Consider the following 72,089-nt stretch of genomic DNA (forward strand, 5'->3'; position numbering starts at 1 on the left):
AAGTCTCTTCGTTTTTCCCATTTGGAGGTTAAAGTGGAGGGTTTGTCTAAAAACAGATTGCAGTAAATTGTGGGTTTATTTGAACAGTATGTCAACATTATTTACTCACGGAAAAAAAAAATTCCAATTGATAGGTTTCTTTTAATTACCTCATCCTGAAAGCTACTCTCAACAAACAGCAAATATTTCAGAAGCCGTTTGGATAAGTCTGGAAATGTTGAAATACTGGAAACCTGCCGAGAATAATACCTTTGAAAATGTTTCCGTAGTTCTGAGTATAAGAAAACTTGATTAGGAAACAGCTTGTCTCTGAGCAAACTGGGTATTGCCTTCTGTGATCTTGCTGGCCTCCTTTTAAAAAATGGCTTGCAAGATTCTTGCCTAATACTGATCATGCTACCCTGAAAAACAGGTGCCTTTTGGGGCTAGGTATTATTGTCTGTCATTGAGGCTAGAGTGACCTTGTTTAACTCCACTTCGACACTATCTTCCTCTTGGGTTCTGTCCAGGAAACACAAAAGCTAAATGAGAGAAGGTTCAATCATTGAGTGAGTTCTAGGCAAGTCCAAAGAGCTCTTCTAGCAAACCCAGGCCAAAGTACATTTTATCAGATAATATTCTGTGACTTCATTGCTTGATCTTGACTAGATGCAAAAATGGTCTGCTGGACACAACCATTCCTAGAACCCAAACCTGTTTGAGGGGATGAGGGAGGCAGCTGAGGAGAACAGGACAAAGAGACTCATATATAAACCAAGGACCCTTATATGCACATACCGTTAGGCCCATGTCCTTTTGTAACTTCCGTTTGCAAACTGCTTGTGAGGTTTGCTCTGTGGTGTGTGTGTGTGTGTGTGTGTGTGTGTGTGTTGAAGGGATGGGTGGACTGGTGGGGGGAGGGCTTATGGGGCCTATAAATGAGGTGTTGGGCTGGATATGGGGCCTACACACTATGAATCATCCTGGGCCTCAAGTCTTTGGGTGCATCCCATACTTGGGGTAACAGTATATGCAGCAGCACATACTATCGAGTTTATTCTTTTAAAAACTTATAAGCTGAGTATCTCATTAAGAGTATTTCATCTGAAATGGGCATATGCAGGGCTGATCTCAGGACTGCTGTATGAGCTGGTAAAAATGTACTAGTTGTTAAATATTGAAATATCTACCAGTTGGTAAATCACTGCCTGAGACCCACTGAGCGCCCCACCACCACCCCAGGAGTACCAGAGCCTTCACTTCTAGGACCACCCTCCCTGACCCCCCTAAATCCAGCAACTAAAGACTTAGGCCCAGCACTGCGGGGACCTCCAGGACCCGATCTGGCACTACAGCTGGCCTTTGAGCCTCGCCAGTACACAGGGACTCTGAATGCCAGCACTGGGTGGATGCGTGACTGCAGTAGCCAGGGCCTGAGAGAGACTGTTCTGCGGCCTGTCCAGATGTCGGCCTTCCGGGCAGCCAGAGTCCCCAGCTCCCTTGGCCACAGAGTGGGTCTACGTAGAGGAGGTCAGACAACAGAGACTTGCCAGGGCAGTCCTCCCAGTCACGCCAACAAAAATCACTTTTTAAAAGAAGTTTCGAGCCATTTGGGAAATCAAAGCTTCTTTCTTCCTACCCTTGCAACTCTTTCCCTCCACGTACCGGTGTGAAGTCCAGCAGCCTTCGCTGTGGAGACCAGTTCAGGAACAGAAGATGTAATTCTAGTCCCAGCTCCAACACTTAATAACTCCATGACCTTGGGCAAGGGACTTAACCTCTTTACACTGTAGTTTTCTCATCTGCAGAGTATTGATGTTGGACTGACTCGATTTCTTCCAGCTGTAACAACAAATAATTTTGAGTCCTTAAATTTCTGTTTGCTAGCCCATTCACCTACCCTGTCAATGGACATGCCACTTACACTTCAAGAAGAAAGAAAGGTGATATCATCTGTTAACAAATAATGTTTGAATACAAGTTAAGGTAGGAGTGATGCAAATTATCCAATGCAATCTGAAAGAGGGCGTTGACCTACGCAGGATGCGGCTGGCTCGCCCCTCCCCTGCATACCAACACAGGCGAGCTCTCCAGCTGAGCTCAGCTGACGGAGCTGCACGCTAATGGGTCCATGACCACTGATTTGATTCCTGCTCATTTAAACATGGCTTTAAGAATCTTTAAAATGTGCGTTGTGGATCATCTAGGGCCCCCCAAAAGTATGTTGAGATTATTTTCCCTAATAATAATAAGAAGAATGGATTTGCATCGATGCATTATTGTTAATAGGGGAAATAATCTCAACTTACAAACCACAATTATATATACTTGACTTAGGGTGGCATGTTATTAATGGTACATATTTGCAATTTTTTTTGATTTCTTGACTCATTTTGAGTATTAGTAGTTCTAATTTATACATTCTGAGATTTCCTCCTGATTTTAAAAAAGTTTTAGTGTCTCAAATTTTAATTTTTTTATATCTTGGGGGTAAGTTTAGAGGAAGGAAAGTTTCTACCTCTTTAGAATAAATATCAATTATAACTTAGGAGCTAATATACAGACATGCATTTTATGGATTTTTATTATCAACCTATTCCCTACATGAAGATTATATGTTATCATATAACATTACAAGCATCAACGAGGATGATTAGGATTAAAACACTGTGATACCTACTGTTGTTTGTTTTGGGAGGATTTTTTCAAACTCGTTAAGGACATAAGAATTTATAGATCTATGTGTGACTCAGTGGTTTTCTGAGAAATTTAAGTTCTGGCCTGGCCTTAAATGTCTATGTGATTTCAATGGCATGGTCTTGACAGACAAACAGTTGTGGTTTTTTGGGCCACCCTTGTTGGTTTTTAAGAAAGTAACTTCTTAATCTGTATTCTCATCTCATTCCTCTATTTCAGTTTGGCTTCCTTTCTTATACCCTTAAACAAAAATCTTACTAGGCTTCAACTTCCTCAGTCTTAGGAATTTCAGCCAGCTTTTTTCACAAGCAACACTGCAGACACTTAATAAAAGAATTTAAGCTGAGGAATGTAATAGTCTTAAATTAGGAAATCCTAGAGTTTGACCCTATTAAACATCCTTCTTAATTTAAGAGCTAAAAAATTGACAAATGACACTTCCAGATGATGGACTGAATTCAAGATCTACAAATAATTGCCAAAGTTCATTATGACTAAATGAATGTTCCTTCAGTAATTTAACCTCTATCAGGGTCTCATGCTGAGGATTTGTTAATCATTGTTGTGATAACATTTTAGCTTTGGTCCAGGCTTTCCTATAATGTCAGATTTACCAACTCACGACTTTTCCTCCTTCACGTGTGTGCAAAACAACTTACAAGATCTTGTGGTAAAATTGAAGCCTAATCCATCAAGGCTTAACAATGAAGAAGGAATCTGCACCTTGAGAGGGACAGCTAAGTGTCACAGCCAGCACTTCTTCCCAGGATTCCTCTTCCCCTTGGGGATTTCTTACTTCTTGTGCTGTTGGCACCACACCAGTCCCTGTAGGACACTTCTCCAACAGCATTCAGGCCCACAGGTGACTCAACTGTCTCCTTAATTCTTCAAAACACACACAGCATGGCTGGGACCAAACTAGAACTTTTAAACAAAATTTTTAGGCTTCAAAAGTTTTGGGATAACAAAAACGAAATACATGCTAAGGGTAACATAAAAACAGATGATCTGGTTTGCAAGATTCAGCTGTCCACCCTGTTTCTGCCTCTACTGGAGGAAATCTTCAATCTCCACCACTTCATCACTCTCTGGGAGATACTGGGTTTCTAACACCTACAGTTTCAGCAGACATTCAACCCCTCCCCTGGAGAGCTTTATTCCACGACCCCCGCAACATCAGAATGCACCTGGATTGGCTCAGAGGCCCCAAGAGACACACAGGAGGAGAAGGGGTGTTGATGTTTGGGCACTGTAGGAAAGTCAGGACCAAACCCCAAATGCTTTCTTCTAGTGATGGTTCTTACCCTTTTTTGTGTTTACAACACACTTGCAAAAGTGTTAGAGCTTTTGTCAGTATACGGGATGAAACTGAAAATTAACAAGTCAGCAACAATTATAAAACAATCATTTCTATGATTTATAACAGCTTATACTAGTTGTGTTTTATCACTTTGTTACTGTTGAGTAGGATAATGTATTGATCTGACTTATTCTCTTCAGGCCTCTGAAGACAAATGCTCCCTTGTTCCAACAAACACCTTTTTCTTCTGGTTTGATGTCACCACCACCTCACGTCCATCCTAGCAAGTTGTCCCTGTCCTACAATCATGTTACTTCTGCCCATCGGGCTCCATGGTCCATCTGTTGGATGTCATAAGAACAGGCTTCATACTCAGGTGTCACCAAAAAAATTAGCACAATGTTCAAACTTTGCTAGCACACTTATACAGCTTCCTCTGACATACCAAAGTGCCACGGAACCCTGGTTGACAATCATTGTACTGTGTTATTAGAGTAACTTGAACAAGATCAGAATTTTCATACTACATATTTATGACTAATCTTGTTATATAAACTTGCTTTAGGTATGCATATATAGGTATGTGAAAAGATATCTGCATTTAAATTTCCTCCATGCGTGTGAATTTAGATGTATGAATTTAGGGGATGTGTGTGTATGTTTCAAATAAACCGTATATGGCAAGGAATTCTGGCTAAAATACAAAGATCTATAGACGGCTTTCTCACTGTGGGCCCTTGGGCATTGTGGTGTTGTGACTATCTCAAAACAAAGGGAAATGTTTTGCTATGAATTTCCTGTTCCTGGAAAACTACACGGTGGAAAAAAAATCTCTTTTTCCCTCTTGAGAACTATCCGTGTGCCAAAGTAAGAAAAAGCCCTCGAAAGGATGACTCAAGCTTCCCCCCGCATCTTCTCCTCACCCCCAAAGTCTAATAATTCTAAAAAAGAAGAAACGGAAGAGCACTTGTCACTAAACTTCTTAGCACTTTAAAATAGCCAGACGCACTGCCTGCAACTATGTCAAGTTTGGACTCACACCAGCCGTGAAAATACTCTGTCTTTTTTTAGGAAGTCAATTGCATACACATTACAAAGAGTATTCTGAAAAGTGGCTGGCTTTTTGCTTTGTCTGAACGACTCGCGCGTCAGCTTTAACCATGCTCCGAGCCCATAAACACGTCCTTCCGCTCGCCAAGCTTCCCGAGCTCTGCGCGGTTGCCAGAGTGGCGGCGTCGTATCAGTCGGTTGCTAGGAGGGCAAGACCGCTGAATCCTAGGCTTGGAAGGGATATTGAGATGGTTTATGTAATGTCCTTATTTTATAAATGAGGAGACTGAAGCTCAGAGAGACCACAGGCTGGAGGCCACGAGCCGGTCTATAATAGACTGAGAGCCGGTTGATTCCACTTCCTCAGCTGAGTCAAGGCTGTAACTCTGCACCACTAGTGAAGCCCTTTGAACACTGCCAGGTGCCATGTAAATGCAAGGTATCCATGCATGGCTGAAGCTGCCAGAAGTTTGTCTGCTTCTAACAAAGGTTTCAGGGAAAGAGGAACTCCTTGCTTCAGCCGGCCCCCTCCGTCCCTTACTTCTAAGACGGCTGAGAAAATATAACCACCCTTGAGCTTCATTATTAAAACCTTAAGGATGTAAAGTCTGTGATAATTTAAATGTGAACATATACTTCTTATAGAATAATAACTTCAAAATAAGCATTTGTTTTCAAAATGTTGAGTACTTATAAGAGGAATTTTGTCTAAAATCAGTAGTTCAGAAAATGAAGGATTTTACTAAAATGGCTTCATCCCCTAGGTTCAGCATCTTATGCAACAAAGACAAGAAAATATAATGCTTATGACATATTATTGTGCAACTTCTGAGGCCCACGGACTTGTGATGGTTTTTATTCATTTCATTCACATTAATCTTAGTTGTTATCCTTCTTTTAAATACGGGCTGGATCTTTTGCTATTGTGATCACACAGAAGTGACAACATCAATGACCCACTCTCTTGATTCTGTAACTAGCTCTCACACATTGCATTGTTCTGGTAAACCCTCATTTACCTTTCACCCCTTCTCTCGGTGCGTCCAAAGTATGGAGGTTCAAATATGCATTATTTTCTCAACAAAGTTAGAAATTCACCAGAAATGGAAGAAATCTATTCTATGTAGAGCCACTTTCTTTATGACAACCTGACTCCTTCCAGGCATGATCTTTCTTTCAAGAATTTGAAAGAAATTCAAGAATGTCACTGAGAAATGGTCTGCACTTGTGGCTGAAATAGAAGTGATATAAACCCCGGAACTTTGCATGGAGAAGGATGAAAGACAGAGGAAAAGAAAGATACTTCCTTGTCTCCCGAGGGTGTTCCAGTTCCCAGCGCACTACGTAGCTCTTAGTATCCTAGTGAATTTTCCTTTTGGGTAAAATATAGCTCAAATTGATGTCTCTTATTTAAAACCAAGATAGCCTTGACTAGTCCAATTTTGTAATATTTCCTGCTCATGCATTTGTTTATGTTGTGAGAGGAGGTGGAAACAGGGGTAATGGAGAGAGGGTTACTGCATTGGTCAGGGTTCTGAGTTGCAGACAACAGGCTCCACTAGAGTCAGTCTAAGCAGGAAAGGATATATTAAAGAGTATTAGGTAGTTCACAGAATCTCTGAACAGAACAAGTCTTAGAAGCTTACATAACTGAGAACAGATAAGGCAAGTATATCAAATCCAGAAAAACTGCCCGACTACACCATGGGATTGCTTTTAGAGGCACCTGTGATGTTAGGAACTGGATGGCAGACATGCTCTCACAGCTACCCCAGGAAAAGCCAAATGCTCCTTCTACCAAGTTTATTGGAAAATCCTGTGTCACTGGGAGTTCAGCCACTGGCTCAAGTTACTCATTTCTACCTCCAATTCGCCAGTTGGGGGATTTGGGGTGGGGGGGACAATAGAACGTAGGTCACATGCAGAATCCTAACTACGTGAAAGTATGGGAAATGTAGGTTTTTTTTTTTTTTTTTTTTTTTTGGAGAAGTCAAGGATTTTAATTTACCCGTCATCTGAATAATAGTGTACATTGTACCCAGTAGGTAATTTTTCATCCTGCACCCCCTCCCAACCTCTGCCTTCTGAGTACCTAATGTCCATTAAGTCACTCTGTATAATCATGCCTACCCATTGCTTGGCTCCCACTTACAAGTGAGAACATGCAGTATTTGGTTTTTAGATCCTGGGTTACTTCACTTAGAATACTGGTCTCCAATTCCATCCACATTGCTGTAAAAGACATTATTTCATTCTTTTTAATAGCTGAGTAGTATTCCATAGTGTATATATGTGCCATATTTTCTTTACCACTCAACTGATGCGCACTTAGGTTAGTTCCATATCTTTGCCACTGTGAATTGTACTGTGATAAACATACAAGTACATATGTCTTTTTGTTATAATTACTTTTTTTCCTTTAAGTAGATCCCTAGTAGTAGGATTGCTGGATCATATGGTAGGACTACTTTTACTTCTCTGAGGAATCTCCGTAGTTTTCCATAGACATTGTACTAATTTACATTCCCTCCAAGAATGTATAAGCTTTCGCTTTTCGCTATATCTGTGCCAATGACTGTTGTTTTTTGACTTTTTAATAATGGCCATTCTAACAAGGATAAAGTGGTATCTCATTGTGGTTTTAATTTGCATTTCCCTGATGATTAGTGATGTTGAGCATTTTTCATGTTTGTTGGCCCTTTGTATATCTTCTTTTGAAAAATGTCAGTTCACTTCTTTTGCCCACTTTTTAATGGAGTTGTTTTTTTCTTGCTGATTTGTTTGAGTTCCTTGTTGATTCTGGATATTAGAACTTTGTCAGATGTATGCTCTGTGAATATTTTCTCCCATTCACTAGGTTGTCTATTTATTCTTTTGATTATTTCTTTTGCTGTGCAGAAATTTTTACTTTAATTATCATTTGTTTATTTTTGGAGTTTTTTGTATTTGCTTTTTGGGTCTTAGTCAAAAATTCTTTGCCTAGGTCAATGTCCAGAAGAGTTTTTCCTAAGTTTTCTTCTAGAATTTTTTTTGGTTTCAGGCCTTATATTTAAGTCTTTAATCTACCTTGAATTAATTTTTGTGTATGGTGAGAGACAGGGATCCAGTTTCATTCTTCTGTATGTGGCTCTCCAATTTTTCCAGCACCATTTATTGACTGGGGGTCCTTTGCAACTGTATGTTTTTTTTTCTGCTTTGTCGAAGATCAGTTAATTTTAGGTGTATGGTTTTATTTCAAGGTTCTCTATCTTGTTCCATTGATCTATGTGTCTGCTTGCATACCGGTACCCTGCTTTTTCAGTTACTATGGACTTATAGTATAATTTGAAGTCGTGTAATGTGATGCCTCCAGATTTGTTATTTTTGCTTAGGATTGCTTTGGCTATTTGGGGATTTTTTAAAGTTCCATATGGAATTTAGGATTGTTTTTTCTAATTCTGTGAAAAATGATGTTTGTATTTTGTTGGGAATTGCATTGCATCTGTAAATCACTTTGGGCAGTATAGAAATTTTAACAATGTTGGTTCCTCCAATTGATGAGCATGGGAATGCAGTTCTTTTGCTTTCTAGCCTGAAGTAGTATAGGAAAGCAGACTAGGAGAGGGTTGAAAGGGTGCTGAGTGAACCAATGTATAGTATCTTCCTCAATTTTCATCACTGGGTTATGGAGAAAGAAAAATGGAATTCTCCAAATGTCTTTCAGACTACCAGAACTATATGCATAATTATATCTCTACGAGGAGAATAGGGAGGGGAGGGGCAGAGGGTAGACCCAGTAAACTATAGATTTGCAATGGGAATAATGTAGTTTTGACATATATTGACATATTTTTCTTTTTTGTACTTCCTTTTGAGTCACCTTCCTCATTCAATTAGAGATGTCTATTATGTAAGAAATGATCACGAGACTGGGCGTGGTGGCTCACGCCTATAATCCTAGCACTCTGAGAGGCTGAGGCGGGAGGATAGCTCAAGGTCAGGAGTTCGAGACCAGCCTGAGCAAGAGCAAGACCCCGTCTCTACTAAAAATAGAAGGAAATTAACTGGACAACTAAAAATATATAGAAAAAATTAGCCGGGCATGATGGCACATACCTGTAGTCCCAGCTACTCAGGAGGCGGAGGCAGGAGGATCGCTTAAGCCCAGGAGTTTGAGGTTGCCGTGAGCTAGGCTGATGTCATGGCACTCTAGCCCCGGCAACAGAGCAAGACTCTGTCTCAAAAAAAAAAAAAAAAAAGAAAAATGATCACGACTGTTGGAGTATAAAAGAAAAGAAAATGTCAATATTTATTTTTTGATTTCCTAAGTAAAATTCAAATCCAAAGAAGGACAATAGCATTGAAAGCTAGCCTTTGCTAAGAGAGAAAGAGTTCTTCTTTTACTCTCAGACCTCTCTTTCACATAACAAAAGCCAACTTGGATTAGAGTTTGCCTATAAGCATAGTATAGAGAGGACAGAAGATAAAAAAAAAAAAGGTTTCTACCAGATAGGAAGAAGCAGTAGAATGTCTTCCTCTGTGAGAAGAAGCAAAGAGATTTGGAAGGAATTCAATCAGATTGAGGATGCTGTTTAGGTCTCTGGAAAGGCACCTCCAACCCTCCAGGCCTCAGCCAAAGGATGAAGAACAGGAGGATGATAGAAACCACAGAAAGTTTAGGGCCAAGAGAGTCCAAGAATATCTGAGCTGATGATGATGTCCAGACAGATTGGCCTAAGATGGTGTCTAGTAACAAATATTCTGTCTTTGACCAAACCTAGTCAGGCTCCTCTGAGCCATCTTTTAAACTAGGCCTTGACCTTGGTCCCCATCCTATCTTTGGGCTGCCCAGCCCAGTCTTAGCAAAGAATCTTGCTAAATCATCCCCTGCCCTCAATATCTGATCAAGCTCCTCATCTCTTACTTTTAATGTACAAGTCTTTGGCCTTCCTTTAGCAAGAACCCTATTAGACCTGTTTAGCAACAATCCCCATACCCTTAAAATGTCTCTTCTTAGTAGTTTTCCATCCACTGATTCCTTCACTTTGCTCATTGGCTGTAAATCCCCAGCTATCTTTGCTGTATTCAGAATTGAATCCAATCTCTTTCTCCTATTGCAATAGACACAATCCCTCCTTGAACAAAGTTTTCCTTACCCTTTTAACAAGTGTCAGAATAATTTTTCTTCAAGACTGGTCCTCAGCATTTTCACGTGGTATATAGGAGAACCCAGGGTTCCACGTGAACCTGAAAGGGGTGGGTACACAGAGTTTTTGATATCATAAAACAACGAATCTGCAGCACATAGGACAAGACAAGGAGGTAACAAAGGGAGGAGGTTTCATACCTGGAGGCAAGGGACAGGGACCCCAGAGTCCAGCAGTGGGCTCCAGAAGAATCCCCTAGAGACCAAGCAGGATTAGCCACACCCTGGTGGACACCAGCAGAGGGCACTCGGAGACCAGACCAACAAAGACTGGCTACCTAGAAAACCAGACCTCCCTCTTCCACCCTCCTACATTTGCTAGAGGCCATCTTGGGAAGGAAGAGGGATTTGGAAAAATCAGCACCGATAGGGGATTAAACTTTGAATTGACTGAATATTTATCCCCAAAAGAATAAGTTAGACTGAAAGAGATTTTCCTAAAAGCAGAAGAGACCAAGGTTTAAGTTTTTTTAAGTTGTCTCTGCTACCAAATGGGAATGGGTCCCCACAGAAGTTGTGATGCTTAATAGAAAATAAGGGAGAGCTACAATCTGAGTTGTAATGTTTATATTACATCCTCCCTGAGTGCAGACTGAGAAAACTGTAAGCTCTTTTGAAGCAGCATCTGGTGGTTGTTTGGAAATGGCTTGATAGTGTGATGAGAGTCGGGAAAGGACAAATGTAGTCCTTTCCAATCCCTGGGAGCTGAGATTGGCTTTGTGAGGATTCCAAGGTTTCTGGTGGGCTTAGAGAAGACCAAAAGTCTGCTCAGTTGGTTGAAGGGACTCAGTGCCCAAGCCAAGGAATTGGATGGTTGAGTTGCTGAGCATTTACCCAAAAGAAATTGATTTCATATGAAAGTTTAAATCTGAGATGGATAGATAATTTTAATTGGCAAGCTTAATTTTATTTTTCACAGTTTAGCATAGTGACAAAGAGCATGAAGTCTTGAGTCAGAAGCCCGAGTTTGAATTGGCTCCATTTGCTATCTATGTGGCTGTAGGCAAATAACTTAAATCTCCGTCACTTGTTGCTCATCTGCTAAGTGGGGATCCTGATAGTACTCCTCTTAGGATGTGTGAGGATGAAATGGTTCATATATCTCCAGTGCTTAGAAGAGTGCCCAGCACACAGAGCAATCACCACCCAAAGATTTGCTAATATCATTGCTCTACAGGATGAGGATTCATAAAGAAGTTGGAGTCCATTATAGAACCTTATAAAAAAAAATGCTCCACATGTTTGTGCCATCTCCTCTATGGTGTGTAAATTTTGGACCCCATCACAGACAGATACTTGGCTCCAACAGCATCACACCTAAGACAGCCACCCCTGGGGGCAGTATGTCAAATGTCCTGCTTCATTCAGGAGGCTAAGCTCAGAAACGTAGGCTTCTGAAGTCTGCTAACATGCACCCACGCACCCCTCTGTAGAGGGATTTCTTTTAGCGTTCATTTCAACCCAGAGACAACACGCTGCTCCTCTGCCTTGGTCTGACTGCCTGTTTTAGTTGCTATCCTTTTATCTTCCACAACCGGTGAAGTTTCTCCCTGAATTTTTATAGCACTTCAGGAAGAGGCAGGCTATTGTTACAAGAAGAACCTTTAAGTGTATTGTTCATTCCTTTGAACAGAGATTTGTTGACGTTATTTTTAAATTCTAAACCTCTGGGGCAGTGAGCATATTAGGAGAACAAACTCTTCAGTGCATAATGAGACGGGACGTGTGTTGCTATAAAAGACGAGAGCCCTGCGGATGGTGCTAACCAAACTAAGATCAGGCTTCTACCTTAGCACAGGCTGAAGCTAATTATAGCCCCTGCTCCCTGGAGACAGACTCTCAGGTGGCTGCCCATGGATTTATACAGGTATTGTATTTACTCACTGAGGAGCTAGTGAGGACGAGTGGGGAACCCACTATACGCCTACCCTTTGCTGAGTACTTGTCACATGTCAGCATCATACCAAGCACTCTGTATTAAATGCTGCATTAGTTTCCTAGGGCTGCTATTATAGAACAAATTACCATAAACTTGGTGGCTTAAAACAATAGAAATTTATTCTCTGACAGTTCTAGAATCTAAATGTCTGAAGTTAAGTTGTCAGCAGAGCCAGGTTCCTTCTCTGGGGAAAATCCTTCCTGGCCTCTTTCAGCTTCTGGTGGCTCCAGGTGTTCCTTGGCTTGTGGCTGCACCACTCCAGCCTCTGCCTCTATGGTCAGATTGCCTTCTCCGCTTCGTTATGTCTTCTCTTCCTCTGTCTCCTAGACAGTTATTATTGGATTTGCGACCCACCCAGATAATCCAGGATGACCTCATCTCAGGATCCTTAACTTAATTACGTTTGCAAAGACCTTTTGCCAAATAATGTCACATTCACAGGTTCCAGGCTTAGGACTTGGATATGTCTTTTAGGAGGTCACTCTTCAACCCACTGCAGATACTTCTGAAATTCTCACAATCACATCCTGAAAGCATCTATCATTAACTCAAAATTCAGCTTCAAAAAGTTTTCTTAAGTTGCTCAGGGTTACACTTCTTATAAAATTCAGAGCTGATTTAAATGCAGGATTTTCTGGTTTCAAAACCTGTTGTTCTTTCTACTATATCATGCTAAAAACAATGGGAATAAAATAATCTTAGCTGACATTTATTGAATGTCTACTATGTATCAGGCATTATGCTAATGTTAGAAATATTTCTAAATTTTTAAACAATCTTACAATAAGGTCTTATCCACAATTTATAGATGAGGAAACTAAGGTTCAGATGTGTTAAAACAGCTCAAGCAGCTCAAGCTCGTACATATTACAAGTGATTAAGCAGGAATGTGAAATCAAAGGCAAACCGAGCCAAATGGCACTAGGGAAATCTTCAAAGCACTGAGGAAACCTACAGATGGTAGGTTAGCAGCATTGCTTTTGATAGATGAAGACTTGGCTGTGTCTCTTAGAAAGGCATTAAAAATTCCTGAAATATTTGGGATCAATTTAACCCTACCCAGTGCTCTGTGGCACGGACATTTTCTACACTGTAAGTGAAGCAGAGATTTGAGGCATTTTCTTCTTTTTCCAGCCCTTGAGCTGGTCTCTGTCCTCAGGTCCAGTCCATGCCTTGACTTAGCCCAGTTGTAGAGGACTGGCTTTGACGCTGTAGAAAGCACAATAACTCTACTTTTTAAAGCACTTTAGCATTTTCAGGACTCTCTCTCACTTTGTTCTTAGAAACATCGCTGAGGTTGGTAGGGTGTGTATCGTTATCCTCCTTTTACAGGCAAGGAGACTGAGTTTTGAAGTGAGTTGTGACTATTTGCTTCATACAGAGGCAGAAGTGACTTGAAGCCTGACTATTTGAACATAATTCTAATTCTTTCTTCAGTGCACCAAGTCTGTTTTAGATTAAGAAAAAAATCCAAGAAAAAATAAAGGATAAATTTGGCTAGCATTAGCTTTGGGTAGTAAAACACACACACACACACACACAAAGTGGGGAAAAGATCCCCTTTCCTTTTTCAGTCTTGAGAATAAATTATTGTGTTTCAGCACTGGTACTCAAAAGTGATTTGCAGTTGAGAATTCTTTCTTAAGGGCAGAGGGCTCTGGTGTGATCTTATCTTCTATGCGGTTCCAGATAAGTGGGCTAAGCGTCCTCTATTATGTCCAGACTGGTGTTTATAGTGCCATCCTCAGATGATAGAAGTTACTTAATAATGCAGAACCTGATATTACTCTTCCAAAGACTGAGCCACATATGCCAAAACTTTATGATGACAAATCATAGAATTGGAACAAAAGAAATGTGATTCTCAAACCTACTAACTCAGATAATATACAGAAATATTTTGAAGCCAATGGTTCTCCATCTTCATAATTGAGAAGGAGTTGAGTTTCTAAATAATGTTGCAGAGAAAAGAATTAAATCCCAAGTGCATGATTGCCGACCAAAAGTATTATTCCGTAATTGTGGTATGAAGGGTCCTCCTTTTCTCTTGAATCACTATCTCAACACAAAACTCACGTGCCTCCTGAGACATTGCAGCCACTGCCCACTTCTAGGACCTTCAACTACTCAGCTACCTGCCGAACACAGTTCACCTGGCTGGGACTGACTGGTGACTTGTCTTGGAAGTCCCTTAAGTCCTCACTGTCAACTACACACAAACACACACACACACACACACACACACTCATACACACAATGCCAAGCCAACTTGCACTCACCTAGAGTTTTTGGCTCTTCCTGTCACTTCCAGACTTGGATCAAACACCGACACCATACATCGGGTTTAGGATCTGGCATCTCCAGTAGTTAGAACATTCACATGATGTCACTTGGAAATGTGAGGGAGTTAATAACTACTGGGGCAAATTTTGCCTAACAAGAAACAGGCAATGCAAGGTAGATGGGAAGATAAACTCCTTCCGCCTTATCTTCCCAGAGAGTACTAGAAGCATGGTTTCTCCTTGTACCCCGTTGCAAGATGTCCCACATGCCAGGGGACACACCAGCTGAGCAACTTCAGCATGGTGCATCATGACACAGAGGCCAGTCCTGTCAGGCATTACTGTGCATTGCTCCGTATCCTCACTTCCCTTCTTTCCTCTTTCCTCAGCCTGGCTGGCCTGGGTTCGTACTTCCCAAACAAAATATCACACTTTCATCCCTGCTTCCGGCTTTGTTTCCGAGAAAAGCTAAGCTGTATCTTACTGGACTGTGGTAGAACATGCCCAACAGGTTACTGTTCTCACTTCCAGGCACCGCCCCCTTTCCATTCAGTCCCACACCTCCCTGAAGCACAAGCCCCCTTCTGTAGGCCCCCATTGTCTGTAAGATAGGGCCTACATTCTATCATCTGGCATTAATGGCCCTGTAGATTTGGTCTCTAACTAGTTTTCCAATTTTATTTTCCATGATGTTTCATTCATACAGTCTGTTCTCTGGCCAAACTGAACTCCTTGAGCCTTTTTTACTACCCCATATTTTCTGACCTTCATGCCCTTAATCATCTGTTCGCTGAATCTGAAATGTCTACACTTACATCGCTTCTCTGCGTGTGTTTAAATTCTATCCATCAAGGGCAAGTTCAAATGTCACCTCCTTCTCAGATTAATCACCAATTCCCTCTCCTCGGCCGCCAGCCCACGAAATTTAATAATCTCTCTTTTCTGAACCCCCAAATCATCTTGTCTATACTTCCCTTGTGGTACTTCTTTCTTTTTACCCTACATTGTAGTATATTGTTCTATTTCTTCTTCCCAGTTGGACCATACACACATCTGACCGATTCATCTTTGTTTCCCTGAGGCCTGGCATGGTAACTTGCACATAATTAGTGTCTAAGAAAATTTTATAAAATGAATAAATAGTCTGTTTATTATATAAAAGCCCAGGATTGTGGCTAAAAACTAATTAAATTGAATATTTCTTATCTTAAGCCCTAAATCCTTAGTTTTTTAGGAATATACAGAAAATAAATGGCCACAAGGATGCTTCTATTTGTAAGTCGAAAGGTCAGAAGATATTAATAGTGCAAATGCTGTGGCTTTCTGCCTGGGGCCATCAAACAGAACATGCCATAGCATTTTGCTGACCTTGGAGAGTTGGCTAAGATGCAATACTGAATGATCTAACTTCTTAAGAAATGACTAATCTACAAGGCTTCTGAATAATTGTTTCTTCCTGCAAATGGAAGAAAAATTTTATTAAAAAAATTCCAGGCTGAGGTTACTGTTAGTTTCTTTCTTTCTTCTTTTTTTTTTTTTTTTTTGTTTTACAACATTGTAAAGTCTAATAAACCCCACAACAAAAAAAAAACAGAAAATGTCTAAAGTATTCTATTTAAATTCCTACTATTTATAGTCATTCTATATTAATCGTTTCTAAGATAAATGAAATCTTCATGGAAGCAGTAGGCAAAAATATTGGCTGATTATTCCTTTTGTATGAAACACTGAACTATGAAATTCAAACATATTTGGGAAATTCAATCATATATTTATTTCTAAACAATTAATGAACTTATAGAGAAACTCGTGTAGAAGTTCAATAGCATTCAAAAGGTAAATAAACAGTAGTAAAGGGCTTTATTACTTTTCCACATATATTAAAACTATGATGTATATTTTTATGACTAACATCTGTTGGATAGTATTTGAAATTAGGAAAACTTATTAAAACACAGACAAATTTTACTTAATAAACTAATATGAAGGGGAAATGTATTTTTAAAAAGTTCCCCAAAAGGTATAAATATGTGGTCATGTGTAGTTATATTTTGTTGGTAGAAATAAACTTTATTAAACCAGTGGAATTGGGCAACTATGACGTGGTCAGCAAGACACTTTGAGAAGTAGTCATGATGAAGAGGACGAGATCATCAAGTTTTTCATTCCTATAACTGCAAGAGTGGGGGAAGAAATGGGGTTCAGTAGGGACAACACCAGAGGTCATATCGAAATGGTTTGGCTGAGGATCAAAGAGGACACAGTGAGCCTGTGAGCTCAGGAATTCCTTGGGCGGATCTCTGTCTGTGGTTTCTTCCATTGGCACCATCATGGCCAGCATAAATAAAGCAGGTGTTTGTGGATCCGTGTTGCCTCCCCACGGGTCCTGCCTGTAAGTACCACTCGCTGGCATGGAAGACAGCAGAGCTCATTCTTTACAGGGCTTTCGTGGGTTGGTTTCCGTCAGGAATCACTGTGATAGCCCACCGCCCCAGTGGTGCTCCTTGGTCCTTAATCCTGCTAAAAAGGGACGTGTCTTCCCAGAGGAGTCACCAGCTACCTGAACCAAGTGACCACAGCCTGAGGTAGGCTCACAAAGGCCCAGTTCTGATGAATGCCTCTATAAATAAAAGGGGTATACTTTTTGCTGGCATGATTTTAAGAACTTGTGTTTTTTGGCTTCCTCTTAAAATGATCAAAAAAGAAGCCATTCCATCCTTTATAGCTAGTACTAAGCTAGTTTCCTGACTACTGTTTTTATTTCTCCCCAGAAATTCAGAGACCCTTGAAATGTACATCCCTGAAAGACTTTTTCTACCCTCTTCGACTGTGACTTTCTTTCTTAGGTTCTCTGCAGTGTTTACCATACAACCCAATCCACTACATTAAGTATGCTCTGTGTGAGATGTGAGCAAAGAAAAACCTGCTGGGAATAGAATAAATGCAAAAGAAGACATACAGTCCTTCCACTCTTACAAACAAACAAACAAAAACTAATATCTTAGGTTTGACATTTTGTAGCTCTCTTTAAATTCTAAAATAGTCCCTATGTATTAAATAGGGACAGCTCAAAGCTCAAAATTGTACTAAAGACCAAGAATTCTAAGTAAATCCAAAATAAAGATGATAAACCATTGATTAAAAAGCACTAAAGAATTGTTGGCCTGCAGCAGCCAGACAATTTGGGTGAATTTCTGAGGATTCCAACTCTTGGGTTGGGTTTGTTTTGTCAGTAATTTACCCTTTATGGCAGAAAAACTTGGGTCCAAAAGCGCAACCCACAAACAAAACCTTCAATGTAATGTTTTCATCATTCCCAAAGGACTGAGACTACCTGAGAGCCTCCCACTTGACCAATTCAAAACGGGTAGCCCCGTAACTGAAGAAAGTGCATTCTAAGAATGTTTCATGGAGTGACTCTTCTATTATGTCCATGATATGTTTTTTTTTATTATGTATGTACTTTAGTTTGGGATTCAAATAGTCAGTGAATGTCTAAATCTGCATTCTCCACAGAGTCTGGTCCTCTAGAGAACAGTAAGAATTAAATATTAAACCATGGTAATCATGCTAATTTCAATGACGAGTATCTAAAGTTTAATGTTTAATTCTTACTGTGCTCTAGGGTGTTTGACTCAAAATACCTGTCTAATAATTGTTAAATGGGCAATGCCATACTTACCCACTCCTTTAGTTGTTAGATATTTTATAGCTCTTAGGGAAACACTTTCATCGAAATAATCTCATTTAATCCTCATAACAACCCTGTGTGTTATGTATTGTTATCATTATGTTTTCACAAATGAGGTCTATGAGATTAGGTGACTTGCCTAAACCTTTCAGTTAAATAAGCGTCAGACCTGAGACTTGAACTGTGACACAGGACTCCAAGCTTTAGCACTTGCTACTGCCACAGTTGGCCCCCATGTGATTACTTGCAAGATCCATTCTTAAAGAAACACTCTAAGAAAAGTTTTATACATGTGTCTATCATCACAAATTACAGAGACTTTGATACCTAAGGTGAGTCAATAGCTGTTTGGTGCAGAATGCCATAGAATTTAATTATCTACCTGACTGTAAAGGAAACTGAGAAGTTGGAGGAGGAGGAGTATAATTACAGAAAAAAACCCAAGTAGTAAATTTATACAGCTCAGTTTTATTTTTAAAAAGCTAAATATTTAAAGTTATTTAAAGTTATTTTGAAGCTGATACCATGGTTTCAATGCAATGTTTAAAAGAGGCCTTTTAGGGCTGTGCGAGTCGTCAGAAATAGTGACGCATTTTCACCAGCAGGGGGCAGTAGGCATTTCCCCATTGGTTTCCTTCAAGTTGACGTTTCAAGGGCCCCACACCCAGCTCCCCACCTCCATTGCCCTGGCTGAGGGGTCTGAGGATACCAGAATGGAGTCTGCTGACTTAGTTTTATTCTTAAAAGTATTCCTGAAAGTCTTCAGCACTACCACTCTCTAGTAAAATGCATCATGGTATTGGATTTCTCTCCAAACTTTATATAAACTCCAGGCATTGGGAAGAAAAAGTTCAAGAGTATGTGATTAACTTTTATTACTCAAGATCAGAAAAAGCTGCTTAAATATTTTTGTTAATTGTTGGAAGTCCAGTTTGTACTTATCTTTAGTGAACAAGGAATGCCAGAGTCTGCCAGGAACATGGATGGTCATTGCTCACTTTCTGGAGAGAATCCTTTTTCTTCTACCCCACAGAAAGTGCTGAATAAAGAAAACTACAAATTTATATCGGCCTGGGCAGTGAGTTACGAGTCAGTTATGTCAAGGCTAGCAAAATGGCCGAACGCCTGGAGAGTACAGTTATTATGAATAATAGTAAAGGGTGAGGAATGTGAGAAACAGAGACAGCCCCCAAAGAGAAGCCATGTGCACAGTCCCCACAGCGCCTGTGAGGATGACCTCCAGGGAATCTTAACCCTTACTTTCTATACCTCCCCAAATACAATCAGGTAGGCTGTAAAACCAAATCTATCAGAAAGCACTGATGCATTTTAAGCTTGTAGGAGAATTTCAAGGAGCAAATTACCTCAGGGCCCATGATTCCTAGGCCAAGAGCAGATCCTGAAGCCAGAACCTTGTCACTCTGCCAGGGAAACCTTGTTTACCCTCCTAGGTTCGACAGCTGGGTCTGTGAAATGAACTGACAGCAGGGAGATTAACAGAAGAAAAGGCATACACATTCTTAACTGTAACTTTTAATAGTTTCAAATATTTAAAATTTTAATGTCTTAATTGATAAATTATTTTTAATGGAACTTCTAATATTACCTGCATGGGGGCATCACAGGGAGAAAAAATGAATACCCAAGCAGGCAGTGAGGTTTGAGAACCTATATACTGTCTTTTTGTGGTTTTTTTTTTTTGTGTGTTTGAGACAGAGTCTCTGTCACTGGGGCTAGAGTGCTATGGCTTCAGCCTAGCTCACAACAACTTCCAACTCCTGGGCTCAAGCCATCCTCCTGCCTCAGCCTCCCAAGTAGCTGGGACTACAGGCACATGCCACCACACCCAGCTAATTTTTTCTATTTTTAGTAAAGACGGGGTCTCTCTTGCTCAGGTTGGTCTCTAATTCCTGAGCTCAAGCAATCCTCTCACCTTGGCCTCCCAAAGTACTAGGATTACAGGCGTGAGCCACTGCGCCCAGCCAAGAACCTATATACTGTCTTAATAAGATAAAGGGAGAGATGCTGTAGACCAGTTAGGGAGAGTAAATGATTTTTAGGAGAGATGAATGGGCCGTTAGGAGAATAGGCGGGAGATACAATAGTTTGTGACAAAGTTTGTCTGGGTGTGGTGTCTACTTCTAGCCTCTCTGTGGTAAGAGTCAGTCTTTCCTGGTTGATGAAACAGTCGGGGAGCTGATTTATGACAACTCAATTCCTTACAGAGGATCTGTCTTTAGGCAGGTAAGGGGGGCTGGAGAAAGGCTCTCTTTGCATTTGTTGTTTTTCAAGCCCCTTCAGCTCAAAATAACCAATATACTAAAGTGGCATATTTTGGGGTGCCCTGTGCTGAACTCCTCTAGTTCATAGGCAAGTCTCAGCTACTGTCACAGTGGCATTTGAAATTGGAATGCGACAGTGCCTGAAGGTATGTCCCTAAATTAGTCAGCTTGGGCCACCATAACAAAATACCACAGACTGCACAGCTTAAACAACAGAAATTTGTTTCCCACAGTTCTGAAGGCTGGGAAGTTCAAGACCAAGGTGCTAGCAAGACAGGTTTCATTCTCAGGACTCTTGGCTTGCAGGCCTCCTTTTTGCTTTGTGCTTGCACGACCTCTTGAGGAGAGAGCAAGGTCTCTGGTGCTTCTTCTAATAAGGACAGTATCGTATCAGAGCTACACCCTTCAGACCTCACTTAGCCTTTATCATCTCCTTATAGGTCTTCACCAGATACAGCCACATTGAGGGTTAGAGCTTCAATATATGAATTTGTGGAGGATGCAATTCAATCCATAGTGGTCCCCTTTCCCCATTCTGTGGGGGCAATGCTCCCCAGCCCAGCCCAACCCAGACCCTCTACTGTTACATTTTAGGGGACTTATCTAGAAACATGAGAAAAATAAGAAGTGCTTCCTCGTCTGAAAGGTTACAGGCCTTCTCCAGTGAATGCTGATGAGGAGGATGTATGGCCTTGGACTCCTAGGCTCTGTAAAAGGCCAGAATTATTACAGACTGGAGGTTTAAAGGTGCATCTTAAAGAACAGCAAATGCCTTCCATGTCAGAGGTAATTTTAATGTTTAGGCACTAGTCCTATGTATTACATAATTCAAAACAAAAACATTTTCTTCTTCAATATGCCACATTTGATATCTAATTTTATTCTGTCTCTGGGAACTGGATTCTGAGTTTTACAGATCCCTCTGCAAAGCCAATGCCCCCGAGCTATCCCCAGTGTGACACTAGCTCTCTGCTGTCTGGATATGTCAGCATCATAGTCAGAATGCCCTCGCATCCAAACCATGATGGCTAAAGGAGATTTCAGAAATCAGGCAGCCACTGCAAGGGAAGCAATTGAAGTTGTTAACTTGTTTTCTTCCAATACAGAAAAGGGCATTTTTTTTTTCGTTCTCAATTGATGAAAAAAATTCTTTTAGGAGAGGCTGTCTGCAAATGGCCAGTGTGTTGATGGTAGTTATCAATTTCACTCCCATTTCCCACTTTGGAGAAGACTGTATGTGCAGTCCCTTAACGCTGCCTTTCTGAAGGCACGCCTCCTGCAGAGGTGTGGACAGGCAAGAGGAGGAAGAGAGAATAATGCGACCTGCTTTCACCAGGAAGCCTCAGATCATTTCCCTTTGTCTCTGTGCCCCTTTGGGAGATTTTGATCCCATCTGTTGTGGTGAGAAGAAGCTCTCAACATTACAAGGGGAAAAAAATCCCCAAACTTTCATTTTCCTTCTAAGAAATGAAATTTTATTTCTAGATGACAAGGGCTTTGGAAGGCCATGGTGTGGTGTGTGAGTGATCCTTTCATAGCTGTTGAACATCAGTAGACTACACATCCAAAGTATAGAGGCAGCTCTTAAAATATCAGCCAAAAGAAGAATTCAGAGAAAGCAGAATGTCTTTAAGGAACTATGTGAGTGTTATTGAGTCTTTCAAATAATGGTGTAAACTCTGTGATAGAGCAACAATCTTCATGAACTGTATTTATAAGGAGCTGAATTCATGAAGACAGCACAGGGTGGTCTGGGGATGTGGGGCCCATTGTTAGCCATGTATCTATTATTAGTATTGTTAGCATTGCCCTGTACAGGGTATCCACTTTTTCTCCAGTTCCCTGGATAGTCAGCAAAAGATGCTTTAAGAATGTCTATAACTTAATCTGTTGCCTGGCATCACCCAGGAGTTCAGGAGTACAGTGATAGAAGGTTAACTAAGCTCTTGGAGAAAAATGCTGGGGACACAGAGATCTAAGCAGGACGAGTGACACTTCCCTTGATGATGGGAAAAAAGAAGCTCAAATCCCAAGGTGCTTTCTGACATTTGCCACCCACATAAATTGATGAGAGAGCTAGTTATTAAGGGCCTTTCTGTTTAATTAGAAATCAAACCAAAAGACACTGGTGTCATAATTTATTCTCCTGCAAAATTATGTGAGTAGAGGTTCCAGCCATAACCACAGATGAATTGGAAGTTGGTAAATGACGCTCTGAATCAAAACTTCAAAGACATAGGAGGGGCAGAGGGAGGGAAATGTATCATTAATAAACAGGATGAGGCAAGTGGGCAAACATTCACCTATGATGTCACCTTCCTCTATATGATGAAATATTACACGGCCAGTTTCAGAACACTATGTATCACATGATCCCATTTTTCATTTCTTCAGCAATGTGAGATATTAAATTAATGTCACATTGTAATAAACTAAACAAGAGCCCAAATCTGTCTTTTGAAAGCCCTAGATGAGTGAAGTACATGGTATGGATGTACCGTGGTTCCTCAGCTAGTCCCCTGTCACTGGGCACCGGCATGGGTCCTCTGTTAGAAATAATGGTACAACAAACACCCCTGTTCCTGGGACCTTACATATTAAAGCTTTTCTTTGTTTTTAAGTTATATATATTTGAAACATATACAAAGGAGCAGATGACAATTCAAAAACACAAAAATATGCAACATTATTTTTTGAAACAATTGTTGAAAACAAAGGAATATGAAACATTTTAAAAAATAATTGTTAACATTTTGCCATACTTACTTTGGGTTTTTTTTTTTTTTCCGTAAGGTTAGAATTATAGTTAAAGATCTCTTTATTTCTGTTTCATTCCATTTCTTTCCCTTCCTAATCACTATCTTAAATCAGCTATATATTGTCTCCATCCACATCTTACTATGTATATGCAATATACATAGTATATGTGCAATTTTAACATGTACATAACTGGGCTTATACTCTAGGAATTTTTCTACAATTTGTTTCTTTTTCAACATTATATTTTTGAAGATTTATCCACATTAACATATGTAGAGTTAATTCTTTAGTTTTTTTTTTTTTTTTTTTGGAGACAGAGTGTCGCTTTGTTGCCCTGGCTAGAGTGAGTGCCGTGGCGTCAGCCTAGCTCACAGCAACCTCAAACTCCTGGGCTTAAGCGATCCTACTGCCTCAGCCTCCCGAGTAGCTAGGACTACAGGCATGCGCCACTATGCCCGGCTAATTTTTTCTATATATATTTTAGTTGGCCAGATAATTTCTTTCTATTTTTAGTAGAGACGGGGTCTCGCTCTTGCTCAGGCTGGTCTCGAACTCCTGACCTTGAGCAATCCACCCGCCTCGGCCTCCCAGAGTGCTAGGATTACAGGCGTGAGCCACCGCGCCCGGCTAATTCTTTAGTTTTGACAGATATGACTCCACCTCAGTTTACCTATGTGATATTTACCTATAAAATGCAGTGTCATCATATTGTTGTCAATTACCCTCTATTATAAATGATGCTTTATAAATCCTTCCTGTACCAGTCTCCTTGAGATTCTCTTTGGTGTATATACGCAGCAGTAAAGTTGGTGGGTCAAATAATGTGCTTATCAACAACAGCACACGGTATTGCCAAATTTGTACCAATTTGTATTCTTAAAATGTGAAAGAACTCCCATTTCCCCAAATTTTAACCAATGCTTTTCAATCTTTGCCAACCTTATGATGTGAAATGCTATCTCATTGTAGTTTTTATTTTATTTCCCAGATTTCTAGTGAGTTAAGCATATTTGTGACATTTATTGGCCATTTGGTCATCCTCATCTGTGAATTCATATCTTTTGTCCATTTCTTTCTCTTGGATTAGTTGTCTTTTTCCTATTGATTTGGAAAAATTCTTTGTTTTAGGTTGAGTCATATGGAATTGCCATTTTTGTAGGTGAGACATTGTTGAATATTGGCAATTTAGATAAAACAAGTATTACTAGATATTAATCTTTTGATCATTTTATGCGTGACAGCTATTATCTGTCAGTTTATGACTTTAAATGTGTTTATGATATCTTTTGGCATATAGAAGTAAATATAGCCAATTTATCAACATTTTCCTTTATGGTTCGTTTTTGTGTGTGTGTGTGTGTGTGTCTTCTTTAAGGAATCTTTTCTGACCTCTGTGCCATGAAGAGATGACTCTCATGTTTCTATGGTATGGATTTCCCACAAGTAGGACTTCTGGGTGAAAGGATATATATGTGTGTATATTTAAATATTAGTTAAATTTCCAACACCAATGTGTGAGAGTAGCCCTTTCATAAAAACTATCTGGTGAATGAGAAGGAATATCATTATTATTTTAATTTATATTTGCCTGACAACAAGCAAAATAGATTGTCTTTTTATGGGTTTAATCAACATTTGGATTTGCTTATCTGTGAATTTTCTATGTCTGTTGCATTGTTTATTTCTTACTAATTTGTAGGAGTTATTAATATTTGCATTTTGTTGATATTAACCTCTTATCTGATATATCCATGGCAATGTCCCCCTAATCTAGCATTTGTATGTTAACTTCAACAATTGTATGTTTTGCTATACCAAAAATTTTACATTTTTATTTATCAAATATGTCCATCTTTTATTACTTCAAAGTTTCGTGTGTTTTTTTTTTTTTTCTGTTGTTTATTTGTTTTTGAGACAGTGCAGTGGTGTTATCATAGCTCACTGCAACCTCAAACTCCTTGGCTCAAGTGGTCCTCCTGCCTCAGCCTCCTGAGCAGCTAGGACTACTGGCAGGTGCCACCACCACGCTGGTCTGGTTTATCTATTTTGTAAAGATGGGGTCTTGCTCTTGCTCAGGCTGCTCTTGAACTCCCAGCCTCAGGCAATCCTCCCACTTCAGCCTCCCAAAGTGCTAGGATTACAGGCGTGAGCCACCACGCCAGGCTAAAAGTTTCTTGTGTTGGTATAAAGTATAGAAAGGCCTCTGTGATCCTGAGCTTATACATATATTCTCCTAAAATTTCTTCTGAGATTCTGTTTGTTTGCTCGCTTTTTTATTTACTTTTGAGTATTTAATCTCTCTTGAATAAATTTTTATATTTAGCATGAGGTAGGTGTAAATAGAAATAATTTTTACATCATTAGATACTTGGATATGTAAATAAAATCCCATCACATTTCATAATATTGCATATATGTTACATGTTTGATTTGTTCCACAGCTTATTGGTAAGAGAGTCATCACATGCTTTTATTTTTCTAAATGCATTTCAGTGAGCCTCAGTTCCCTCCATCAGGGTTGCTGGGGAATCTAATCTGTAATTTTTTCAAGGAGCTCCTTTCACTTGTTTGGAATCATACAAGAGCTCTAGGGCCTAGTGGTCAACGATAATAGGGATAAGGTCCCTGGTTGTCAGTGAGTTGGGTTTATCTCTCAGAACTTGGTCTTCCTGACCATGTGATTCACTTGCGGTGGGCAACTCCTCTGGCAGTGATTATGTTATCCATGCCCAAGTTTTGGCAGTGATATCTTTACTGAGACTCCCACCTGGGGTGCTAAGTTCCTGGCCTGCCTAGGTACATACACAGCCATCTCTATTAGAGCTCCTTGGCTTTCGGTATGTGCAGCAATCCCACCCTACTGTCATCTGGAAAGCAATTCTCCCCCTCCCTCTCCCAAAGGTTGAGTCCCTCTATCTTCTTAGTCTCCAAGTATATAGCCTTGATTCTAACTCCTCTACGAGATCCAGTTTAAATTCTCATCTTTGAGCCTAAAAACCAAAACTTTGTTAAGAGTGGGGTAGTGAGGAGTGAGGGTTCAGTGGGGTGGTGGTTAAGAGAGTCTATGCTTTATTAAAGATTCTCTGGGTAAGAAATCTCACTGCTGAAATATTCAATAGATCATCCACCAAGAATGAATAGCATAGTTCTTCTAAAATAGCAAAAGTTTAATATATATTTATATATCTGGAAGAATGTATACCAAATCCTTAATGTGGCAAATTATGAGAACTTCTATTTTTTATTTCTCTATCTTTTAAGTTATTATTTTTAAAGTGTTTGCAGTTAGAAAAGTAAGTGTATTTAGGAAGACGTCACAAAATGATAGGAAGAATGTTGGCAGCAAATGAAAACCTTCTTAACAAAACTTTCAAAGGCTTTCCAGATATTTACCCCCCCAAATCCCTTTTTAGACACTAGGGGGAAGAGGGGGATATGGAGGCAGCACCGCGAGTAAGGGGAGTTGCCTCACATGTTCTTGCAAAGCAGTTAGCTGTGATGAAAAGATCCCTGGATTGGCAGTTAGGCCATTGTGGGTTTTGTCCTGGCTTTGCCATGAAATACTTGTGTAACTTGGACAAGTTTCTTAACCTCTGAGCTCCTGGTTCTTTTCTAACTCTGGACAGTCTCCAAAGTCTCTTTCAGCTCTGGAATTTTATCATAAATATGATTTAGAGATTCTTAGCTGGTAACTATGACTCTAGTTGCAAGTGTCATAGTGGCTCTAGCCATAAAACATCCAAACTTTCTTCCTTGAAAAGGTAAATGTACCTGCCTGCCATTCTTTTAGCACTTCCTGATTTGCAATGACCACTGAACTGAATGCACACAAGAAATTTTGCTGGAAAATGCCTCACTGACTGGCGAGCTGGGATTTTGCTCCCAGTATCATCAGGTTAAACAGATTGCGACCAGACCCAACAGCTGGGCTGGCTCCTTCCGGGCAGCCTGCCAGAGTGTGAGGACAGGGACACATTTGCTGGCACCGGGATCTCCACAAACCAGAATCTTGCCTCTGCTTGCTTATGTCCTTAGGCCCTCGAGGCCTGAACAGCTGTGAGACTGTGTCCTGATCACAGAGAGAAGCTGCCTGCTCTCTGTGGAGATGGCACTGCAGTGCCACTCTCTAAAGCTCATTGAGGTTCTGCAACAGATTTGTCCTCAGTTTCTCCCTGCGACAGTCTCCCTGAGCTCTGCCCCGGGCAGCACAAATTTTTAGTCTCCTACCCTACCTAACTGAGAGGTTCTCAACAAGGTAGAAGAAAGACCTATTTCCACATTTCCAACACCAAATGTAACCCACCTTGCTGTTTTTAGCTGGGGCTTCTTAAAAATAGCATTTTGGAGAACTAGACTAAGGATGGGGAAAGATAATTCTATTTGTCCACAAGAGAGTCAATGGTTTTTTATCCCTAAAAATGAAACTACAGTTATACTGGGTAATTTGGACTAGAAATAAGGAAATTTCAGGATGAAGTAGAGTCTCAATATCACATTGTCCAACCAAATTTTTATATATTCTATTAGTTCATGAGTATATAATCTGCCCCAGTTCCTGCCAGCCAATCCTGCTTATAAACATAGCCTTTTAATCTATTAACCAAGAATCAACAAATATTTACTGAACATATGTAGCCTATTTAATATTGGATAACAAGATAGATGGACTATGATTCTAGAGTTGCTTTTAGAGTTAGAAATGCCTAGAACCTAAATGACAAAAGATTCAGTTTCATTAAAATCCAGAAGGGTGGTAAGCACAAAGTTAAGGAAAAAAATTTCTCACTTCTCTTGTGCTTTTCGTGAGTTTTGATGGGTGTGAGTATTAGTGGACACACACCATGTATGTTGCATATCCAAGCAAACTATTGTGTCGTTTGGGCTACTATTAACAAGAGGCATAGGAATGGAGGAAGAAAGAATATGGGGAGATGGTGTCCTACATAAATTTAAGTTATAAAAATTCAGTATGTATTTCTCTCGGTACATAGAACTATTTGAATTGTGCTGGTGATGCCTTCTGCCATCTCACTCACGAAGGGAATCTTGGAGAGAGTGTGACTTGGGCTATGTGACAGGTTTGCAATGCATAGTGCTATTCATATGAGTAGAAATGCAGCTTTGCTTTTCTATAACCAAACACAACTTAGCTCTCAAGCCTCCATTTCTGGTAGGCAATGTAAAAATATCGTTATTTCAAACTAACTCAGTCTCCTGAGTTTAATACTATGTCTTTTGGGTACATATTTGGGCACTTCCAGTTTCTTCCTCCCCCCGCCCACTTCTGCCCTTCTTCTTACGGGAGACCCAAGGTGTGTGCCTCATCTGTGTCCTCTCCTCTGGTCTGTGCTCACCCCAGGTGAGGTGTGACTTCTGCTTGCTAGTGTTGTGCACTGTGACAGCATCTGGTTGGCAATCCAGGCTCCAAGTCCACACTCTCAACAGTGCCCTTGACCCAACCCATTTTCAAAAGGCCTCTTTGGTCTAGCGGCTCCCTCAGGATGTCTGAACCTCCATAGGGGGCTCAGGAACCCTCAGCTGCATTTCTGCACTGCATGAGGGAGCAGAAGGTCAGGAGGTGGTGAGGCTGCTTCCAGGCCCATCCGAGGGGACACTTACTTTGACCCAATGATGCCTTTCACTCAATGGTTTGGAGCTACAGGGCCATTAGGAACATTAAGTGCAAATGTAACTCATCAGTTACTAATTCGGAATATTCTACACGTTAATTTGCTGTTCTTTCATTCTGACCCATTTTGTCAGATGCTGAATGCAATGACAGAATTTTAAAGGCTTGTGGCTTTTATCAACAATATTGTCCCTAAATTCAAGTCAACCGTTTAATCTAATGCCTAACCAAAACTAGAAGGAATGTTGGCCAGGTTAGATTTACCCAGACATGGTGTGTGTTGGTTTCCAGTGTAGTACCCTCTTAGGGGAATTTCAAAGCTACTTTTACTTATTCATGATTTTCACCTTATACTCTGATTTTATAATCTAGGCCTTTTGAAATTGTGACACCACCAATTTTTTTCTGCTCTGTATTTGATTTTTTTTTCCCTGCTCTGTGCTTAATGATTTGATTGCTGAAATAAGGTGTGGAGCCTAAAAAAGAACTGATGAAAACAAAATTCTTACAGCATTGCCAGAAGCAGAGTTTTTCTGCTGAAGTTTAAAGAAACCCACTTAAAAAGTCCAAAGAGGGGTATCGAATACCCATGGGAGGGCAGGGACCTACCTGTTTTGCCCTCCTCTGAACCCCTAGCATGTAGCATTGCACTTTGCATATGTTGGGTGCTCACTGTATTTGTTGAAAAAATGAATAAGCAAATTAACAAACCTCCAAACAGCAGTTTATATCAATAGGACACAGAATGTACTGGTTATTGAACTGAAATAGTTCAGTTTGAGCAAAGCTAGCTGGCGTCCAAGGGAGCTGATCATTGTGGAGTCTGCATATTAGAGATACCGACTTTTAGGCTGACCTGACTACAAAAGGAAAAAAAAGGAAATAGCATATCTTGTATATACTCCGGGTTGGACTGCCTCCTGTGGGTTTGCAAGGCAGTCAAACTCCCGCAATGCTCAGCCTTTTGATTTGACATTAGGGAATTACATTTACTTCATACAGAATTTTCTGTGGTGCCCATTAGAATTTCAGCCAACTCAACCCACAGAAACATAGACACAATTCTTAGGAAAAGTCTCTGAATACCCCCAAGAGGCTCAAGGTACAAACAATCCTCTTTAAGCTTTCCTTCAAAGCAACATTCATGCTTCTATGCCGTGTCTTTTTTAAAGGCCTATGTATTTGGTCTCTCGACCCACAGAGATCCGAGGCAGCAAGGCTCCGAGGCAGCAAGGCTGAGGGACGGAGAGGGCTGCAGGGGCTTCTAGATGCTGTTGAAGGAAGAGCAGGGAAAGCTCCAGCACACCTGTGCACTGGACATTTTCCCCAGCCCGGCTTCCTTGCCTTTGGAGGCCACCTTCTCCTTCTCTATGTGGCTCTAGTGTCATCACTCCAACCACAATGGCCCCCGCCCATGAGCGCAGCGGTGATGCTCAGCCCCCTTGAAACAGGGATGAGTCAGGCTGGTGCTGGGAGATGCTTCTGGACGTGACCAGCCAGGAGTGCTGCAGATGGGCTCCCTCTCCTCTGGCACATGGACAGAGGCACGTTCAGAGGCTCCTTTTTTTAAAAAAAAAAAAAAATGAAAATTGTGTATATTTAAGGTGTACAATGGGATGTTTTGATAGACATATATATGGTGCAGTGATTATCACCATCAAGCTAATTAACATATCCATCACCTCGCAGAGTTACCACGCTTGTGTGTGGGTGAGAACACTTAAGATCTACTCTTTTAGCAAATTTCAAGTATACCATGCAGAATTATTACCTACGGTCACTATGCTGTCATTGGATCCCTAGATCTTTTTCATCATACATAGGTGAAACTTTATACTCCTGGACTAAAATCTTCTCATTTTCCCCATCCCCCAGCCCCTGACAATCACCGTTCTACTCTCTGCTTCTGTGAGTTCAGCTTCTTTTGATTCCCTGCATATGTGATTCCCTGCATTATTGGAGGTTCTTTTGACAAGCAGCAATGAAAGTTAGAAAGAGGAAGTGTCTGGCCTTACTGGGCCAGTGCAGTCCTCTGTCCCTGGTTCCTGTTCACCAGCTGAAGTGGACACTGGGTCTGCTTATGTTTTCCCCAGAAGTTTTCAGTAACTCTCGACATTTACACCTAATACCCTCATGATGCTCAGTCCACATTCCTGTCTCCCCTTCTCTGACTTCCTCTGCCCAACAGAGAGCAGCTTGTTCTACCACACGGCCTTTCCCTGAACTGCCTAAGCCCTTCCCCTGCTGTAGTTGTCTTTATAACACTTAACACCCCTTGACATGCTACATATGTGTGCACGTGTGTATACATACATACTCTTGGGCTTTTCTATGTGTTGTCTTTTTGCCCACTAGAATGTCAGCTGCACAAGGGCAGAGACTTGTTCACTGCTGTGTCCCAATACCTAGACTATACTTGGCAAATGGTGGAGGCCCAATAAGTATTTGTGAAATTAATCAGTGCAGTGCTGCTCTGCGATTATCAGTAGAAGACAGTTTAAAATTTCATTAAAGTGTGTCTTGTTCGGTGTTTCCTCTCTGGAGACTCCAAAAAAACCAGTTTGTGCTGCTATGTGTGCAGCACACATAACTTACTCTGCCTTATGTCTTATCTGAACTGTGGCCCTCAGCTAATTGTCAGCTTGAAAGCAGAAGTCAGCTCTTACTCATCTTTGCATCCCGCTAGCTCCTCATACATATAGTTCCTTCTCACATTAGGCCCTCTGAAGAGCTTGCTGAATTTCCTGGGTGTATGGAATCTCTCCAACTAGTCTCCACAAAGGCTATGGACAGAGCCTTGTAATTCTTCCGTGTCCCTAAAAGCACCATGCATAGAGAGCGTTGTTCAGAAAAGCATCCCGACTTCCTGAAATGACCGAAATGCACACACACACCGAGGCATGACACACCACGCAAAGCCCAGTGCACTGCAGTGGCTTCGGATACACAGAGGACTATCAGCAAAAGTTGACTGGTCTCTCTTCCTCTGCAGCATGAAGCCGGAGATGTCCTGAGGACTATATACCTCAGCAGGTTTGAACTGAGCCACTGGAGTGCACAGCCATTTCAGATTCATTTCTCTCACATCTCCAACAACATAATACTAACCACCACCAACTGCTGCTGAGCACGTGCTATAGTGCCAGGAACTGATTTAGTGCTTTGCATACATTTTCTCAATTAATCCTTACTTGAGGCGCGGACTATTATTATCTTCCTTATACAAAAGTGGCAACACCAGCACAGAGAGATTAAGCAACTTGCCCAAGGTCACACAGTGAGTAATTGCTGGGGCTTGGGTTCATACCCAGGCCGGCTGCTCCAGAGCCTGCACTCTTAATCTCCTTGCTCTGCTGCCGCCGTGTTACGTGCTTAATGCATCCAGTGACAAAGGCTCTAGCAGCCAGGTTGACATCCTGTTTAATGTCTAACCCATAAAGGTAATATCATATAATGTGATTAAAAATTTAAAAAAAATCACAGCCTGTAATTGAGTGCCTCTTTAGCTGCAGTGTGCAGGGAATACAGGCTGCAATGCTCTACCTGAATCCCACGCTCTCGTGGTCCAAATTTCCAAAACAAGGCTAGGCGTATCGATGTTTGAAATCTGCTTCTCAGTTCTGCATTTGTGATTTTACAATGACTTCCGCATTCATTAGCATCCCATTAATGGGCCAGTATATGGGAACAGTTGTACTATGAAGTGAGGGGATTTTTTTTTTCCTTTTCTTTTCTGTTAAAACCACAGGTCTACAGAATGAAAATGCTAAATCTAATGAGTGTAACCTGGAAAGTAATTTCATGGGCTGTAGTACTTTGATGGCAATAATTTTTGGATGTCAAAAGGATAAGGACACAGTTTTCTGCTTCTAATTTTATTCTTAGAAAATGATGGTATTGAGCTATCCAAAGAGTGCTGCTGTAGATTAATTCCAGTTTTTCTTTCGTAGAGGAGATTTAAGGGAAGTCTTAATCTGCCTTACATTTAACTCTTATCTCTGCACTATGAATTAAAAATAGAGCACTGGATTGTGGTCTCACATCCCAGTTTCTCTGAGGGCTCAAGTTACCCCAGGGCGAGGAAGGGCTAAGAGCTGCTCCGGGTTTCTCCCTGGTTTAGCGCCTCTCGCTGACTTTCCAAACAGCTGCCTCTTTCTACATTTTCATCCAAGAGCCACATAGTAACCTGAGTAAACGAGTAGTCCTTATTCTATGATTCTTGAATAGCATTCAGCATTTTCCTCAGCTACTTTTCATTTTTCATGAAACTCAATGGACTCTGAATCCTTTCAGAATCTACAATCTTGAAAATGTTCTGCGTCCTCTAGTCATTTTCTCCTAAATCCATGCTTGAGGTGAAAGGTAAAGAGCCTTTAATTTTCTTTCTCTTCAGTCGGTAAAAATCACTCTGGAGTGTGTCTCCTCATTTCCCTTTGCCTCTCTCCTACTCTTCTCCTTTTGTTTCCCCATCTCCACACCTTTTCCTAATCCTCGTTTCCCTTCCCTGTGTCCCTCTTCCTTCCCCAGGCCAACGTCTGAGGCAGCAGGAAAGGGCCAGACGGGTTCAGGCGTGGGGAGAAGCGCAGTCGGGGCGGCTCCTGCTCACCTGCGCGCCCCAAGTCCTGCCTGCAGCTTCAGAAATGCAATCGAGGGTCATTAATCCAATAATTAATCATCTGGTCAGTTGAGACTGAATGGGTAAGAAACCTCTACGGAAATGTCTATGGCTTTGGGTTTCTGGCATTTCCAAGCTGGCGAACTTTGCACATCCCGTGAATCCTGTGTGTCTTGTCCAAGTGTCGGGACAAACGGAACCACAAAGTAAGCACAGCAGAACATATCTGTAGACGGTGTCCTGCCCTTAATTTATAGACACTCTCCCTCCAGCTCTTTTTCTCTCCTTCGTCTTACACCAGTGGCAAGTTTTAATTCCAGAATTTTAAACTGAAATATCAAAAGGAGTCCATTTTATGCTTTGTTAATTGCAAAAGTTTGCCACTCTCCGGGGAGGAAGAGCCCTTATCTCTTTCCTGTCTTCCCTTCTCTTTCCCACCACAATCAGGGGAGCAATGACGGTGACCACTGACCGAGTCCTGCTGTGTGCCCGCCTGTGGGTGCTGAATATCTATCACAGAGCTCCGTGAACCACGGGGCTGCCCACGCTTTTAAAAAAATGGCAACATCCTCCAGGACAGTGATTTCTGAACTGTGAATTGTTTAGTGGAACATGAAATCAGTTTAGTTGTGGGGACTGGTATTTGAAAAAATAACGTAGAATGGAATGGAACAAAACAGAAAAATATCAAAGGACATTGGATGTGGGAGGAGTAGGTATTATTCTGTGAAACTTTGGTTTCAATGAAATACATACATCTCTAGTTATCTACAGTGGGGAGTCTGATGGTGCTTATAATCCCCGCGGGCTCCTCTGCAGTTCCCAGCCACCCTTACAACCGGCTGCAGGATGCGGATCTGGCTGGTGGAGCATGTCCAGAGGGATATATGCAACTTTCAGATGTGGCCCTTTAAGGCCTCCCACGTGGGCTCTTCCACTCTTTCTTCTTTCCGTGTGTGGCTGGATGGTACCCGGGCAACCTCGAAGCCACCAGACCTCAGAGCCACAATGTGGAAGCAGCCTGAAGGACTGCCACCCACTGCAGTCACCTGACCAGGGACATCAGCTTTGGATTTTGTGTGAATGAAAAAATAAACTATTTTGTTAAGCCAGACTGTTTCACCTACCTTGTGCACACATGTGTATATGAATATGTGTGTGCATGTTAGTGGGTGGGCATGGACACGTGGCTTATGCCATAACATGTGTTTCTTAATGCAGATTGTAGCCAAAAACATTTGAAAGCCACTGCTCTGGAAAGTGAGTTTCAAAATGTGGTTCCAGATTAATTGCGGTTGAATCACTTGGGATACTTATTATAAATGCAGATTTCTAGACCCTACTGAGATCTGAGAACTCCTTCTACTCCTGTCTCTGAGGGGAGTCTGCTGCAGTCAGCTAAACTCTGGAAGATTCCATGTTCCATCATCCTTTCCCAATTCCTGGCTTTCCTCTTCCTGGCAAAGGTGGAAGGAGTTTGGGGGCAGGTTTGTATGAAAAGAAGAAAAGGTGGCCTCATTACCCACACATAATTCTAGTCCATTTTTGGTGGTATCTTTATTATTCCCTCTTCCCTTAACTTCTTTCTCTTTTTCTTCTCTCGTGCTTTTGTTTCTAGGCTCCTTTCACCTTGCTAGAAGTCGACCCAGAGCAGGAAAGACCCCCAAACTATAGATCAGCATCACCAAGCTTTCATTCCTACCTCCCGTGTTTTCTTTCTGCTTTCTGAAAGAAAACATTAAAAATAAAAATACTTTTTTTGTTGTTTTCATAGCATCCCTGTTTCCACAGGGACACAGGAAACATCCTCTTGAGGGAAAAAATATAACCTGATCGTTTGTGTCAGGGTGTGAGTTGAATAGAGAGCAAAGGTGCCAAAAACAAGAAGTGTGGGTGGGTGATTTACTCCCCCTGCCCCCAGCCTTCCACCTTCCACCTTCCACCTCCTTCCACTTTGCTATCCAAGAAGCAATTCTGGCAGCAAAACCTGATTGCTTATTGTCCTGCGTGAAACCCCTCAGCGGCTCCTTTCCAGCTGTTTCTCACCCCGGGTCTGCCGCACACCCCATGCTTCTGGTGACCCTGGATGGCTGTGGTCCCCTGGGCTGTCTCACCGCTCTGTGCTCTCTTCAGGTTGTTCTTTTCCGGACCGACCTCCCACCTCGTTCTTGCAACAAATGTCCCTCCACCCCCACGGCTCAGCTCAAGAATCTCCTTTTCTTCTGTGAAGCTTCTTGTCCTCCTCCCCCTCCCTTCTCCTAACTGACTTTTTTCTTCATTTTGTCCTCCTCTAAAAATATGTCATGTGTCACACTTTATTGCAAAATTATTTTACACATTTGTACCCTCCTCTTGGACTATGAGCTCACTGAAGGCAGGCACTGTGCTTATTCATTCTTTCACTGCCCAAGTGATTCATGAACACTTTCTTTTTGTAAAACAGTTCACACAGAAATAAAATGTGAAAGTCTCTTTTTGCTTCAAATCCCCCAAGTCTCCCCCCTCCCACATTATATTCACGCTTGGACCTTCAGTGTCTAGTGTCTGGCACACAGATGCCCCCACAACTGTTTTTGAATGAATGAATGAGCGAATGAATGAATGACTATTTTCCAAGGTGGGTATTCTCACCCAGGGACACAGATGATCATGAATCTGAGTTGAAATACCCACTCACAGCTTGGGCGTCCTCGGTGCAAAGTTACACTGCAAGGTTACACCGCGGACGTGCTTTCTTGTGGTTTATTTTTGCTAACTCACTGTCTGGGTCTTCAGTCTCCTCCAGGTCCTGTTTACTTTGACTATTCAAAGCCCTGCGCCTCTGCTGGAGCAGTTTATATTCGGCGGAAGTTTTCCCACTGCCTGTGCAGTGTAAATTGGTTTCTAAACAATCTTGCCCACAGTCTCCATTAATATTGTACTGGAGAGCAAGGCAGGATACAATATTCAAAGTAGCAGGAGTTACTTTTTAGGATGATTGAATATGATGAAGGAGCCAAGGACAAAGGGTAATTTATTTCAAAGAAAGTCAACACCTTTGCTTTGCACTAAGCTCTTGCAGTTAAAAAATAGGACTGGTAATTGGACTTGCTTTATGAAAATCTCATTAGCATTAGCATATAACTAAAATGCACAGCTCCATAGTTAATTGCAATCCTGCACTGCAGTTAACAACTACAGTGATGACATTTGCATATTGCACATAAAATTAAAAATGCATGTCAGATAGGTGCTCTTTCAGAAAAAAAATCCTTGAATAACATTGCATTCACTACAATAATCAGAAAGATTTTGAATTTGAATGGAAATTATATGTATAGTATGAGCTTTAGAAAGACAGAGGAGCCTGATCAAAGAGAAGGGGAGACTAAATCTGAAACATTGCATAGTCAAAACTCTAGCAGCTGGGATCTTCTTCAAGGGCAGGGACATGTAATGCTGAACTGTGTGTGCTTTGTGTAAATGTAACCCTTTCGTCTGAAAGTCTCATTTCACTTCACTGGCATCAGGCTCATCTTGGAACTTTTCCTCTGGACTGTAAGCTTCTTGAGATCATGGACTTGATCTGTTTAAACCTTTGTACCCCACAATGCTCTCAGCATGTAGCAGGCATTCAATTATTTGTAGACATGAACCAACTCAAGCCCTCTCTAATTGAATCCAGTAGACACAAGAGGCTGTGTGGTAGAGGGTTAAGAGTGGGATGTTTTCACATCTTCTTGAAGCCTGGCTCCACTTACCTTGAGCCAGTCACTTTGGCTTCCCTAAGCCTCTCTTTCCTCCTCTGTAAAATGGTTTCTACTTTATAAGGTTTTGGAGAAGATTCAGAAAGATAATAGATGTAAAGTACTTAGCACAGCCTGATGCCTGGCATATTGCAAGCACTATCCTTATTGTTGTTACTATTGTTTTAGGGTTAAAGATCATGGCAAAGGGCAGGTCGAAGGTGGGGTATAAATCACTTCATATGTCAGTCAATCACAACAGTGGTCTCCAGCGTTTTTGGCACTAGGGACCGGTTTCATGGAAGACAATTTTTCCACAGACGGGGGTGGGGTGGGGGTTGGGGGGATGCGGAGCTCAGGTGATGGGGAGCGGCTGTAAATACAGATGAAGCTTCGCTTGTTTGCCTGCCGCTTACCTCCTGCTGTGAGGCCTGGTTCCTAAGTTTCATGGAAGACAGTTTTTCCATGATGGTGGTGGGGTGGGTGGCGTGGAGCTCAGGCAGTGATGTGCGCAGTATGGCTCCTAACAGGCTGTGGATGGGTACCAGGCTGCAGCCTGGAGGGTTGGGGACCACATAATTCCAAGATGGAACAATGTTTCCAGGAATTATATTACTTGCCCCAAGGACTGATCAGTTTTGTACTATTTCACCAAGAAAGAAAATGAGATACTAAAAAGAGAATGGAGGGGTATAAGAAAACAATACCACTCTCTGGGTGGATAATACAAGTCTCCATTACCAGGCTATGTGTAAGAGACTCCTCTTGGAAAATAACAATAAATTGCCTCTTGGAAGATAACAATAGGCCAGGAATCAGGTCAGGAATGAAAGGCAGAAGTGACAGGTTAGGGCTTTCTGCAACAGACTGGGGTATTTCATTCATTCTTCATTCACTGATTCATCCCTTCACCATTCATCTAACATTATTGTATCCATACCTATGCAATGCACTGTGCAAGGAACACTCAGGGACACAGGTGACCATGGCTGGGCCTGACCAGTATGCAACTGGAAATTCTGGGCTAGAAATAAGGTGAAGGATCAGAGATAAAGATCTGGATGTTGTGAGCACGGAGATGAGCAAGAACTCTGAACACAGGTGAGCCGCCTGTGGCCATTCACTGGGGAACACTCCCACAAAGGGGACGGGAGAGGGAGCTGGTGCTTATGGAAGAAACAGAGGACAAGTGGTGTGGGAAGAACAGGGGCAGAGAGGCCTGGGAAGCTGGAGGAGGAGTCTTACCTTGCGGTGTGGTAGTTGCCGGAGTCAGCTCCATGTAAGACCAGTGAGGGTCTTTGGATTTGGCGATAAGGAAGTCACTGGTGTTCTTCTTCAAGAGGGAGATGACTATAAAGTGGTAGAGAGGAGAACTTGACATAAACGGGTGGTTAACAAATGAAGGGGTATGGAGGAAATATAGGAGATACATGCTGTGCTTTGGCAGTAAAACAAAAAGCCTCAGCCAGTAGCTTGAAGGCATGGCAGAGTTGGAAAGAGATGTGTATAGGATTGGAGAGACCTAGAATAGAAGGAGCAGTGAGAAAATAGAGAGGAAAGATGTAAGAGATGGTGGAGATGGTGATACTCTCTGAACCAGCTGAGGTCCCGAGCTGCACCTGAGGAGCAGTCATGCACGCTGTTCTGAGGCACCGAGGCCGGGACCTTCTCACTGGGTGAGGCGTCCCTTTCCTTGGCTGTACAGCCCTGGCTCTTACCTGTATCCCAAAATATACTGAATCATAATTTTCAGTTTACTCACCTGTCTCCTCTTTTGATGGTGAACTGCTAAGTGTGGGGACCATGTGTCATTCATCTAGGTATCCCCAGCGTCTAGTTCAGGGTCTGGCACAGCCAATAAGGACTACTGAGCTCAACTACACAGACTCACATGGCTCATGTGTTAGGCTGGCTGGCGATCCCTGTAATTACACAACCCGTTATAAATCTTCCCACCTCCGCCCCCACCTAACAGATATTGAGGTGAGAGTGGCAAGAAGCCTGGGTATAGTTCTCTTCCCCCCCACCCACCAGATGTGGGGGAGCAGACCTGAATGTGTGAGAGCCTCTCCCTCTGCTCGGGGCAGTGTGCAAGGCCTTAACTGAAAAGGAGGCCAAGAAGCCATGATCCTATTCCCTCGTAGCTTTCCTCAGAGGGTCTCTCCCCTGTCTTTCTACTTTTCTCTCTACTCTTTTCATTCTGGTTAATCTGGTTTTTTAGTTGTTTTTTTTTTTTTTTTCCAATTCTCCACTTCCTGTGTCCTATTTCCACTTTTGGAAACCTGTTTTTAGACCCAACCCTTTCTTTTGCCTTTACCCAAAGGTTTTCTGAAGACTCACTATCTCTAAGGAAATAATCCTGAACCATAATCTGACAATTGAAATTGAACCCACGTTTTTCACCCCTCCCCGTTCTGTGTGGATCCAGCTCACACAAGACCTCAACACGTAAGAGCTTCTGTGTAAGAGCCAGTCCTGGGGCCGACGATTCAGGCCTTGCCACGAAAGGGTTGAAAATCACTACTTCAAGTCAAAGCTGTGTACCAGATTGTCCTAATTTTCCTCCATAAGTTAATAACTTGCAAAGCTTTCTAATTAGAAACAAAGGAACTTTTCCTTTTTCACTCATGCTTTAAAAATAGTTGTTATTTCTTTTTTCCAGAAGATTTTACTAGTAATCTCTTCAGGTCTGGTCTCCTGCTATTCCATCTGAACATGTTGGCTTTCCACATGTTACAGGGTTAGGACGGGACTGGCTCCAAGGACAGGACTGGCAGTGACCCAGGAGCACAAAGGGGCAAGTAAAGTGGGTGCAATTTTACTCTTATTGCTGACCCCCCTCCTCCAGGGGGCGCCCCGGAACACCCACCATCCCCTGTGCTGCGGTTTGCGGGGCCTGAGGGCCAAGCAAAGGGGGCATTGTCTCCCAGCTGTAAATCCTGAATTGTGCTTGTGGATTCTGCTTTCCTGCTTCTCACTCATGCTCGTTCTTGTTTTTCTGGCACAAGGGCGTTCGCTCCTAGAACGGCCACTTATCTCAGCTGACAGCTATTTGCTGATACCGGGCTCATTTGGTTGTTCTGAAAAGTCACATAAAGCAAAGAGTTTATAATTCTTCCTGATGTGAACTAATCTGTGCTAAATATGCCTCAAACACCAAAACTGCCTTAACACCTAGACCAAGCCCAACGAATGACCCCGTCCCAGGCATGTAGGCACAGGGGAGGAGCTCACATGCCCGGCTCACCTAATTCTACGCCTCTCGTCGGTGTTGCTCTACTATGGGACTGTCAGACCTTCAGCTCTTCTCCACCTCCAAGCGTTTGGCTCCTGACTGGCACAAAGCCTTTTACTTGTTCAGTGGGGTTCAGGATTTCACGTGGAGCAGCTTGGGTGGTGACAAGGGGCACGCACATGGCCTCCCATGTCTCTGCAGGGCTGTGGAGAACTGAGACGTCCCTGATCGGCTGCCTCTCACACTTGACGTGTGGACAGCGTCTGCTCTGGCTTGCCCTGGGGGCAGACCCTGCCCCTTTCCCCCGCCGGTGCCTTTCCCCGGGGAGAGCCACAGCACCTGCACAGGGGCCATGTTGGTGTCACCGGCTGTTGTATGGCAGCCCACAGCTCCACAGAGCCACCAGAAGTGTACACCTGAAGACTTGATTCTGCCCACCCTGCTTCCTCTGCAGCTCACCAAAAAAAGGGCTGCATGTTTATCCTGCTGTCAGCCATTTCCCGCAAACGTCTGGCCCACTGAGCTGTGTTGTGGCAGGCATTGCTTTGGTACCAACAGGCTGGCCCCATTCCAGGTTCTCATTGTTGGCAATCCATCTTGCTGTTGAATGCTACGTATGAGTCAGAGGTGATGCTGGTGAAACTCCAGGCAGGTCATGACAACAGGGGCAGACCCAAGCCACAGGGGGAGGGTGGGCCCGACCCCCACTCCGCAGCTGGGGTCTGCTCTGATGCTCGGTGCCAGGTCAGAGCAAACAATGTTAAATGTGATTCAGTTACTGCCGCATGCTCATCGCCGGGCTGGGCTGTCGGAGGCATAGAAGTATCTGTTAGTTTCTGGAGGAGTTATGGCCAGCAGCCCAGCTTCTTAATTGGGTTTAGTTTGAAAATAAATGCCTCACTGGACAGTGACACTTATCAACTCTTTTTCGGAAGAAAATTTTTGCTTTGAGTGGGCTGATGTGTAACTTTAATAATCTTATCGTTAGTCCCGAGTACTGTGCTAATTATTCAAAGTTTTTCTTCATCTTTTGTGTGTTTGTTGTTTTTGTAAAGCAGCAGCTGGTGAGTGACTGTGTCAGGGAAGTTAAATAATTCCCATATTTTGTGAGGTTAAATTTCCTAGAAACCAACCTCTGGTGTTCTTGTGTCCTTGCTTGTGCTCTTTAAAGAAACTGAAAATGAATGAATGCTCCACAAAACCCTGGCTTGCTGCATGGTGGTGAGCTCAGACAGACCTCCCCACGAGCCTGACTAAAGCTGCCCACAATGGTGGGGTGGCCTTGGAAACTTGGAGATATTTGGGGTGAGCTGAGTCACTGCCACAGCTCAGTCCCAGGGCTCCTGTCACCACTTTGGTGCATTGGTGGTACAATGGTGATGTCACTGTGGTAGGGTCTAGAGTGAGGGTCAGTCGTGGGGCAGGTTCCCTGGTAAAGACAACAGCAAGTGGTTTCTGGTTGTTTCTTATTAGACTACCCTAATGGAAAATGCCCCTCTACTAAATACGATTTTATCTGTACAGAATTTTAATGCTTATGACTATTGGGGTCGATTCCCATTGGCATCTGAGAGCTAGAAAATGACATCTGTCATCATGAGTTTTCTGAGAAAGAGTATATTTTTTCCTATGTTGGTCAAAAGCCAAGTCATTAATTGCCAACCAATAAAGGTACAGCCAAGGGGAAAAAGAATTATTAAGAGTTTTAATTGCCCCTGAAATTCCAGATAGAAAATTTTATATTCAGTTACACCTGATGTAGCAGAAAACTCCAAGGGACTATCTAAGTTCTTTGGCCAAACCAGAATTTGGTTTATTTAACATTCCCTAGAAATGGATCATTAGCTGGAACTTATACATATGTTTGTTATACAGAGTTTTTCTCAGTCTAACCTCAGATGGATTGTAACAAGATGAAACATATATGTGAGTGTGTGTGTATTTGTATATATTTATGTTCCTATCAGTCTGGTATATTAATCATAGGGTACTGAGTTATTTTCAAAGACACAAACTTTATGTGAAGATAATTAGCACATAAAATATCAAAATATTTTCTAGGTACACTGACATTTTATGCCAAATGAATGCAGAGCAGAATTTAGCTGAAGAAAATCATAAATTAGTAAATTAAATGCAGTGAAAAAATGTTGGCCAACTATATAAAAAGTTCAACAGTTCAAGTCGTGGAATCTGGGTTATTTCTTTCTCACTGCCCAAGATTGTGTTTATTAGTCTTGTTATATAGTCAGAGTTTTCTCCACATTATAAAGCATTGATAATGTTTTCAATCCATTACTACCCACTGGAGTATAATGTAAATTCTTGTGTGTGCTTTAATAATCCTTTGGAAGCCATCCTTTGAATTGCTATTCATAGAGTGAGGAGGAATTACTTGCTATGTTCCAAATGTTTTTCATTAGGACTAAGATTAAGAAAATATATATATGCACGCACACACACACACACACATGTGTGCACATGTGCGCGCACACACACAGACATGCCAAGAACTGGATATGTCTGAGTCAGCTCAGATTTTGGTCAGAGGAGGCAGAAGAAGAGTAGAGAAGCATAGGATGGCAAAGTGCGTGGCGGCAGAAGCCACAACCTGGTACTGCAGTGACAAATGGCTTCATGAGATGGTGCTCGGAGGTTATCTTTGATTTTAGTTTATATCTTACAGAAAATTTTACACTATTTCAGAAAAACAGATTAACAACTTGTATTTCACAATATACTGTGTGCAGAGCATGTACTACCATACCTGGGATGTGTTGCCCTCGCATTGGGATGCTGGGAGAGGGGGTGACATGACAAGGTGGAAAGCAGCATTCCCTTCTGCTGTGGTTACAGAATAGAGATATGACCCTTGGCTTTCCCATCCATACCTATATGTTGATTCATTCATTCTTTCAACGAATATTTATCGAGTACCCATTATGCCGCAATAGTCTTGGAAATTGTTTCTTATGAGTTGTGATATGCAACATATTAATATTAACTATTGCATTAACGGGAGAATCTGAATTACCAATCAGTAGAAGAAGTCAGGAGCAGCTTAGAGCTCTCCCTGAGGCATACCAAATAACCTGGCTGTACAGAAATTAAAGTGGACGTGCATTTTGCTATATGGGCAGGTTGCTACTAATCAAATTGCCACTATGCATCTTGGAGGATGAATAGGTAAAGAAGTCCACCAGCAAAGCACAAGTCTTTACAATGAGGGTGCTTTCCTTTTGACATACAGGCAAAAATAGAATTGTTTATACAGGGCTAAGAACAAAAAGAAACTTCAGGTAGGGACCAGAGGGTCTTGATTAAGAAGGAGGTGAACTTATGAATCAGAAGTTTAGAGTCAGCACAATCTAAGTAAACCTGGTCCTACAGCATCCACTGTTTTTCTATGACCCATTTAGGATGCCTGACAAGATCAGAAGCTGTAGAACTAAAGCTTGAAGATATAGGACAATAGGCCGGGCGCGGTGGCTCACGCCTGTAATCCTAGCACTCTGGGAGGCCGAGGCGGGTGGATTGCTCAAGGTCAGGAGTTCGAGACCAGCCTGAGCGAGACCCCGTCTCTACTAAAAAAAAATAGAAAGACATTATATGGACACCTAAAAATCTATATAGAAAAAATTAGCCGGGCATAGTGGCGCATGCCTGTAGTCCCAGCTACTCGGGAGGCTGAGGCAGTAGGATCGCTTAAGCCCAGGAGTTTGAGGTTGCTGTGAGCTAAGCTAACGCCACGGCACTCACTCTAGCCTGGGCAACAAAGTGAGACTCTGTCTCAACAACAAAAAAAAAAAAAAAAAAAAAAAAGATATAGGACAATAAACCACAGAATGAGTAACATTTAATAGCAGGATCCTAGTAAGTACCATCCAAAGAAAATTTGCTTTTCTCTTGTGGTATAGGTATATTTCTTTTGAAATATGAATGTAGTGTTTCTATTAGAATACTTTGAAAAACTAAGGCAGCTTCTTAGTTTTTCAGGATTATGTTGTTATGAACCACTGACGTTATGCTTATTATAACTAAGGAAGGTGGGGATGGAGTTCCAAGAATGATGGCATTTACATGCAAAGACCAAACTGATATAAACCATCATCATAAAACAAACATGTCATAAGTGAATTTCCCATGGATAAAGTATGATTTGAATCAGTGAAAAGCAGGTGCTTCTATCTAGGAAACGATCCGAAGCTGGTCTGTTGTGAAATAGATACTGACTAGATTTTTGTACTCCTCAACACACGTATAGGTAGTGGAGTGAGAGCCAAAGGATCTTGGAGGCTGAGAATTCCAATGGCAGTAGTCATAGCTGGAGAGATAACGCTGCTTTTTCTTACTATGTTAAAACCAATGTAAAATAGTAACATTGTTTCATTGCTGAATGCACTAAATCATCCAGCTATTTCTGTTATGAATGATTTAGTTACAATTCTATTACACTGTGGGAAATAGCCAAGATAAACTCTTGGAATATCTCCAAGTTCTATGATTCCCTTGTCAAGAGTACATATAATATGTAGTGTGTGTGTGTGTGTGTGTGTGTGTGTGTGTATATATATATATGCACACACGGACAAACAATAATGTGTGTACATATAAATTACATTTTGCCTAAGATTGTCCCCTTTCAGTAACTTCATTTTCTACCCTGAATATTGGATCAGTTTCTGGGTACTGAACCACCAAATATGTAACAGAAACAAACTGTGCAGCATGGTGGAGATATTGGGAGAAGGTAGCAAGTGTGTGATTCCACTGCAAGCACTGTTTATGTTGTAAATAAGCCACATGATGCATATATTTGTACTCCTATTTTTTAAGTATATGTAAGTACTATAATAATAGACTATTAATTTCAGAACATTACTGGGTTTATAAAAGCTTTTATCATTATATATTTTCTCGCTCAACTGAATGCTAAAAATACAATTACTATAAAATGGAGAGTCCTCTAAAATTGTTGATATTAGAAAGGAATTCTCAAACTTGTTACCGGAAAAATTGAGGTGTGCAATGTGGAAGGACCTCCTTGAGGTTACATTTCTCTCTATTTTTTTCCCAAGGGGACTATCAGTAGGAGATGCAGCAGGAATATTTTAGGATGTTCTAGATCACATTATATCTGTTTCTACAAAAGTTACATGCCTCCATATAATTATGTAACCTTTAAATAGGGAAAATTATAACTCTATCAATTTGAGAATATATAATATAATCTTTTAAAAACACATTTAAGATATAAGCCATATGTTAAATGGAGTAAATCAGGTGTTGAAATAATGTGCTTTACTTTCAAATATAGTATCCCAGTATTTTTAAAGTTGCAAAAAATTGGTAGCAGCCAAAGTATATCAGAATAAATTATCAGGCTCATAGCTCAGCTGGAGGAGGATATTGTTTTGACAGTTGAAATTTGACCAACGGTAACCAGGCAGGATGTGAATAAAGAGATAATACCTATAGTGTGAGGGCAAGGAGCGTGCCTTGGGCCTGTGAGAACGTATCACCAGTCCTCACACCCGCTGGCTCCAGTGCTGCCAATTGGCTCTGGAGGTGGGGTGTCCAGTGGCACCTCTAACTCCAGCAGTGCAGTCTTCCTTCGTTGGACTATGAGGATTATCCACTGAAGATTATTGGCAGGAATTTTAATCTGCTCCCCCTCCTCTTCCTCTCATTATGGTCATTCATTCATTCATTCATTGAAAAATATTTATGGTATGCCAGGAGCTAGGCTAGCTGCTGGGGATGAAATCAAATAATCCCACAATGAATATATGATTACAAACTAAGATAGGTGCTGTGAAGGCAAGGATCAGGCCATGGCAGCATTTAACAGAGGACCTTGAACTCAGGTGGGGAGTTAGGGAAGGCTGCCCTAATGAAGCTCAGCTTGGGTAAGATCTGAAACTGCACTGACAAAAATAGCAGCCACTAACTTTGTGTGATTATTTTGATTAATTAAAATTAAATAAAACTGAAATTTAGTTTGTCAGTCACACTAGCCACATTTGGGTGCTCAATAGTCACATGTGGCTGATGTCTACAGTACTGGACATCACAGGTATGTAACATTTGCATCAAGCAGGAAGTTCTATTGACCAGCATCGATCTAAATGATGAATAGGAGTTAACCAGCCCAGTGGTGAGCAAAACCTTTACAGGCTGAGATAATGCCACAGGCAAAGGCTCTGTAGTCGGGGAGACAGTTTACAAACCGTTATTGAAATTATAGGCCATGGGATTTTAGCTGGGTCAGGAAGAAAGGGATGAAAGAAGACAGCTGAGGAATTGGTAGAAAGTTCAATCGACTAGAAATACAAATTCGGACACAGAATAGTCATAGTGGGAGGGATAAGCTGAAGGGGAGGAAAGTGTGGTCAAAGAGCAGAATGCTTGAATCAGTGATTTTGGCAATACAGAAACTGCAGATGACAAGGTCCAGAAGTAACCCTGCAAGGGGGTAGCTGGGATGGAGAAAAGTTAAAGGTCAGTGGAGATGGGGAGGTGATCACACAGGTCAACTCTGGATTTTAAAATTACTGCAAAGGTTGGTTGGGTTTGAATTTGAGAGGAGCAGCCCCAAAGAGTGAATGGGAGGTCCAGAGATGATAGCTACCAGGAGGTAGCCCAGATAGCTAGATACTGACTCAGAGGAGAGGGTGCAAGAGTGTAGAGGATGAAGGATCTGGAAATGGTGGTGGAGGACAATGGGACACCAACCTCTTTCTCCACGTGGCATTAGAGAATAAGCAACCACCACAGGAGAAATAGCGTCCTCAGGGAAAAGCCAGGTTGTAGTTGGAATGAAAAGCTGAAGGGACTGTTAGAGAACAGGTTGATGAGATAATGGAGTTTGCTGACTATGGGACAACAGTTCCAGAGGGCACGTGGAAGGCTCGGGCAAGTGAGGAGGAAGAGAGGGCTTTTCCAAGAGCAGTGGGGATACCTGTGCTAGAGGAGTGATGGCTGAGGAGGATCTGTATTATATAATAGCATTAACTGATAAAAAATAGGTCGATAGGCATGAGAGTGATCACTGGCACCACCAGAGGAAGGACTTGGCTCACTAGAACTGAGACGAGGTGTTTCTGCAGCAGTTTCTGCATGGGCCGCTGCTTGGGATGTACTTGAGCCAGAGGTTGTGGTTTCAGCCTCTGTACACCTTAGTGTAGCATGGGTCTCAGAGGCTTCAACACCTGCTGGAGTGTTGACTGTCTCAGAGGCGAGGTGTTACAAATCCCACAGATTGAGGACATGAGGTATTAGGAACCTCAGAGGTTGGATAGTTAATTCAGTCCCAGAGAGGAGGATATTGGCAATCCTAGAAGATGCATCTCTGTACCCACCCAGCCTGGGGGTGTGCCAGTCCCAGGAGTCTACAAGTGACATATGCTATTTCCCAATCTTTCTGAGTCAATAGCATGTTCTTATCAGTTTGTAATTGTAGATCAGAGGATCTTCTAGCAAATATAGTCACTGAGCTCTGTAATTCAAGAACTCTGGTTGTAGCACATCTTCAATATTTAAATTGTGAAAAGTTGCTAGAGTTGCAAGTTATGTACTATTTTTAATTTAGTTCTAGCAAAATATAGCTAGAGGTTCTGTCACAAGATTAATAAACATAAATTATTTGGGAGGTTATTTATTATTTTAATTATGTGACATTATTTTTCCCCACTGACAAAAGCAATCAAAATGACTAAAATTGAATCAGTGAAAATGAACTGATTCCCAAAGGTTACAAATGTTGTTGAAAAATGTCAGACATTTATTAAATTTCTTACATGTTAACCGAAAAGGGTTAATAAGGTAAGCACACAGTGACAACTCCTTATTGGTGCAGAATCTAGCTAGAAGAGACAGAATTCTAAAGATCAATTCATCAAATCGTCCCACTCTATAGATCAAGAAGCTGATACTTAGATTAAGCACAGTGACCATTTCCAGTGACTTTAATCTCTACTGACAAAATGTCAAGCGAGCGTTAACTAAGTACCAGGAACCAGACTGAATGACAATAATATCGTAAGCATTAAATCTCCAATATTGCAGATTTATAGGGTCTTAGACTTTGCCTTATTGTAGGGTTGTCTGGTCCACTGTTGGAATCCTCTTGACAACAGCCTTGCAGATGCTCATTATGCTGCTCCTTGACCACTTCCCCTGGTGGAATGTTGGATTCTCCCATAGCAGCCCATTCTGTTATGCAGTAGCTGTTTATGTTGGAAAATCTTTATATAGAGCTGGTGATGTTATCCCTAAGAATTCCACTCATGGGTTCTGCCTTCTGGAGCTAAGACCTGCAAGTGTTAGCCCACAGCAATTATGTTTGCTCTAATTCTCTTCTTTTCCAGGCAAGGTATCTCTAGTTCTCGGGATTGTATGTCACATGTGGGGCAAAGGTGAAAGGAAAAACGGGGAGAGAAAATAATGTGCTGTGGCCAATTATTAGAATTCAAGGAGGGTTTTTTTACTCTGGATCATAAGCTTCTCAACCTTTTGAGGCAACAGCATGTCCTCATCAGTCCCTAACTGTAGATCAGAGGATTTTATATAAAATATAATCATTGAGCTCTGCAATTCAAGAACTCTGGCTGCAGTGCATCCTCAATTTTTAAATTGTGAAAGGAACTAGCTATGCTGAAATAAATGCTGTCATTTATAGCATGAAGGGGAGTACCAGGATCCAATGGAATAAAAATTTAGACTTTTTATTTGTAAAGACCATGGTCTGAGACTCCAAAGTTAACATAAGAATCTGTAGACTTCATGTTGCACCAAAACACAATAATACTCAAAACACAGCTTTGCTATAAAAAATAAAATTCTTACCCCTTATTTAACTCCACACTTACATAAAGAAAGAAAATGTCTTTCCACCTCTTCAAATATTAAAATTATAGAAAACAATCTATATGCTAGAATATTCTTAGCTAAGATTTAAATTAGATTTGGGAAAGTTGCACATGTGTCATTTCCAATGGTTAGTGGACCATGAAAATACAAATTTACTTTGATTTTTAATTTTAATTTAAAGGAAGAAACTCTTTTCTTTATCCTCCAGAAAACCTAGTACATGGGTGGCAGTCATTTAATTATCCACTAATATAATTGTCCTCAAGATTCAAAGTATAAAATTACTTATTTTCTAAACAGAAAGGCAGATGAATATACACACCCAGGCCAAGTGTGGTAGATCATGCCTGTAATCCCACCACTTTGGGAGGCTGAGGTTGGAGGATCACTTGAGGCCAAGAGATTGAGACTAGACTGGGCAACATGATGAGACCTTGTCTCTACAAAAAAAATAAAGAAAAAATAGTGCATAGTGGAGCATATCTGTAGTCCTAGCTACTGGAGAGGCTCAGATGGAAGAATCACTTGAGCTCAAGAGTTCTAGGCTGCAGTAAGCTGTGACTGAGCCTGGGTGATGGAGTATACACGCACACAAATATACACATTCATCTCATGAATCTAGCCACACCAAAACCATACAGATATTGATGTTTTATTCAAAGACTGATTTACCTACAAGCAGAAGTATATTTAAAACACAGCCTAAGAAATCAGAGACAAATGGATTTGAAATGGAATTTTGTTACTTTCAAATTGCTATCAGTCTGGTGGGATTTTCAAATTCTGACCCAAACTAGATTTGGCTTTATGTAAATTTGCTGTTAAAAAGGTTTCACTCTGTATAGGCCTATGGCCATTATTTCCCCATACATCTTTCCTGATGAGAACTGAAGAAAAATGGATTCTATTTATTAGACTTCCCATGGGAAGAATAAGCCCAGCAAAAACATTTTTGCTAAGCATTTGCTATTTGCTTGCTAGGATGATGGTGATGTTAAACTTGAGAGTTGTATGTATATGCATGTTAAAATTAAATCTGGTAATTAGGTTGTTTTATACAATGACCATTCAGTTTATTTAGAGCCCACTACATGCTAGGCATCTTGCCAAGTGTTCGAGGGGATATAAAGATGAATGAGATAGTTCCATTCCCCATTGTGATTGGTGAAACCAATACCGGAAGAAATAATTATGATACAGCAAGACATCTTATAGGATACACAAAATGTTGTAATATAACATAACATATTGTAACATAGTAGAAAGATTCAAATGCACGTTCCATGTTGAGTGAAGACTCTGAAACTGTGTACACTAACTCATGCAGAAATTTTTTAAAGTTAAAAGAATTGTAAGATGAAATTGGCCAACTCTTTTAAACTCTTTTATTTTTGACATTTACAAGCCTAGAATAATAGTGGTATCCTGGACAAACAGCTAATGTCAAGAAGAGTCAATAATTCATAAATTCATAGAAATTTAGACATAGTAAAAAGCTTAGAAATTATATCCACAGACCCCCTTTTCAGAGATTAGGAAACTGATAATACCAAGAGCTTAAGTGGCTAGTTCATGGTCACCCTGGTGATTCATGCTGAGAAAATGGCTAGAATCTGAGAGGAGTTACCCTGTGAGCAGTTGGGATTATGCTGCCGGTGGGAGATCAGTGTTGGGTGGATAGATTTGGGAGTCGTCGGGAAGGTGACTGGAGACACGGAGTGGATGTGCTCTTCAAAGGAGAGATTACATAGGGAAGACAGAAGAGAAGCCAAGATAAAGTGGCAGGAAATATCCACAATTAGGGATTCAAACTAGAAGGAAGACAGTTTCCAAAGAAGTCAGAGAAGGATAAATCAGATGTGAGGGATGATCAGAAGTGGTCAGAGCCAGGCCCCACGACACGTTACCTTATGATGAGTTCTGTCTTTTGTTATTTATTTTCCACGAAGCTGAGTATCCTACTCATTTTCATGTAAACATCACCATACACTAATCATGTTTTTCATCTGCCAATACCTTGACACTCCATGTTGATTTTTCCCCATGCATGATCCTTTCGTTTGTTTAACTAATAATGTTTAATAATAAGATAAACTAACATGAACAAGTGTTTGTCTGAAACATTGGCAATAACCTACCTGTGTGCTACTCTCCTTTCCCTTCTCCTTGCCACCCCACACCTATTGTAACCACTATTCTTTGCATTTTATATAGTTTTATTACTACCTGTATATATATATATATATAAAAAATAAATTTTTAGTTACTTTTTTTACTTCAAAGGGGATTTTATGCTGTAAGTAATCTTTGGAACTTGCTTTTTCACACATTATTGTATGTTAAGATTCATTCGTATTGTATGTAGCTGTAGTCCTTTAGTTTTTGCTGCCTTATAGCACTCCACGTGGGACAATGCCACACTTTATTTTCCTGTTAATGATCATTTATTTCCAAATAGTTTAGGCTATTTCGAATAGTGCTTCCATGAACATACTTGTACATATTTGCTGATGTATATTGCAACGACTTCTATTGGGTATATATTTACTTACATTGAGTTTAAACTTTTTCAGTGAAGCATACTGCACTATTAGAATGACATTTGGTAAATTTTCTAATAGTGGAAATTCAAGTCTAAAATAATCAACAACTTTTCCTAAGGTGAATTGATTCAAATACCACCCTAGAAGCCTTGCATAGTGTGTGCTCTAGATAAGGGGTATTTACCAAATCTTTTCTTGGGGGACAAAATTGTAAGCAATACTTAGTGACTGATTTTTGTCCACTGACCCAATTTAATATCAATGTTATTTTCAGGATACAAAAGGAAAACTGAGGGCTAGAGGCAAGGAATAGAGGTAGCAGATTAACTGAAGCATTAGAATTGCTCAGCAGCTAATCCAGAAAAATGCACCTTCATCTCCTTTGAGTGTCCTCTCACCCTACCTAGCGGACCTAGCTGTGAGGGGTGAACAATATGAACAGAAAGAACCAAGAAAAAGGGCTCTCTGTCAGATTTGTTCACTCAGAACCAGTTGATAATCTGCCAAGAAAAGTTTCTCACTCTCAAGAGGTTCTGAACTTGAAAGTGTCTTTGTGAAGATGTAAGAAAGAATCCCTCCTGCTCGGGAATCCTGCATGTGTTATGTGTGTGCATGTGGGCATGAATGTGTGAATGAAAGTGGACATTGGACAGGGATAGTACTGTTTTTTTCCCAAAGTGTTACAAACATTTTTTCACTTAAAAAAAAATTATTGCTATACCCTGAATAACAATAACCCTGTTGAAACTTATCATGCATTTTTACTTGCAATAATCATACCTAGAAACTATGCAAATTTTTTAGCCAGAGTACCCATTTTCCTGCTTTGACCATGTATCTTAGTCTTTGTGCCCAATGACAAGCCTATCTACCCCTTTCACACCTACCTCACAGGGTGTCACGACGGAAGAGAAGAAATGACTATCCCATTATTTATGGATATAGAAATTGAGGACCATACAAAGGGGCCCATGGATCAGCAGAGCCATGCTGCCTTGCAGTGCAGTCTTCTCTGACAGGCCCTCAGCAATGACTCTGGTGACCTCTAACTTCTTGTAATTTGTTGTATTCTCATTCTTCTTCTCTTCTCGGATAATTGATTTTTTACAAAAGTTAAATAGTATACAAATGCCATGCATTTGGGTGGAACACAGTGCCAAGGCTTTACCAATTATTCCAAGCACATGCATGAAAAATACATATAGAAAGTATTATTTCTGAATTGCAATGTGCATTCTATAAGCAGATGTTTAAGTCAAGAAACAGCAGGGGTTTCATCATTGTTTGGACAGTATTTTAGGGCATAGCAAGAAACCGTAGCTCTTTTTCCTCACTATATCAAATGAGGATGCGTTTCCCAATTTGTTTACTCTCCCCCTCAAACAGTGCTGGATCTAAGTTGTGTCCAATTAAGGTCTGTGTTTACAAGTACATGCCTGGAGAGTCAATGTTATTTGACAATTCTTTATATAACCCCTATTCAGCATTTATTTAAACATAATATTAATATTTAAGGTTTTTAGACTCAGTCCTATAAAATAATATTATTACCTTTGCATGTTTACTCACCTTCAGTTTCCCATAACAAAATATTAAAATTTGTCTGTAAATATGTAGAGAGTAGAAAAGGTGAATTCCTCTTGTAGAAGGAACATCAACCAGAGCATTGAAATTCTCGCTGAGAATTAGTGCAGCAATTTTTCTGTAGATAAAAGAACCTCTTATCTTATGAAGAGCTGCATTAATTACAGCCTGAAATTCTGTTTCACATATCTTCTTTCAGAGCCAAGGAGAGAGCAGAGAAAATGTATGCTGTTGGAAATCTGTACTTCCATTTTCTTTTTCTTCTTGCAAAATAGCTTTTCTGAAAGGTAAATAGTACACAAACACCATGAGTTTAGGTGGAACACAGTGCCAAAGCAATGCTAATTATTCCAACAACAGCAGTAGCTATAACTTTAAAAGCAAAAAACAAATTCCAATGTTATGAGTAACTTTGCTGATCATAATAAAAGAAGATGAAATTTAATGTCAATAGCTGTGTGAGTGTAGGAGGTAATTCTATTCCATTTTCTTTTCAAACAAAACAGAAATAGAACATGGTAACGCAAGCAAATGAAAAAACCCAGGTAGTAAATGGCATAGAGATATCTCCATCTACACTGAAGCCAAAAGCTTTGGTTTTAGAGCTATAAAAGGCAGTTTTTTAACTTTCCAGAATCTATATTAAGAGCTATAGTTCTTATTTTTTCCCATTGTCCTTATTGGGTGTTGATGACCAACAAAATAAATGCATATATATGAGGAAAGTGAGAAGAATCTAGTGAGCAGACATTCATTGTGACAGCAATATTATTGTACATGCAAAATTTACCAATACCTAATTCCTTTTTTCTTTGCACCTCTTCATGAACTTTTTTCCTTTTCCTATTTAGCACCAATCCTTGCCTTTGTTCAATGATTCCTTTTTCAGTCAAAGTTTGCAGTGTGCAAGCCTGCTATATAGTGGTACTATCTATACACTCAGAGTTGGGGAAAAGATTCTTTCTTCATTTATTTATGTACCTATAAAGGAAGTAAGGGCATTCTTATACATTGTTTCTACAGACCACATTCTCCATACCACATCCAGGAAAAGAATCAAGTCAAATGGAATACTTAGATGATATTGAGGAATTAAAAGTAGCTGCAGGCAAACCTAATTCTACCAGTAAAAACCCAAGTAACAATCCTATTGCTATTTTGTAAAAGTTCCAAGATAAATAAACATGTTGAGTCTATTAAAATAACTGAAACCAATACAGAATTGAGTTTCATCAAAGTAAAGCCAATTGTCCTTTGATGCTCAGAATGAGTTCACATTTACAAATGATATTGCCTAGTGTAGTAGAAAGAGCCTAATAAACCTAGGTTTGAATTTCAGACCTGCCATTGATAGACTGGTGACCTTGGGCAAGTAGCCTTCTCAGTCTCAGTACTTTCCCACAATGGGGAAAGTGATACCCTGCAGGGCTATCGGTAAGGGCACAACTATTGTATAAAGTGTCAAAAGGACCAGGTCCTGAGGCTCATGCCTGTAATCCCAGCACTTTGGGAGGCCGAGGTGGGAGGATCACTTGAGTCCAGGAGTGCGAGACCAGCCTGAGCAACATAGCAAGACCCTGTCTCTACAAAAATTAGAAAAAAATAAGCCAGGTACAGTGGCATGTACCTGCAGTCCCAGCTACTTGGGAGGCTGAGATAGGAGGTTCTCTTGAGCCCAGGAATTTGAGGTTGCAGTACTGGTACTGCACTCTAGCTCAGGCAACAAAGTGAGACCCTGTCAATCAATCAATCAATCAATAGTGCCTAGAACAGTGCCTGGCAAATATAGGTTCAAAGGTAAGTTGTTTTTGTTGCTCTTGTTACTAATCATCTTGGCACACTACTTTCCCATCAAATGCCTCTAATTTTATTATTTTTTTAATAAAATTTCTGTTCTTTTTTATTATTGTTATTTTATTGTTTTTTTTTAATGAAGGGATGGGGAGTTGTGAGGAGGGGTGCTCAGTTACTTGTTTGTTTTTGTTGAGACAGAATCTCACTCTGCCACCCTGGGTAGAGTGCAGTGGTGTCACTGTAGCTCGCTGCAACCTCTGACTCCTGGGCTCTAAGTGATCCTTCTGCCTCAGCCTTCCGGGTAGCTGGGACTACAGCTGCGGGCTGCAGTGCCTGGCTCGGTTTTTTTTCTTTTCCTTTTGGTAACAATGAGGTCTCACTCTTGCTCAGGCCAGTCTCGAACTCTTGAGCTCAAGCCATCTTCCTGCCTCGGCCTCCCAGAGTGCTAGGATTACAGGTGTGAGCCACTGCACTGGGCCAAATGCCTCTAATATTATGATGAAATAAAGACCCTTTTGAACTATGAATAATAAATAACAAATAATAAAATGTCTTAAATTAAGAGACCACTTTTGATCCAAAGTACTCCATACCCTTTTCTCTCTCTCCTCTGGCTAGTTCTGGTAAGAGAAAGCAATGATATCATGGAGGACGTGAGAACACCATGTACAGGTGCAGGGATGTGATGGAACATCACTGTCTGGCAACAGTGTAGCTGCCCCGCTTGCACCAGCCAATCCAGGCTACGTGAAGGAACAAAATGGCACCATGAGGAACGTGGATTAAAGGAGTAAACCCTTCACAATTTAGGCCACCAGAGATCTCTCAAATGATCCTACCCCATACACCAAATACAAATTAATTCAAATCACCTAAAAGATTTAAAGAATTTTGGAAAATGAGCAATTTACACAGAAGCAAAAAATTGAGGCAAGGATCTGGGTTTCTCTGACAAAAATCATTTTTAAAAATTTTGTCCAGAATTAGCCCAGTCATTGCTTCCGTTCTCAGCTTTTCTCAAGCTGTAGAAACAGAGCCAAACTTAGTTCCTTCAGGTTTCTTGTTGGCTGCAAAATGATACGAGGCCTTTCTCCTCCCTGGTGTTGCAATCCTTTCTCTTTGCGATTGCCTCATCCACCACCTGCCTCACGCCAACACTTTGCCTACTATTTTCTCCTCCGTCCCTCCTTCCCGTGTGGCCACTTGGCCCGCTGGCCGGGGTGGCAGGCGGCCCGTCACGTGACCCAATCCCCAGGGCTTTGAAGCACCCACGTCTGAGTTTTCCGTGACGCACCTGCTGCCGTCACGTTGGCTCCCAAGTATATAAATGGCCAAATCTTTTCCAAAAGTGGTTTTGACAAAGAACAGCTTAAATTGCCAAAGATGTTGACAAATGGACTGTTATCTAGGAGAGCGAGTAAAGCAACCCATTTGAACGACAAGAACAGATAAGGCCCAACTCTTTGTCTCCTTTCCTCTCTTACACTGATATTCCCGTGGAGACAAAGGCAAAGAAGAAAAGGAAACAAAGGCAGATCTTTAGCGCTGGCTGTCCCAGGGTTGATTAGGATGCTGATCTGTGTGGCAGGTTTCTAGGTTCTCACCCAACTTCTTGGCTGCTATTCAAAGGATTTAACAGTGCTCTTTGTAAATAGTGGTGTACAAAGCCCATCTAAAAATAGTACATTTCCAGGGTCTGAATCGGGTGAGTGGAATGAGTGGCAATGGCTGTATTGTACAAGACAGATTACAAGCAAGTTACTCGATGGTACTTTATATGCAGGGTTATTCACATGCCTCGTCTGGTTTGGTTAAATAATGCAAACACATTTACCGACGTACATGATCGCTTTGTTTATTTATGCTCTGGAGAGCTTGTGTGTGTTTATGACAGACAAATGTACATGTTCTATTTTCTGACAATCAAACAAAGCTTTCCCCGATGAGGTAAATGGCTGAGTTAAATAGCGGAGTGACACTCCTGAGAATCGCTGATGTGACACTATGGTGGTTGCTAATGGCAGGTTTCCTGCTGCGCTTGCTGCCCTAAAGGATTTTTGCTGAAGGTGGGAATCAACTAGAGTCTCTGACAACAAGCGGGACCGCTGGGTCTGGCTGAAATCTCTCTGCAAACCCTGTGTGGGAAAGCTTTTGCCTCACTAGGAGTTTTTCAGGATGAGAGCAACTGTGTTTGCTCTTCCTTCCTCTGGCTCCTGAGGCTGGGCTGTGTTGGACGGCAAGGGTGAGGTGCTTGTCCTTAAACCAGAGCAGGCACTGCCCGTGCAGACTGTGCAGGGAGGGAGTCACTGGGACCCCTCACAGAAGCTTCAGACTCAGGGAGAAGCCCAGAGAAACCTGAAGTAACACATTTTCTCAAAGATGCTGGGAAAGTGTTTTGCCATCTTTTGAAAGCCAAAGCCACCCCTCCTAGCATTTTTAACTGTTAAGTGGTGGTCGCTCCCATATATTTTGAGGAGAGAGATTTTCTCATACCAAAGTACAATATGATTATTTTTTACACAAATAACTGTCTTTCAGGCAATTTGGAGACTCTCTTATTTAATACAATGCGGGGAACCTTGGGTGAAGCCCTCGGTCATTTTGGTAGGTTGATTTCCTCTTCAAGAATGTCAACTGAGAACAGGAACAGCTCTTGAAGGAGCTGAGCCAGGGATTATGTTACAGAGGATTAAATACAAACAGCCTGTCAATTTGGCAAACATTTCCTCTACCCAAATTTCATGGCTTGAAATTGGTCCATCTTGGGTGAGTTGGGTCTGCCAGCCCGGACACACTGGCACTCCTCTGCTCCCTGCTTACGCCACATGACTTTTGGAAGGTCCTGTATCCTCTTTGACTCTCAGTTTCCTCATCTGTAAAGCAGGGAGAATAATACCTACCTCACTAAGGAGAGAGTTGTGAGGACTCAATTAGGTAATGGAAGGTTCTTGTCACATGGTGATAAATAGAACCATTGTAATTACAGCAGGAGGCTATTAGACAGCATTCCTGGGCATAGCCTCTCACCTGCCTAATCACATCCTGGTCTGTCTCAACATAGGGATCATTCACATGTTGGACACTATGCAAATGCCTGAGTCCTTTTTGAGAATTACCACCATCATCAGTATTTATTATCTTGGATGTTGAAGAATGAACACTCCAGATAGCATTAAATCAGAATTCCTAATACCTGTCATTCTCTTCTTTATCACCAGCTATGCCATAATTGGGATGAATTTCTTTCTGAAGCTATCTTGGAAGATAACATAAACCAATATTGTGACCATTCTGGAATTTCCTCCATCTGGCTTTTATTTCTTATGCTAAGAAATTATGATTTTTCTTCAATAAGGCAGATTTTTGCTTACATCCCTAAAGAGACAGGGAAATAACATGAATTTCATCTCTTATTTGAGGCTGAATTTTCAAACATATGAAAGAATAAACTCAACAGGCTTTTCATTGGGCACATCCTCAGGCACGAGTAAAGTGTGTTCTGAAAGATCCTGATATAGTTAGTTACAGATATGTGAAGAGCCACGTGGCTTCCTTAAAGTCATGATGGTGACACAAAAAAATGCCCACTGTGTTTGTAAAGTTAAGAAGGGCATGCAAGGTAGCTTTATAAATGGAAAAATCAGGTTTCCTCTCTTCTTCCTCGTCCATTCTCCTGTCCTCTTCCTCATCCGGTCTCCTCTGGTCTGGTCTCCTCTTCCTCTTTTGGTCTGGTCTTGTCTCCTCCTTTTCCTCTATCGCCCTCCCCCTCCTTAGGGTCTTGCTCTGTTGCTGGAGCTAGAAGTGCAGTGGTGTCATCACAGCTCCATAGCTCACCGCAACTTCACAGTCCTGGGCTCAAACCATCCTCCTGCCTCAGCTTCCTGAGTAGCTGGGACTACAGGCCCGTGCCATGATGCCAGGCTGATTATTTTTAGTAGGGATGGGGTCTCGCTCTTGCTCAGGGTGAACTAGAACTCCTGACCTCAAGCAATCCTCCTGCCTCAGCTTCCCAAAGTGCTAAGATTACAGGCATGAGCCACCCTGCCTAGCCGAATTTCCTTTTTAAATAAAGGAAAGTTTCCCACTAAAAAACAAACAAACAAATAAAAAAAAAAACCAGCAAATGAATGAAAACAACTTACTGTCCTTCAGTGGGGAACCAAAAGATTAAATCCTGTATGTAATATAAGTATAAAATAAAATAGATTAGATAAAAATCCCATGGCAGTAAATTTGAATTGAAAATACATCAGAACTCATACGTTTGTTTTGTTTCTAAAATACACTTTTTACCCATTCTGTTCCCTGAAAAGGCCACGAAGTACTGGCAACTGACTGACATGTGGATTGTGAGTACGCTAAATACCTTTGACCACTATAAAGAGTAGCTTCTTGGAGCAATAGCTGAAGAAGAAAACATGGAAGATTAGCTGAAACATCTTGTATCAAAATACAAAGAAAAGTGGGTTACATTAAATGAAAATAGGGGCAATAAAAACTCTATGTCCAACACAAAATAATTTGTGTACTCTGAAGAAAATATTTTCATGAAAAATGTTGAATATCTAAGTGCTATCTTTATACAAAAACTTCAGTTCAACTAAGCAAAAGTGAAACTCAAGACACTAGACAGCTGCCCTTAAATACAGGACTAATGTCCGCCATTACCACAATGGCCACCAGCACCAACTCTAGCCCATCAGAGCCAGGCCCACATACCCCAGGGCAAGGTTATTACCAAAACTTACGTTGTCCGGGGAAACAGGGTTGGAGAATGATGCAGTTATCTCTTTTCTTTCTGAAGTATCTTATTTATTTCTTCTATGTGGTTCTTCCTACATTTTGTACATGGTTTCCTTTGTATCCTTTCATAAATTTTATAAAAATAAAAACATTGCGCATAAAAAGAAAAAAAAGAAAGATCAAACCATGCAAAACAAAATGTGGATGGCAGCTCTGCTAGTAATCATTTCCAAGATTTGTTCTCAGTACCTGAGTTCTCAACTTATCTACAAAGAAGGATCACTGTTCTACTACTACTACTGCTACTTTTAGTGATTACCATCCAAAGTTAACTAAGTTCCTATAAACAAAATCTTCTTGGCCAAATATTTAATATATGAAAATATTGAATCCACCTGTTGACAAAATTTTCACATCATTATACTTAAAAATTATATTGGAAAGGCGAAGGACTTGAAAATTTTCCAAGTTTCCTTTTCACTGGCTAAATAGACTGAATTTCTTTGCTTCCTCTTGAGAGGGGCACAATCTTGCTTCTAAGGAGCTGCCATTATCAAAGGGGTAAAACGTACAAACATGGCAACTAAAAGAATGACACTTTCTCTTCCAATTCATTTGAGATTTGTTGTTTGTTTTGCCTTTTTTGTTTTATTGTAAGCCTATATACTAATGTGCAAATGTGTTCTGGGCATCAGGAGGGATTAAAAACTATCCCTGTGCTCATAGATCTTGTTGGGGAAGAAATGACTTTCATCTAAAAACCACTCAGGACAATATCCGTAGGTGCCCAATTAAATTTAATCAGCTGCTAAAGTAATGGCAGAGATCACCAGGGCTAGGGAAAATCAACATCAGGGTAGAAAGAGTGGCTGTTATGGGTTGAATTATGTCTCCCCAAAATTAATATGTTGAAATTCTAATCCCCAGTACTTCAGGAAGTGACTATTTTTGGAAATAGGGTCTTTAAAGAGGTAATTAAGTAAAAATGGGGTCAGTAGGATTGGTCCTAAGGCAGTATGACTGATGCCCTTATAAGAACAGGAGATTTGGACACAGACATGCACAGAGAGAAGACCATGTCATGTGCAGACACAGGGAGAAGATGGATATCTATAAGCCAAGGAGAGAGAACTCAGAAGAAACTAACCCTGCTAACACCTTGATCTCTGATGTCCAGCCTGGAGAACTGTGAAACAATAATTTCCTGTTTTTTAAACCAAGCAGTCTGTGGGACTTGTTACGGCAGCCCTAGCAAACTAATACAGTGGCCTCGACAGGTAAGTGAGATTTATTTAGGTAGAGAAACGGGGTCAAATGTGTGTTACACTTCTCTCTCTTCTGTTGTGAAATCTCTAATTCTCATTTGCATTTTATTTTCCTTGTGTATATACTACTGTATATATATAGTATATACTACTATAAAGTATACAAGGTTGGGAGGTGGTGAGGAGGTGAGAAAGGAATTTGGGAAGAGAGAAATGGAAGTAGAGAAAAGAAAGAGATTGTTGGATACTGTCCTGGTGTTTTACTAGAGATCGTCAGATATGGAAGAAGCAACAGAAAGCTGCAATTATGGAAGCAGTGAGCAGTTTTAAAATTAAGGCATGGCATTAAGAATGAGGAACTACAGAGTATTTAACAAGATTATCGAAAATCTCAAATTTATCTGTACTCAATAAGGAAGACTTTATTGCTCACTTGTGGCCTCTTGATAAGTTCAACCTTTATCTTCTGAAGATAAATTCCAATATTATCATTATAGTTATGACTTATTTGATATTTATAACACCCCAGGGTTGCCTTCCTGCCACATTATTTTTGCACTGTTGAAATGCTTTTTTTTCCACAGTGGATATAAGAGATGTAAATGTAATATGAAAGCATTTATATCAATTGTAAAGACATGGCTGGGCTATTTAGTCAAATAGGACTTGTCACTCAAGTGATTCTCATTATCCATTAAATATTTCCCAGTGTTTCCGTGGTTTCCAATTGGTTGAGAAACAGTAGGGACAAATGCCAATATATGAAGATAAATGCTGCCTCAAACCTAAGCTGCTAATCTAGGAAAACCCTGAAACTAGTCTAATATATTTTACCATCCAGACATATTTGTTTTTAATGGTGACGTAAAGAAATCTGTGGTTAAGTGAACACATTTACATTGTTGTTTATTAAGGAATGAGCTTATGTTTGGTCTAATCCCCTGGGAGTACTTCAGTCTCAGGTGTGAATTTGGAGAAATATAAGTTTCTTTCATTGTAATTTGCGAGTTGTCTTGGAGGGTGAGCAGGAAATAGAATTACTGAGGAAAGTTTTTATTCTCTGATCTTTGTTATTAGAAAAGTATTTGGTGTAGGAAACATTTCTTTCAGACCTCTGCTTTTTGTCCTTCCTAGCTCTGAAAAGCCTGGTGCCTTCAGTCACCAAGGCCTGTGGGCTTCCATAAGCGGTGGGAACCTCCCTTCAGGAAGCCTGCCAGGCCCAACCTGCTGCCTCGGCCTTACATGCCGGGATCAGAGGATCACGGCTGTTGCTGCTTTAGTTCACACTCACGCTCTTCACTCAGTCCCTCAGTCTGGATGCTTTCCCCTTCCTCCACTTGGTAAGAAGGGGGCTGTTTTCACCAAGTGTCACTTTGATCACCTTCCTATAATCAAGGGACTGTCCTCTCTACTCTCATGCCCAGCCCTGCTTCCTGAAATTCCAGCCTGGGCTTTATGCTCTTCCAAGAGAAAAAGTTTAACATGTGAAATATCTTGAGCACTTCTCTTCAAATCTGTCAGTAGCACAGTGCTTGGCTCAGTAAGCATTTATTGAACAAGAGAAAGCAAGACAGAAAAGAGAGAGAGAAGGGCCTGGCACAGTGGCTCACGCCTGTAATCCTAGCACTCTGGGAGGATCACTTGAGCTCAGGAGTTCGAGACCAGCCTGAGCAAGAGCGAGACCTCGTCTCTACTAAAAATACAAAGAAATTATCTGGACAACTAAAAATATATATAGAAAAAAAAAAATTAGCTGGGCATGGTGGTGCATGCCTGTAAGTCCCAGCTACTCAGGAGGCTGAGGCAGAAGGATCGCTTGAGCCCAGGAGCTTGAGGTTGCTGTGAGCTAGGCTGACGCCACGGCACTCTAGCACAGGCAACAGAGCAAGGAAGGAAGGAGAGAGAGAGAAAGAAAAAAAGAGAGAAAGAAAGAGAGAGAAAGAGAGAGAGAGAAAATTGGCTTTGTGCTCCACGGCTGCACTTGCCTTCTAACCTACCTACTTCTGCAGAGCATACTTTTCTCCATAGCAGAATTGTCTCTGCCATCTTATCACTGGGAACAGGGAACTTTCCAGACTGGGCAGATACATCTCAAAGAACACAGCAAGAAGCCAAGTTTAGGTAGGACACAGAAAGTCTAAGCCCATCTTATCGATCCCAGCGTTGTCAGATAACACATTGATCCTCATGATTTCCATGTCAGTTATCATGAGACGCCACATGTCCCAGAATAATCCAGGCAATTGTCCCCAACTCTGCCCTTACATTCATCATATCTGGTCTGAGGAAAAGAAAAAGGAAAAGTAACACCCCATGAGCACCCACTATGCGACAGATACTGGCATAGATAGCTACAGAAACCACACCTTGGAATGTCTACCCAGCCCACGACAAGCCCTGCAGTGCGCTGCTCACACAGGATGAGCCCTTCCGCCACAGCTGCCCCAGCCCCGTCCTCTCCTGGCCACAATTAACCCAGGTCATGAGGTAAAGAATCAGACTCAGAATGAGATTTTGGAATTGGAGTTACAAGATTCTGGTACCCTTTGTGTCAGTGTCTTGGAAGGGAAGATGTAAATTCAAGACCCATAGGCTATAGGTGGCCAAATTCTGTCAGCTCTGTTGGTTTAGAAGAGAGAAAGCAAGTTCTTGCAAAAAATAGAAGAAAAAAAAAAAAGAATAGATATACAAAGAAAAGCTACAATGACTCCTGATGACCTTTTATGTTGGGGTTCTAGCCTCCTTAAAAGGCTCAGCTAAATTCCTAATGGTAAGAATGATGAGACATCACTGTAACCTTATAATTAACTCCCTCCCTCTTAATTTCTCTCACTTTTTGTCTTAAGCTCAGGTTGGTTTCTGTTAGTTGGAACGAAAGGAATCCTAACTAATAAAGTAATGCACATGCCTTACCTTAACATGATTTTCACAACACATCTGTGAGGTATTTTTTATCTCTATTTTACAGATGACAGAAGCGGTATTAAGTTGCCAAGGAACTTAATGCCTCATAAATTTTAGGGAATAGCATTTGAACCTGAGTTTTTTCGTCTCTAAAACCTATACTTTCCCACTGAGCCCGTATCCCTTTGGAGGTTCTCTGACAGCCGGGTAGATCTTCCTTCATGGCCTCAGAGAGACACTAAAAGTTGTGTGAACCTTGAGGTGACAAAGACTCCAGGTACCACGATCGCTCCCTGGTCACTGATCCCCCGGGCACGACGCCAGTTCCTGTCTGTTACGCCTGCTCCTTCCCTGTGGGAACACAGACTGTACCTTCTTCCTGGGACTGGAAGGCTCCGCAAGGGATCAGGGACCTTCCTAAAAGGAACAAAATTAAGTCCAAAAGTTTGTACATCCTTTGACGTGCTTTCTGACTTCTTTCAGTCCTAAGGCACTCAGGCTTGGTACACTGCAAAATGTCCCCCCTTTCATAATGCTCAGAACCTGCTTTCCACTGGAAAATTTGACCAAGTGGGTTGGTTGGTCTATTCTTGCCCAGGAACAGAGTATCTTTATCCTTCCACTGAAAGCAGCCTCCCAGCTCTGTTCTCTGAATCACTTAGTGACTATCTGGAATCTGTCATTCAGACCCTGCTGGAGGGATGAGGATACTGCCCGTGTGGGGCCTGTGTCTTATGTCAGACCAGGGAAGTGTTTCCGGACTCCCTGTCCTGCCCTCGGACTTTGGTCCCTGGATATTTAGCATAAGAACCTATTAGATGTAAAAGATGTGGATATATTTCCCCAGGTCTTCCTAGTGACTTGGACTATCATTAAAAGACTCATTTTGTGCTCAGAGTGGAAACAGGAGTTGTGGTTCTCCTTCCATGGATCCCAGGAGGCTGAGTTCTTGGTACTGAGACTCCCTCCTTCTGAGTCAGATCCAGCAGACTCCACAGAGATGGTATTAATAGTTAATGTTTTTTTCTTTTCTGTGAGATGATTCAGTTGACCATTTAATGATTGCTGGAACCATAATAGCCTGACCAAGGTTTATAAAAAGGGAATAATTATCACAATTGGGAGTTCTTACTCCACTCCCATCTCTGTCTTCAGTTTTCTTTCCCACCTAACAAACTTTGTGGCAAAGTGGTGACCAGTTCAAGAATCTGGATTAGTTGTCCATCTTCCACTGATAGTGTTTTCTTAAGTATTTGCAGGGAAAGGAAAGGAAAACAGATTAACATTAGGTTGATCTCACCTCAGTACCTGGCACAGAGTAGTCTCTGAATAAATGTTTTAGAAGGATGAATTACAAAAAGAGATCATTAAACATTGAATTAAAAGAAAGAATCTGTGATATATGTCCTGATATTCAATGAGGGGAAGAGAGAAAGGAAAGCTCCTATTTACTGAAGAATAACAGCTAATAAAGTAGAAGGAATGATAGAAATAGAAGAATCACTATTTTGCAATACTCAAAGCAATATTTGGTTGAGGCAAAGATCATCAGTAAATGCCAAAGCCACTGGGTGAAAGATTGTTGGGAAACAAGTTATTCACACTTCCCAAAATATCAACTATCAAATCATTATTGATTGCCAAGGGGAAAAGATACCTTTATAATAGAGAAATACAGCAAATGGCATCTTAACCCAGCTATTACTCAAAACACCACCAATAATGAGACAGAGTAACATTTTGTGCCTCCCAATATGGTGTAATGCTGCGGTCCCCAACCCCTGGGGCTGTGACCCGGTACGGGTCTGTGGCCTGTTAGGAACCGGGCCATATATCACTGCCCAAGCTCTGCCTCACCCCCACCCCGGTCCCTGGAAAAATTGTCTTCCACAAAACTTAGGAACCAGGCTGCACAGCAGGAAGTGAGCAGCGGGTGAATGAGCGAGGCTTCATTTGTATTTATAGCTGCTCCCTATCACTAGAATCACCGCCTAAGTACCTCCCCCCCACACCCCACCCCAAACCCCCGTCTGCAGAAAAATTATCTTCCATGAAACCAGTCCCTGGTGCCAAAAAAGTTAGGGACCGCTGGTGTAATGTGAAGTACACAACACCATCACCTATTAAGATTCTGCCAAAAATATGTAAACTGAATATAATTATGAGAAAACAATTATACAAATTAATAATTTTAGATATTCTACAAAACAATCACCTGGGCCTTTCAAAAAAAAGTAACTGTCATGAAAGACAAGCAAGTTGAGGGATTGTTCTAGATTAAAGAAGTCAAAGACTCTAATGTGTGAACACTAAATGGATGTTAGATTTTTTTTTTTTTCTTTTAGAGATAGGGTCTCATTCTGCTGCTCTGACTGGAGTGCTGTGGTGGCGTGATCATAGCTCACTGCAACCTTGAACTCTTGGGTTCAAGTGATCCTCCTGCCTCAGCCTCCTGAGTAGGTAGGATTTTACAGGCAGATGCCACCACACCCAACTAATTTTTTTTTTTTTTAATTTTTTGTAGAGACAGGGTCTCACTGTGTTGACCATGCTGGTCTCAAACTCCTGGCCTCAAGCAATTCTGCTGCCTTGGCTTCTCAAAGTGCTGGGACACAGGCATAAGCTACCATACCCCACTGATCCTAGATTTTTTTTTTAAAAAGGACATTTTGAAGACCCCAAAGACAAATAAAGCAACAAAAAAATAAATAAATGAGACTTAATTAAATCAAAAAGTTTCTGCACAGCAAAGGAAATAATCAACAGCGTAAATAGACAACCTACAGAATGGGAGAAAATATTTGCAAACTATACATCCGACAAATAGCTGGTATCTAGAATCTATAAAGACTCAAATCAGCAAGAAGAAAACAAATAACTCTACTAAAAAGTGGGCAAAAACATGAGCAGAGTTTTTTCAAAAGAAAATATACAAATGACCAGCAAACATATGAAAAAATGCTCAACATCACTAATCATCAGGGAAATGCAAATTAAACCCACAGTGAGATACCACCTTACCCTTATCAGAATGGCCATTATCAAAAAATCAAAAAACAATAGATGTTGGCATGAAAGCAATGAAAAAGGGACACTTATACACTGTTGGTGGGACTGTAAATTAGTACAACCTGTATGGAAAACAGTATGGAGATTCCTCAAAGAACTAAAAGTAGACCTACCATTCGATTCAGCAATCACACTACTGAGTACCTACCCAAAGGAAAAGAAGTCATTATATCAAAAGACACCTGTACCCGAATGTTTATCGCAGCACAATTCACAATTGCAAAGATATGGAATCGACCTAAGTGCCCACCAACAGATGAGTGGATAAAGAAAATGTGATATATATATATATTATATATATATATATCTCCCCTCCATGGAATATTACTCAGCCATAAAAAAGGAATGAAATAATGTCATTTGCAGCAACTTTGGTGGAACTAGAGAACATTTTCCTAGAGCAAGGTATCTCAGGAATGGAAAAACAAACACCACATATTCTCACTAATACGTGGGAGCTTATGGGTACACGTGGTCATAAAGTGGAATAGAGGACATTGGAAACTAAGAAGAGGGAAGGGTGGAAGGGTAGGAAGGGATAAAAGCTTACCTATCAGGTACAATCTACACTGTTCTGGTGTAGCACCTTTATTTTACAGGAAAAAAACCAGGCTCAGACTCCTTGATTTTTTCAAGGTCACAGAGGAAGAAGGAGCTGAGCCACAAACTCAGGTTTGGAGAAAGGTGATGCAAAGACAATCCCTGCTGGTATTAACAGAGAAAGAGAAAATGTTTCTCCTAAAGATCACATGGCTTGAAATATACAACATCATTTTAACCAACAAAAACCCCATATTTTCTCCCATTTATAGACATTCTGCATATAGGATCTGTTTTGCAAACATGACACCCTTGTTTATAACCATGGAGACATATGTTGTTTGCTCTTAATATTGTACCGTACGTGAGAAAATGAAATGCCTTCTAGATGGGATGCTAATTCAAGCTTCATCTTGTTATATGGACTAAATTCACAAATTACATGGAATTGTGATAGAATCACCCTGTCTTAAGTTATACTATTTACTCTAACAGTTGTGATAAGCTAAGGCAGGAGGAAAGAAACCCTGTGTTTTATTGTTTTACATGCCAACCATGTTAAGAACATGCTTTAAAACTACACAATTTCTTTCCTAGTGCCCAAGTAGATTTGCTCCAGGCTCAAGCAGTTATTAAACCCCAGCTCTGTCTCTGATAGCTGCAGTTTGCATTCCGAGCATGAGCACAGCGCCAGGGCAGGACAGGCTCGGCTCAGTCAACAGATGTCAACTCCCCTTGTAAACGCGGCTGCTCTGTCTCACAACTGGCAAAGGGAACTGAAGGAGTTCCCTTCCCTTTATGGCTTTTATCTGTCTGGTTAATAGGGGATGATGCTCAAAGGAGGCAATTCTTGAGCAATAAATCCAGACTGCAAATAAAACAAGGGGAGAGGGAGGAAAATCACAATGTAAAAAGTTTCCTTTGTTTACTATGTTTAATTGGGATTCCACACATGAATGAAGAAGAGAAGAGGTTGTCTCCCAGGATAGTGGGAAGAGAAAAAGAGGTGAGCTTCCTCTGTCTGTGTGCTTTTTAATGTGCAAATTAGTCAGTCTTTCCCAACCCAGGAAAGTCTATAGTTTAGAGTATAGTGCCAGTGGCTCAGTAAATACTAATTGAAGAGGGTGATGGCTTTGAGGGGTGGGCTTCAGTCCATTCTCTCAGGCACAGCCCTCCAACCAGGTGCCTAAGGGTCACCCTGTCTCTCGCCTTAGGCACTACCTGAGTGACCCCTTTGGTTATTGAGAAAGCTCTCGGTTCTCTCATTTGTCTTCCAACTCATCTTTAGTTCTGCCCAGCCCACTCTGCCTTCTGCACTCAGAGGCTGATAATAAGTTACAGGGAGGAATGGAAATGACAGCTGCTGCAGCCTCACTTCTTATGCAGCCTTCCTGCCTGGAACTCTCCAAGCCACTCTTCTGAAGCTGGTATTGAAGAGGAGGGGGTTGAAGGAACAGGCTGGAGAATTGGGTGGGGGGCTGCAGCAAGGAGCGTGGTGTATTTTCATTCCCAGCAACTCACACCCCCTCTGACAGAAGAGTCTACAACTTGCAGTGCATCCTATGGCAGAGTATACAATTTCTGTACCTTTCAAAGTTGGGCAGGTGACCAATTTAGAAATTGTGGGTGACCTTGACTTTGCCTCATCTGAACCAAGCCTTTAAGAGCAATTGTGTTCCACCGGCATTCTTGCTGTTTTCTCTTTGCCATAGGAACGCGTGTCCAAAAATGGACCGCTCCTCCACCCTGGATCTGGCATGAAGAAGACATCAGGCCAGTTTTGATGCTCATGTCTTCTTTATTCCAGATTCAGAATAAGCCTTTGTGGTTGAAACTGAGATTTGGGGAATTGTGTGTTGTAACAGCAGAGCTGACTAATTCAAACATGAGAGTCAAGTAGGAAAAAGAAGTTTGTGACTTGAGTTTCCCTCCAGTACTGGTCTTTACCCATCAGGCTGCCAAGCTATGATGAATAATAAGAGCTCCTGCAGCCCTTGCACCGGTGGTTTGACACTGCCCCAAGAGTCTCCTTGAACTAAATAAAGCGTAGTGTGTTGTATAATAGGTCATTCCAACTGCCAACACAGGAAGCAGAGGGCTCTACTAGGGTGTCCCTTGCAAGAGAAGAGAAACCTTAGCTGTCTCCAGAGACCCCTGTGAAAGGAATTGTATCTTTCACTCCCCTGAGCAGCAATCCAGGGTAAGCCAGTGCCTCCCCCAACACTGGAGGGACCAAACCACCTTCTATGAGCAAATGGGCCCGTGGGAGAGTAGTGTAAGGACATGGATATCTTAGGCTCATTGCACTTTGCCTTATTATCTATGGTCTTTCCCCAAAGCATATGCTTAGTGTAAATTATAACCAAATACTCACTTAGACTAATGGCCTAAGTGAGGAACAATGACCTAAAAATAAAATATTCATGAATTTGAGTCAAATTATAGCTTTGTGGTATTGTGAATCGGGATCACCACTTGTTGGTTTAAGTTAGCTCTTTTCCTTTATGAAGATGGTTGTATGAAAATATGGGATTACACCGCCTCCTTTAGGAACCCTTTGACTATAAAATTCTCATACACTTGTGAAATTTAAGCAGATTACATCATACCCATAGATTTTGATAGCTATCATAAAAATAACGAGTTCAAACCAAGCGATCATTACAACTGACAACAGAAATGTTAACTGTGAACTTTAAAAATATGTGAACACTTCTCCCTGTATAGAAATATTAGCCTAAGTTCTTTCTGTGACATATGTGTATGTGTTTATAATCTATTTTTGTAATAGGCCCGAGTAAAAAAATCAGCTCCAAAAATATCACTCTCCCCTTTGACATTTATCAGTGATAGCAATAATGTCAGGGAGCATTAGTGCACTGAAGAAGTACAGAGGTGCTTCCTAAAGCATATCTTCAGGTTTTATTTTTAAACGATTTGTTGTACATCCTGATGCCTAACTTAATTTCAATGATGTTCTGAATCAAATTCCTGCATACTGGATGGTGACTATGTCCATCTGGTCCTATTCATCTTTTTAGGATCAGGAATGTATAAAGACCATAAAATGCCCTTAAAAAAATGATTTGGGTGGACATACAGATGGATGGATGCATAGACAGATGGATAAGTGTATGAAAGAATGATAAAAGAATGGGTAAATGGGTTGCCTCTCCTCTCCAAACATAAAATAAGAAAATAAAAACATGTAATTGTTTCTGTGTTGATATTAGTTTAATCTATTCCAGAAAGAAGACTATATTTTCTTTTAATATAAATAAGACATACAAATAAATATAAATTAAGTTGTGATAACCATTATTATTGTAGCAATAAATTAGAATGTCCATATCAGGGCTTTTTTTGCTTCTAAGTGTTCCTCTTCTGCTACTCCTGGAGGCTCAATAATGAATAGTAATTATCTTTGCAATGTCAAAGCTTTTCCTGGGGGACCCTTCCACAGTGACCCCACAACAAGGCAAGGCTTCCTTGGCTAGGGAGGGCATATGGTTTGGAGTCCCTCAATTACTCTAACGTAGTCACAGGCTATGCACAAAAGTTTCCGTCATAGTTTTGCAATCCCTTTTACAGGGAGGAGCAAGGAAATCCATATTGGAATATGGTTTTCCTGGTAAGATTTGATGAGCTTTATAGTTGTCTTACTGAGAGTTTGGTTCCTATACCTCCTAGACCTTATAGGCTTTAATTATTAACTATTTGTTTCATCCTTGAAAATAAGAACCTTTCAAAGCAAAGCAACACTTCTCTCCTTTGCAAATCCTGTACAGACGTAGCACCTCTATCTAGCAGCTGCCTAGTACTGTAGCATTTGGCCCTAGTTGATTCCATCCTTGTTGAACTTGACTCCTCCCCTAGCTTCTATGACCTCACTCCCTTCCTGTTCTCCATGGATTTCCCAGACCTTTCCTTCTCAGAGTCCACTGCAGGATCTCAACTATCATCCACCCTGAAATACTGACTTTCCTCAGGGCTTTTCCTCAACCCTCCTCACTTCTCACACTGTACCCTCTTCTATTCCACGGTTTTAATTCTTACCCCTACACTGGTAACTCCCAACTTTATATATCTAGTCTTGGTCTCTCCTTAGCTCCAGACCCATAGATTCGAGTGACTACCAGGGCACCCACATTCACCTTAAATCCTCATGTACATCCTGTATCTTGGGGGTGGACACTCTCCATCTGTACCCTATGCCTGGAATTTGGAAGTCATCCTCCCAAAGCTCAGTAAACAGTAAACCGAGACATTAAACATGTCAGTGTTTACCTCTTGGCAGCCATTATGCTAGACTTGGGAGGTGCAGAGATGAAAGAGACGTTTTCTACCATGAGGGAACTTGTACCGTAAGGGGAGAGGAAGGCAAGCAAACAAAAAATGGTAAATAAA

The sequence above is a fragment of the Eulemur rufifrons genome, chromosome 18 (genome assembly GCF_041146395.1).
Source record: "Eulemur rufifrons isolate Redbay chromosome 18, OSU_ERuf_1, whole genome shotgun sequence".
NCBI lineage: Eukaryota > Metazoa > Chordata > Mammalia > Primates > Lemuridae > Eulemur > Eulemur rufifrons.